General features: G+C 39.9%; 1 protein-coding gene across 1 annotated transcript; it reads right to left on the minus strand.

Annotated features, from left to right (window-relative positions):
- Window positions 1–1,228: 1,228 nt before the first annotated feature.
- LOC126161533 (N6-adenosine-methyltransferase non-catalytic subunit) lies at window positions 1,229–58,644 on the minus strand. The gene is made up of 7 exons (XM_049917453.1): window positions 58,488–58,644; window positions 57,903–58,079; window positions 44,776–44,919; window positions 35,112–35,285; window positions 14,301–14,510; window positions 8,127–8,299; window positions 1,229–2,031 (listed from the first exon to the last, which is right to left on the minus strand). Exons 1-7 carry the CDS (start codon window positions 58,551–58,553, stop codon window positions 1,773–1,775), a joined length of 1,203 nt encoding a protein of 400 aa, XP_049773410.1. The 5' UTR covers window positions 58,554–58,644; the 3' UTR covers window positions 1,229–1,772.
- Window positions 58,645–72,089: the final 13,445 nt, after the last annotated feature.

Raw genomic sequence — 72,089 nt, forward strand, 5'->3', positions numbered from 1 at the left:
CGAACTTGACTACCGCCTGAACATGCGTCATGTGACCAGAAGGGCAATTGCAGAACATTTTTAGAGTGCAAAATGTGGCCCCATGGAGAAGAAAAGTTAACGCAGTTTTTTCATCATCTTAACTCCATCCATGAGAATATTCGATTTACTACGGAACTAGAGAAAGATGGCTGCCTTCCATTCCTGGATGTTTTGGTTAAACAGAAGAGTGATAGCTCAGTGGGACATTCTGTCTATTGTAAGCCCACTCACACTGATTTGTACCAGCATTCTTCAAGTTGCCATCACCCATCCCAGACCATGAGTGTACTTAAAACCCTTGTGCACTGGGCACATCCGGTGTCGAATGCTGAGAATTTGCCTAAGGAACTTGCACATTTGAGGACGGTGTTCAGAGAAAATGTATACTCGACCTGGCAAATTAACTAGGCCTTCTCAACAAGAGTCAGGAACTGGGAAGTGGATAAAGAGGAGAACGCACCAGCCAAGTCCCTAGCTTTTCTTCCCTCATTGGAAATATCTCCTTCAAGATAGTGAGAATTCTTAAGAATTTTCATGTGAAAATGGTTTTTCGTCTGCCTTCTAAGATTTTGAATTTACTGGGATTGGTGAAGGATGATTTGTTACTGCGGAAGGCAGGAATTTACAAAATACCATGTCAATGTGGTATGGCCTTTACAGGGCAGACAATACGTACAGTGGAGGAGCGTTGTACAGAACATCAAAGTTGCAATCGCCTACTGCAGTCCAGTAAGTCTGCAGTTGCGGAACATTGTATTTCTAATAGACATTCAATGGAGTATGACCAACTATCGATTTTGGCCACAGCAACAACTTTTGGGGACTCCATTATCAAAGAATACATTGAAATATACATTGTGGGAAATCTAATGAACCGTGACAGTGGTTACCAATTGAATAATGCATGCAATCCCGTCATCTCCGAAATTTGCTCGAGACGAAGATGCCAGAAGACTTCGATAGCTGTGGCCAGTGAGTTCTCAAAATGTTATTCAGTATCACTACAAATTTACAGAACTCAACCATTTACCACCCTGTAAACCATTATTCTCCATTACTCTTCAACATCTCACAGACACACAAAACACCGATGATAAAATTACCATCATAGTCTTAATACCAAACAAGAAGTTTAATTAAATTAATTGAAGAGCCACAATCGCTTCAATCGTTTATTAGATGACCGGTTTCAGCACTCTGAAGGTCCATCATCAGATCTGAAATGTGGATTAACATTAATAAAACCATATGGTATTTAAAAACAGAGTGATCACACCACGACACACCATGTGTTCACTGCAAGAAGTTTAATTACTTATCCTGTCTCTCATGTCGATTTCAATGCTAGTTATATTTCAGACAAGAGGTTATACACCAGTTTTATAACACATCATCTTTCATAGAAAGTTAATCATAAAATAATTTACAATAAGTCTTTAGGAAGATCATTATAAAATTATGTACTAAAGCAGAAATTCACAAAATTATTAAATTTGTCAAATATCTGCAACACATGAAATCCATGTTAAAATCTCACTTGTATTTACTACAAGTCATGTGGGCAGTTAAATCTTGGTTTAGGATATATGCACATTAATAAAGTATTATACATTGCAAATTAATAATTAAAACTTAACATCACACATTCATCTAGTTCACAGTTTTCAATATTTCCTGGTATGTTTCATTTCTGATCTCTGTGTGGCACACACATTGTTATTATATGAGAAATGGTATAAACACAAATATTATTATCTACCCCTGCCCCGACCCCGTGAGAAACCACCCCTAGATGGCCCTCCTCTGCCTCGTCCACCAGACGATCCTTTGCCTTTTGGTGGAGGGGATTTTGGTCTCAGTGCTTCTATTCTTTCTGTACAGCCTGTTGTTGTCTGTCCATTGGCAAAATAACTAGCATATAACTCAGCATTAAAATTACTGTTAGTCAATTCAGGCCCTATTGTAAGCCAACCTGGTCTGATTGTACTGTCTCGTCCAAAGACATGCAACCTGAAACACAAACACATAAAAAGAAGTATATCAATGAACCATTAATTTAAGGGAAAACAAAACAATTAAAATACTGTAATTTACCATAAATATAATAAAATGTGTATTGCTTTATGATATTTTTACATATGGTTGCTCAGGAGTTCAAAGCTTTGTCACAAGATACCACTTATATCACAATCATCAAAGCTTACTTGGGTCATAAGACCTTATCTTCACTTACTAGTCCGCATTTTTATTCTTTCTTTCTTTGTTCATGTACTTAAGTAGTATATTTAAACCTGATACCTAACTTGGTGGTTTTTGCAACTTATTCTTCCAAAATCTCTTGATGAATTTACTATGTTCTTTCTTACCATTTCTTGCTAGCCTTCTTTTTAAGTTACTTCATAGCCTTTGCTTCATTACTAGTGTTGCAGAGGCTAGATCATTTATTATAATTTCCTCTGTGATGTCCATATCTTATAAATCTTCCATAGTGTGGTCTAATCAGCTGATTTTGACTTCTTTTGAATCAAAAATACTGAGTTGTATTTTAATGAAGCTACTGTTGACCATAATACAAAAACAGTCATATACACTGAAGTGAAAAAAGTCATACAATAGTGATATGCACGTATACAGATGGAGTAGTATCGTGTACACAAGGTATAACAGGGCAGTGCATTCGCAAAGTTGCCATTTGTAATCAGGCCATTCACGTGAAAAGCTGTCTGACATGATTATGGCCCGTGACGGGCATAAAAGACTTTGAATGCGGCATGGTAGTTGGTGCTAGATGCATGGAACATTCAGTTTCAGAAATCATTAGGGAATTCAGTATTCCGAGGTCCACAGTGTCAAAAGTGTGCCAAGAATACCAAATTTTGCACATTACCTCTCACCATAGACAACACAGCAGCCAACAGCCTTCACTTAAGGAATGAGAGCAGCAGCATTTGGGTAGAGTTGTCAGTGCTAACAGACAATCAATGCTCTGTGAAGTAGGGAAATAATTGCACAAATCAATGTGGGTCGTACGACGACTGTATCTGTTAGGACAATGTGGCAAACTTTGGTGTTAATGGGTTACAGTGGCAGATGACCAATACAAGTGTCTTTGCTAACAGTATGATATTACCTGGGCTTGCGACCATATTGGTTGGACCCTATACTACTGGGAAACTCTGGCCTGGTCAGGTGGGTGCCATTTCAGTTGATAATGGCCCAGGTTAGGGTCTGAGTGTGGCACAGATCCTATGAAGCTATGGACCCACATTGTCAAGGCACTAAGCACGCTGGAGCATGATGGTGTGGGCTGTGTTTACAGGGAATGGACTGAGTGCTCTATTCCAACTGAACCCATCATTTATTGTAAATGGAAATGTTCAGCTGCTTGGAAACCATTTGCAGCCATTCATGGATTTCACGTACCCAAACAATGATGGAATTTTTATGAACAATGAGCCATGTTACTAGACTACAACTGTTTGTGACTGGTTTGAAAGCCACCCTTACTGCCAAATGTGAATCCCATCAAACATTTATGGGACATAATTCAGAGGTCACTCATGCACAAAATCCTGTGTGGCATAGAATGACCTTCAACAATGCTCTCTGATGCACAAAGTGCTTGTGATAAAAGAACTTTCTTTTTATGAAGTAATTCGACATTGCAAGATAATACTTTTTTGTTTGGTTCCATATGATACTAAATGCCTTCTAATGTTTGATGGCTCCTTCTGAGTTTGCATTACTGTCCAACTACAAAGGCATTTGGATTTCTCCAAAGTGTTTGCAGGAAGATAGCTGTAAGATCATCCAATATTTCATGTTTAATGGCACTGCCTTGCTGTTTTCATGAATATTTTCTATGTAATGGGTTTTCTTGTAAGATATCTGGAAGACTGCCTTTGTCGCAATCAAGTGTAGTTTGTCCATGGCATATTTAGTTTCTAGCCCTGTGGTTTCAGTCAGAACAAAAACCACCAAGGAAGTGAACGCTGACCATGAAATCCTGTGTTCTGTGATATGTAGTTTCTTCTTTGGTCTTAGTGATAACTGCTAAACCCTCATCAAAACCTAACCACTTAACATTCATTTTGCATCCTGAATTTCTGATGTTTATACCTATGATATATTTTTCCCAACATCTTGCAATTTTATCTAGAACCAAAGTAAAGAGCAGGTGGGAGACACTGTCTCCCTTTTGAATGCTTCTATATATGTAAAAAGGTTCAGAGATTTCACCAAACACATAGATCTATAACACTGCATTTGTAAGACTGGAGTAAATTAGTTTTCTGGTCTTCCTATCCACTCTAAGTCTTTCTGGAATGTGAAGAACAGTCTCTCAGTCGATAGAATGTAGGACATTTGGAAGAGGACATACAAAAACATCACTTTCTTTAAGCATAAATTTAAATTTAACAACACTGTTAGTCCTGAGTTTAAAAGAAAAAGTTGGCATACACTGCTTAAAGACCCATGACATTCATAGCTTTCATTAATGGCTATTATATAATTGAGGGGCCTAGTGCCAGAAAGAGCAATGGCATGCATGGCTATATTTGAGAAAACATGGATTTACTAGACATTAAGTTTTACTAGAAATTGATTAACCACAAAAATTTTATTCCCACTCAATTTTTTGATGTTAATGTGTCTGCCACATAAGCTAACTAGCCACAAAATACAAAAAACTGAAAAACAGTTCTTCACTAATTACATCATCTACCACACATTGTTTTGGATGATTACATTCTTTCACATTTGTCCAGCTAGACATGGTACTTTTGTAGAATGATACTAGGCGTTCTTACCGATATGGTTCTTTGCATTTCTGTCTCTTCTCTTTGTCAGACTGAATGACAGCACACACAATCTGCACAATCATCTGGCACAATATAACTATGTGAAACAGCTGATCTGGTATCTATGCGCATTGTTTCAACAAAAGGTTTTATGAATAGCAGCAGCATCTGTCAAATGTCAACCATGAGAAATGCACATATGTTTTGGAACTCTAAGGTCCAAGGATATCACTGAAATCCATTTCTTCATGGTCATAGTACGGGTGATTTTTTATCTTCACTGTTATGACAACAGCTTCACATTCTGCCCCTAAGCAGCATATACAGCTCTGTATACTCAAAATGATACATGCCTCCACAAACAGGAATGCTTTCCACCTCCTTATCAGTCCCTTTCACTGTTAGAGGCACATTGTAATATGCCCTAGTTCTCTCAGATAGCACCAAGAAATGCTATACAGAGTAAAATCTGTGATATAGGATAAAGGACATATGTAACTGTGGTGTCACCGCCAGACACCACACTTGCTAGGTGGTAGCCTTTAAATTGGCCGCAGTCCGTTAGTATACGTCGGACCCGTGTGTCGCCACTATCAGTGATTGCAGACCGAGCACCGCCACACGGCAGGTCTAGTCTAGAGACACTCCCTAGCACTTGCCCCAGTTGTACAGGCGACTTTGGTAGCGATGGTTCACTGTCTACAGACGCTCTCAATTGCAGAGACGACAGTTTAGCATAGCCTTCAGCTACGTCATTTGCTACGATCTAGCAAGGCGCCATATTCAGTTACTATATGTATTCTGAACAGATAATATTGTGAATCATGTACCGTCAAGAGCGACGTTCATCATTAATGGAGTAAAGTTAAGTATCAAACTAGCTACATCCGCTTTCTGAATTCTAATTCCTTGTCATGTTCCAGACCTCGCGTCAGTATAGTTCTTCCCTCCTCACGCCAGCCTGCATGAGCTAAAACGCGTGCATTTCGGCCTCCTCTCGTATTCCCATATTCAGTTACTATATGTATTCTGAACAGATAATATTGTGAATCATGTACCGTCAAGAGCGACGTTCATCATTAATGGAGTAAAGTTAAGTATCAAACTAGCTACATCCGCTTTCTGAATTCTAATTCCTTGTCATGTTCCAGACCTCGCGTCAGTATAGTTCTTCCCTCCTCACGCCAGCCTGCATGAGCTAAAACGCGTGCATTTCGGCCTCCTCTCGTATTCCCATATTCAGTTACTATATGTATTCTGAACAGATAATATTGTGAATCATGTACCGTCAAGAGCGACGTTCATCATTAATGGAGTAAAGTTAAGTATCAAACTAGCTACATCCGCTTTCTGAATTCTAATTCCTTGTCATGTTCCAGACCTCGCGTCAGTATAGTTCTTCCCTCCTCACGCCAGCCTGCATGAGCTAAAACGCGTGCATTTCGGCCTCCTCTCGTATTCCCATATTCAGTTACTATATGTATTCTGAACAGATAATATTGTGAATCATGTACCGTCAAGAGCGACGTTCATCATTAATGGAGTAAAGTTAAGTATCAAACTAGCTACATCCGCTTTCTGAATTCTAATTCCTTGTCATGTTCCAGACCTCGTGTCAGTATAGTTCTTCCCTCCTCACGCCAGCCTGCATGAGCTAAAACGCGTGCATTTCGGCCTCCTCTCGTAACACAGTGTTGGCTCTTCTGCCAACACAACAGTAACAATGAGCTTCTATTGGACTGAGTAGGCATCTGCAAATAACAGACAAGTCAGTCAAGTTAGACACAAAAACAGATTTTTCCCCTTTTTTGTAAAGCAGTTACACAAAAGTTTGAAGCGTAATGGCTGATGATAAGCCTTACATACTTCACTTTTCTATAGCTCTGTGAGCCATTCTGCATAAACTGGAACTTCTCCCAAAGCCAGACTGACTTTTATGATGACCACTAGGACACACTGTAGCTGGTGGCTGGTCTTGCCCCCCTTTCAGGCTTTCACTTGCATTTCATTTCATTGAAATTCAATGGACAAAAGCTAATTGCTGGTTTCCCTCACAAATGTGCAACACACATATTCTATAATAAATGCCCAGTAGCTATGAGCAGAATGGCTACAGTGCTTTGTATCGAAACATGCACTGAGGTACAGCTCTGTTACATGTGGTACACCACAATCATCCACTACTGACAAATCATTAATCATTTTACTTTCAGAACTACATTACTTTCCTCTTTTCATTGCTATACAATGCTCTTTTTCTTTCATTATTTACGGTACAAGATATGAACTGTAAATGAAGCAACAATGAATTTTTATTTTTCCACCTCTCCTGCCTATGTATAGCACATAAATGCATGCACGAATCACTTGGTGCCTGTCTCCCTACTCCCCCACCCCCACCCAACCTCCCCCACCCCCTCGCTCGCTCGCTCGCTCTCTCTATCTATCTATCTATCCATCTATCCATCCATCTATTTATCTATCTATCTAATAATCATGTGCCTGTTCAGCAGTTCACTTTACCTCACTGTAAATGAAGGAAAAAAGATGTTGGTACTGGACACAATAAGGACTCAGCTGAAGCCTTTAAATGGAATCTTGCACGGATCTGACATAACTGATTTAGGCAGAGCACAAAAAATCTAAATGTGAAAAACCAGATAGTGATATGGGCCCACTCCAACCAAATTTATAAAGCAACAAAAACTTAGAAATGGACTGAGTTTGTTATAATTTGTTGACAACATTGATTATTTTAGTAATAACCAATTATCCTAGGTACTGGAGACACAACATGTTTTTAAAGCAGCATGCTGCACACATGTTCTGCTTTCTAGTAGCCATTTATGAAATTACAGAATGAATCAACTCATCAGATGAAGCTAAAGGCTGCCACATATTTCACTACCTGTTGAATACGTATAATCAAGTGTAACAGATGAATAGATGTATGTCATGTCCTCAAATAACATCTCTTAAAAAGAAATGTAATAAAACAAAATAACAAGCTATTATTAAAATGACTATTTCCAATAGATCATTTATGAAAGAGAGAGAGAAAGAGAGAGAGAGAGAGAGGCTGCAAAAGTCTTTGATGGACTCTTTCTTACGAAAGGAATTTTAAAATCTGTCATTGGAGGAAGGTTAATTAAATGGCATATATTATAGTGAAGCCAGTAACAATCACTGTCGACATACCTATCTATAATACCACTAAGAAATAAAATTATGCACGAGCTAGTCTTAACTTCAACTAAATTTAATTTCTCCAAATAAGTGGGACATAAAACAGAAATCACATACCTTCTACTTCCCAAACAGAAGTGTTCAATAATATGGAATATTTCAACAGGTTTTTCCAAGGACCCATATTCTGGCTCCTCAGAGATGATTAGATCAATATCCACATTTGCATGAATAAAATCTCCATCGGTGGATCGCCGAACAGTTCCTTTGATTCCCATCAGACAGTGCTCCTGTTAATGGAATTTACTGAAATGAATAATTTACAAAGAGAGAAAAATGTGTTGTGTCACTGTTTCATTGCAATTTGATATCCTCTCCACAGAATGTTATCTCAGAGGGAGAAAGCCATCAGTTGTGAGTCAAGTCTTTTGATCAAAATTTCCACCACCAATAACTTGGCACTCCACAGTTTTTGCTCTAGTCCCATGTGTCACCCAATCGGTCCACTACTGTGGCCCCCTAGTCACTGCCCTGAGGTTGACCCCTCACTCACGATCGAGTGCAAGGTCATTCCAAGGTGTAGCAGGCAGGAGAAGACTTTCCAAGAGTCCAATGGCCGGGTCTCCCTGGTTTGTCTGATATACAGATTTCAGGCGCTATCAGTGGCTGGCAAAGATCCCGAGCCTGATGCAGTCACTTGCCCTATCCCAGAGGAAGCTTCTTGGCCCACAAGGTCTCGGCATTCACAGAAAGTTGGATCATTGGTAGTTGGGAGCTCCAAAGTTAGATGCATAATTGAGCCCCTTAGATATATATATAGCTGCCAGGGAGGGGAAGAAACACAGTGTGCACTCTGTGTGCATACCAGGAGGAGTCATTCCAGATGTGAAATGGGTTCTACCAGTTGATATGAAAAGCACATTGTGCAGCCCACAGCAGGTGGGGACCCTGCTGGTACCAATGATGTATGTCACTTTGGATCAGAAGAGATTCTCTCTGGTTTCGAGAAGCTAGCTGAAGTGGAAGACTGCCAATCTTGCTTGCAAGATGAAGGTGAAGCTCACTATCTGTAGTGCCATTGATGGATCCGATTCTGGTCCTTTGGTACAGTGCTGAGTGGAGGGCCTGAATCAGATGCTAAGACGACTCGACAAGCACATATGCTGCCGATTCCTTGGCTTGCACCATAGGGTGGTGAGTTTCCAGGTTTCACTTAATACGTCAAGGGGATCCACTACACACAGAAATTGGCTACACAGGTAGCTGAGGCTGTGTGGAGGGGGACTGAGGAGCTTTTAGATTAGAGGTTTTCAGGAAACTACAGAATGGGCATCTGTCTAAAAGGGCACAGGGCAAACATGGCATAGGTAGATCTAGGTATCATAGTCATAAACTGTCATATCTGTGCTGGGAATGAACCAGAGCTTCATGTGTTAATACAAAGCACCAAAGCTCAAATCATTATATGTACCATAAGCTGGCAAAAGCCAGTGGTAAGTCCAGCTGAAATTTTTACAGAGGAGCTAATGGCGTTCAGAAAAGATAGATTAAATACAGTTGGTGGTATGTGTTTCTTGCTGTTTGAAGTAGTTTATCCTGTAGTGAAACTGAAGTAGATAGTTCCTGTGAATTAGTAAGGGTAGAGGTTATACTTGACAACAACTGCAATAAAGTAATAACTGGTTCAATTTACTGCTTCCTCCCCCCTCCCCCTTGACTTAGATGATACGGTTGCTGAACACTTCCAAGTAAACTTGAGTCTCACTTCAAAGAGGTAACACACATAGTCGACTATAGTTGGTGGTGACTTCAATCTACCCTCAATACGTTGGCGAAAATACAGTTTTAAAGTCAATTTGTTAAAAATCACACAGAACGCTTTTCCTGAAAATTATTTTGAACAATTAATCCAGGAGCCCATTCAAAGTGTAAATGACTGCAAAAAAATACTTGACTTCTCAGCAGCAAAAAATCCTGAGAAAATAGGGAGAATCATGACAGATACAGGGATTAATGACCACATGGTTGTTTTAAGGAGACTGAATACCATAACATCTAAACCCACTAAAAATAAGTGCAAAATATGTCTATTTAAAAAATCAGATAAAAATTCACTTGACACCTTCCTAAGAGACACTCTCCAATTCTTTCAACATGGCTATGTACGTGTAGACCAGATGTGGTTTGAATTCAAAGAAACAGTATCAACAGCAACTGAGAAATATATAACACACAATTTAATGTGACATGGTAATGATCCCCCATGGTACGCAAAACAAAACACTGTTGCAGAAGCAATGAAAGAAACATGCCAAATTTTAATGAGCAGAGAATCCCTAAGATTGCTGAAGTTTTACAGAAGCTCAAAATTTAATGCAGACTTCACTGTAAGATACTCGAATAGTTCCCACAGTGAAGCTCTGTGTCAAAATCTGGCTGAAAACCCAGAGAGATTCTGGCCTTTTGTAAAGTACACCAGCAGCAAGACACAACAAAAACCTTCACTGTGCAATAACAATGATATTACTGATGACAGTGCCACCAAAATACGGTTTTTCAAAATCCTTCCCCAAAGAAGATGAAGTAAATATTCCAGAATTCGAATCAAGAACAACTGCCAAGTTAAGTAACTTAGAAGTAGATATCCTTCGTGTAGTGAAGCAGCTTAAATCACTTAATAAAGGCAAGGCCCCTCCAGTCCAGACTGAACACCAGACAGGTTCCTTTTAGAGTATGTTGATACAACAGCTCCATTCATGCAACCGTATACAACTGCTCGCTCGTCAAAAGATCTATACCTAAAGACTGAGATGAGGCACAAGTCACACTAATATCCAAGAAAGGAAATACGAGTAATCCACTGAATTACAGGTCCATATCACAAACATCGATTTGCAGTAGGATTTTGGTACATATACTGTTTTCAAACATTATGAACTGCCTGAAAGAAAATGATTTATTGACAAATAGCCAACGTGGATTCAGAAAATATCATTCTCGTGAAACACAACTACTTCTTTATTCTCATGAACTAATGGTTGTTGTCAACAGGAGATGTCAAACTGATATATTTTTAGATTTCCAGAAGGCTTTTAAAACCATTCCTCGCAAGCAAGTTCTAATCAAATTGCATGCCTCTAGAGTATCGCCTCAATTGTGTGACTGGATTCATGATTTCCTTTCAGAAAGGTCATAGTTCATAATAACTGACGAAAGTCATTAAGTAAAACAGAAGTAGCGTTTGTCATTCCCCAAGGAACTGTTATAGGCCCACTGGTGTTCCTGATCTACATAAATGATTTAGGAGACAATCTGAGCAGCCTTCTTAGATTGTTTGGAAATGATGCCATCATTTACCATCCAGTAAAGTCACTAGACAATCAAACCCAATTACAAAATGATTTAGACAAGATATCTATATGGCGGGAAAAATGGCAATTGACTTAAATAATGAAAAGTGTGAAGCTATCTAGAGTTCAAAAGGAATCCACTAAATTTTGGTTTCACGATAAATCGCACAAATCTGAAGGCCATAAATTTCATTAAGTACTTAGGGATTACAATTACAAATAACTTAAATTGGAATGATCACACAGATAATATTGTTGGGAAAGGAAACGAAAGACTGTAGTTTATTGACAGAACTCTTAGACAACGCAACAGATCTACTATAGAGAATGCTTACATTACACTTGACCATCCTCTTCTGCAGTACTACTGTGCAGTGTGGGATCTGCATTAGAGTGAATTAACGGACATCAAAGAAAGTTTAAAGAAGGGAAGCTTGTTTTGTATTGTCGCAAAATAGGGGGGAGAGTGCCATGAATACGATATGCAAATTGGGGTGGCAATTGTTAAATCAGAGGTGTTTTTCATCACAAATTTTTCCTCATTATGTGGAAATATTTTGTTGGCACCCATCTATATAGGAAGATATATCTCCATCAGCCTGTTTGAAGTTGATACAGCACTAGGTTTTCTTCAGAGACATAAGACACTTTGGGAAACTGACTTGGACTTAATTCTATTTCCAGACAGCTGGCAATTGATGGTATATCATCTGCAAAACAATGCCACATTTTCGTATAACATTAACCTAATTTCAGCTTACATGTTCTATGTTTTGCAAGTATTTGAGCAGAAGTTGTCGTGAAAACCTCAGAATCAAAAGGTTTTGTTGTACCAAGTGCAGCAAATAAATCTTTGACCCACATTGAGACTTGTTCTGCTGTTCTGTGCAAGACAACAGACCTAGACTGATGTTACTGAAAATCAGAACTTTGATTATCAACTTTGTTGCAAACCAAGCATTTAACATCATATTGTTAAATATTGATAAAGACAATCAATTATGAACGGGTTCTAATTGAATTTGGATACCATGCAGTTCTTTCAGTAATTTTGGATTTAATGTGATAGTAAATTCTGATGATGAAATGATTTTTATTTAATGATTAAAAAACATCACATAGCAGACAAAGAGGTGTATAACTTCTATGGTGCAAGGTGGTTGAGTATGTTCATGAATAAAAGTTGATTCACGCAATGTCCTACCCATCTGGTCACTCCGTGAATCCGCTGTCAGTAGAACATTAGTTTCCTGGGCATAAGTCTTCAGAATACAGTTCAAATATGTCTGGTACACTTCAGAAATAAACTTTATAGATTTTGAGATAACTTAGATGGCCAAGTCTGCAGCTCGTGGTCTCGCAGTAGTGTTCTCGCTTCCTGAGCACAGGGTCCCGGGTTCGATTCCCGGCGGAGTCAAGGATTTTCACCTGCCTCGAGATGACTGGGTGTTGTGTCGTCGTCATCATCATCATTCATCCCCATTATGGTTGGAGGAAGGCAATGGCAAACCACATCCATTAGGACCTTGCCTAGTACCCTCTGTCAAGAAGCATGGGACCTCATTTCCACTCCACTCCACTCCACTCCACTCCACTCCACTCCCCCCCCCCCCCCCCCCCCCAGATAGCCAACTTGGTCCAATCCAGTAGTACTGGGGTGTCATTTATTGCACAAACTATGATGGAGGCGCATTGGAAGATTGGAGGGAAATTTAAACTCAGCTACAGATGATTATGTGATTCATCCTTCAGTTATTCACAGAGTGTGGTTACAATTGCTAACACATGCCATATTCGTTGTTATGCATGTAAAGACATGACAACTAGATTTCTCCTTGTTGCAACAAGCTGAGGGATCGTACCATTGAATTCCCGGTGGAGTCAAGGATTTTCACCTGCCTCGAGATGACTGGGTGTTGTTGTGTCGTCTTCATCATCATCATTCATCCCCATTATGGTCGGAGGAAGGCAATGGCAAACCACATCCATTAGGACCTTGCCTAGTACCCTCTGTCAAGAAGCATGGGACTTCATTTCCACTCCCCACAAAAGAATAAGATGAAGTAATTGTTAGATCATACTGAAGAAACAGGCATAAATTTGATGCTTCTGTGGCAGGCTGCATAGTCATATTAAACTATTAACCATGGTGTTTTCCTACAATTTTTCAGAATCAACCAAAACATCAAGACAGAATAAATAATGCAACGAAAAATAATCAATCCTGGCCCTTTTAGAATCTACAGTATGCTATTCTATCTGCTTCGTAAATATTTCCTGTACAATGAATTCATCAAACAGCATTCTACATTGCAGATTCAAAAATATTTGGAAATGGGGAACCAGTTTCATTTCAAAGGAATACAGTGTTGTTCCATAATACGCTTCCCAAAAGTTACAAAAATGAGAATTGTTGACAAGAAATCCATTGTAACTCTTCCCAAATAAGTTATTTCATCAAAGTATGATCTTACACAATTCTGATCATTACAACATTTAATAACTACTGCTACCGCCAGCATTTTTACTGTTGAAGCTTTAAATACAAAAATAATAATATTGACATTACTTAGCTCCACAGATATCAGAGAAGCTTCTCATCACTTTGGAGAAATAAAACAAGAAAGTCATATACAGTGTATTATTGGCAGTAGAGATCTGGTGGAAACTTATATGATAGTGTCATATTTGCATTATTTTGAAGTCATGCAACAAAAACCTTAAATTTTTAATCCGTGTAGCTGAAGAAGGTGAAGAAACTAATCAGAAAAATCTTCTTTTGTGTGAAGTACACTCCAACAAAAGGAAAAATAATGACCAAACACTCAAAATGGTAAGATATGTCTCTCTATAAGACCATATAGTGTTGTTGGACAGTAGAAATATTTATGGTGTTTTCCATTAAAAAATAACATTACACATTAAAAGCTACAACACTTACCTTTGTTCTCTGGAAAACAGCCTTTGGTTCTAAATTTTTTGAGTGTGATGGATTATTAATATTTGTACGGATCCAACAAATGTCCTCACACCGACGAAATCCCCACTTTCGTAGGCAAACTCTGCCCATGTCCAAACCTTCAGAAGATCCACACCAAAGAAAAACAAAACTGCGTGCAGCTGCTACTTCTCCAACATCAAGCTGCATTATCTTGCAAAAACAAAGAAATGAGAATGTTCAAAGAGCAACACTTCATAATTTAGGAAGTACTACATATACACTTCACAAAAATCTGTAATAGAAAACAAGCATAGCAATAACAGAAATTTCTAAATGGAACAATATGTAAAATACGGAAAAGATAATTCACCTATGGCAGATTGATATGTGATGCATAGATATATGTAACAGACAACAGTGTTCACTAGCTTCTGAGCTCTGGTTCTTTTTCGACTGGTAAGTACACACATTCACACACAACCACACAGACACCCAGACACACATGACCATGGCTGCACTAGCATGCATTTGGGTATTGTGTTGGTTTGGTTGTTGATGTGAATGTATGTACTTTCTCCTTGAAAAAGAGCCAGGGCTCAGGAACTAGCAAAGATTGTTTTCTGTTAGGTGTGTACATGAACCACACATCAGTCTGCTGTAAGCGAATGGTTGCATTTTCCATATGTCATGTAACAGGAAATGAGTAAAAGTATATCCTTTAGAAACAATTAGAAATTTATGCACATTAAAGCACCTTATGTATATTTTTAATTCAATTTTTTAACTAACGGAGAAGAGACAGGAAAGCAGAAATTATTTTTCAGTCAATAAGAAATTACAACACCAATACAATCAAAGATTTATTTTCAATAGATATGCCTCTATTTAAAATGAAGCATATCAGAAATTGAGAAAGCTGTAACAACTATGGTGTCAAATAATGCTGAGGAAATCCTCTGTATTCATTGTTAAAATGAATTATTACAATTTCTGTTAAGAATCGAACAAAATTTCGATGGACAGTTAACAAGTATTCCAATTGGGTTGAGCAACTTGTACTCAAGACAAGAGGCCCATGGCTTCATTTGTCACATCTGTGTTCTTCAAGAATTTGTGCTTACAATAGTGTCAGATTAATGTACAGAAAAGCTTTCTTTAATTTAACATTACAGTTACCAGAAGAAAGATTACATTCAGCGTTGACAAGAGAAACATTAGTTGGTGAGTTTTTCTTAATGTTTGTGAAAGCAGACAGGAAGTCAACTTGTGGCATTACCTCCAAAGTCTGCTGTATCACAAAGAATAGGAGAACACTTGCTAAAACATAAAGTAAAAATCACTTAGTTTAATTGTGACAGTCTAATTGGTGGCTGGACTGAGGATTTTTTGGTTGGGATGGTGCAAGAATTTATCTTGGACACAGTCATCAACAGATGCAAAAGTAGCTTTAGGCATGCTTCAATGAAGCATTTTGGGATCCTTGCTGTTCATGTTGTATATTAATTATCTGACAGACAGTTTTAACAGTATCCTCAGATTTTTTTTTGCATCTATCTATAATGAAGTATTGCCCAAAAAAGAAGCATAAATATCTCTCAGATCTTGATAAGGTAGCAAGACACAAGAGTGGTGCATGGATTGGCAACTTGCTTCAAATGCTCAGAAATGTAAAACTGTGCACTTCACAAAATGCAGAAAGATAGTGCCCTATGACTACAATATCAACAAAAAATTATACTTGAAATCAGTCAACTCACATGACTTTTGACTGGGTGGAACAATTCGTGGGCACATGAAGTGAAATGATCACATAGGATAGTCATATGTAAATCAGGCACAGACTTTGGTTCACTGGTAGGATCTTAGGAAAATGCAATCAGTCTTTAAAGGTGATTAGTTATAAGACTCTTGTGTGAACTACCCTAGAATATTGCTAAGTGTCTGAGATCTGTTGCACAGCAGAACAGTATTAGGGTGAAGAATAAAATTTTTGTGCTGCCTGGAGAGACATCTAGGCATAGCATGTCTGCCCAGTATGCAATGGTTGCATAATGAGTGTAAAATTCAGCATGGCAAAGAAAGAGGAACAATATTTTGTAAGGTGGTAGCATGGAGTAACTACATCTAAAGATTATGCAAGAATGTCTTTAAGGCAGAAAAACTTGCATAAAAGAAGGCTCTGAAGCTCTGAAACTAAATGTTTGTCCAGTAGAGAATGCTTAAAGGCTAAAAAAAAAAAAAAAAAAAACTGGAGCACATTTGGTCACTCACTTGGGGGAATCATGTCATCAATCACTGTATAATTCTCCCCTTCCTTCGACTCAGTACTCAAGAGTCTAGTTTTTCCATTCGCCTCACTGATACTGATGGGAAGCCAGTTCTGTTAGTTGCCAGATGACCTGTTGACATACAACAAAGTGTTGCCAGACTGCTGCCAGTTTTGGACTCTACTTCTATGAGTCTGCAGCTCTCTGGCTGTGGTGGGAGAACTTCAGTTCTGTAGGTTGCTATCCCTGCCAGTCACAACGGTGACTGACTGAAAATGAGGGTTGGGCAGATTTTATGTGGATGAAGAACTGATCTGTCTGAATGCAAACTATGTAACTGGAAGCAGGGTGCCTGGTGCCACCACTCTGTATGCTGGGATCACCTCTCGAGCTATCTCCGTATCGCTGTTGAGACTTCTGCCTTCTTACTAGCACAGCAACCACCAACACGGATATGCAGATTACTGGTTGCAAGCCTAAGCACGACTACAGTCAGTGAGAGCTTCAGTGGACATCCTCAGTCACATTAGGTTGTGGGGACACACTGACTGCTGCTCCACTCTCCACAAGGCTCCGAAAACTGCCCATGGGCAACTCAAGGGGTTATGACAGCAGATTCAATGAAGGGCACTGACGCACCACTCAGCATGTTCTACTGACTGTTGTGGACTGGCAAGACAGCCAATCCACTAGGAGGAAGCCGAAAGGCAGGCGTTAAGCTCACGCAGGCTGGCGTGAGGTCTAGAACAGGATGAGACTAGCAAAAAAGGTCACAGCTGTTGGAATACTTAACTTTAATCCATAATTGGTGAACATCGCTCTTGACGGTACATGTTTTACAGCATCAATAGTAACTGGTAATGGCGCCTTGCTAGGTCGTAGCAAATGACGTAGCTGAAGGCTATGCTAACTATCGTCTCGGCAAATGAGAGCGTAATTTGTCAGTGTAGCTTCGCTAGCAAAGTCGGCTGTACAACTGGGGCGAGTGCTAGAACGTCTCTCTAGACCTGCTGTGTGGCGGCGCTCAGTCTGCAATCACTGATAGTGGCGACACGCGGGTCCGACGTATACTAACGGACCGCGGCCGATTTAAAGGCTACCACCTAGCAAGTGTGGTGTCTGGCGGTGACACCACACTGACGTAGAAGCAGCATGACTACTACCAGCCGAGAAGAAGACTGACGGTAAAACTCTCAGAAATAAATGGATGTTAATTTAATGCTGTTCACTGACACCCTGGGCATGACACAGGTCTTCACCACCACCTCTCAGCTCAACCATCCTGAAACCTTGTAGGGGGACGCATCCTGTGAACCCCTTTAATTTGGAGTCAGAAGTTTTTATGTTGGCTGCCACTGTCATAGAGGAACCAAACCTGCACATCAGCAGCCGTCATCAATGTCTGTCATTACACGATGCAGTGAGTGGCCAGTTATTATTGGCCTGTTTTCTTTTTCCTTTTGTTTTGGAGCCATGTTGAGTCGACATGATATTCACATGAACTTAACAGTGACATTGTTTAGACCACATGAACATGCAAATTTGCTGCAGTTCTGTGGTAACTGCATGAGGAATATTTATGGCTGACAGTATGCAAGTATTGTAATTTTTCGGGGCATGAATCACCTTGTACTAGGGCAGTGCCGGTAACTTGTGATATTTGTAGGATGTCTGGCCACGAAGCACAGCAGTGTAGTGAGCCCTGCTGGAGCATGATATGTAGGAAGGATTAACATCATAGTTCTGATTACTGATGTAGTGTCAGTGTGCTGGGTTCACATTTGTTCTACAGCATAATGGAGAATACAGGTAACACAATGACCAGGAACGCATGCACCATCTTCAATAAGTGAAGCTATTGAAGTTCTTAAGAGTCATGTAGCCATGTTACTCCATGGTGAAATAGAACAAATCTGGGTTAATGAGGAGTCAGAGAAGGAACTAGAAGTGTTACAAATCATGAGTGGGCAGACACAATCCCATAGAGAGGACACCAAGACCTTAGTAAACATACTTGTTCCGTCCATTGGTCCTACAGCAGCCAGTCTCATTACGCCTTCTCCTGGGAAGACATCTGACGATGTGTCGGACTTTGTTGGTTATGTGAGAGCAGCAGCTACGTTAGGGATTTGGTCTGTGAAACCATTTCTGTATATGGCTAAGTTATTATTATTGGGTGACATAAAAATATATGTAATGTACCATGAAACCTTTAGTAAGGCACAGACATTTGACCAGATGGCTGAAGGGGTTGTTCGGTGAATCATAACCAGAACAGTGCCAGATTTTTCAATAAAAAACTCACTGGATTTACTCAGAAGCACAGTGAATTGGGAGAGGCATTCTCTGACAAATTCATAAAGTGAACTCACATACTTATGAACTGATCCTTGTCCTCTTGTGGGAGGCAGAGTACAGGGCCTTGGAAATATCAGTAAGAGATATATTATCAGAGAAGTTCATGAAACTGTTAAACAAGGTTTGGCAGAAGGTCAAATGGGTGAATTTGAAGGCACTTAAATGTGAGGGACAGATTGGGCAATGTACTGCCACTGTATCAAGTGGGCCAGTGGGTTTTAATGATAAACCCTTGTACACAGAAGGGAACAACAAAGACATTTTCAACTAAGTGTCAGGGTGTACGCCAAGTGATAGAGATAATATCATCATTAAATGTGAGGGTACAGTTTCCAATGTCAAAGTTTATTATTCAAGTAAGCCAAATTAAACCATTCAATGGAACAGTAGATGCTTTGTCTCAGGTTCCGTCACTACAGGTGGTACAGAATAAAGTTGATATGACGGCAAAGCAGCAGGTAGTTAAGAATGATCAGGATACACGCAGTATGCACGAAGACTATGTAATAGTTGAACAGTGTCTAGTTTCTTTTGTCATGATATGTAATTTTGTCTTGTTTCTGAACCAGTGGTGTTTGTACTATTGTGTTTAGGGAGTTCATTTCTCGTTTCCTACTGGGCAGATTAGGAGTTAATGCTTTTACATTGTCTGGTAGTGTTTTTCTCATCTACTTGGGTTTTTTTAGTGGGGAACTGACGAGAAATTGCTTTCTCTCAGGTTACACATCAGCACAGGCAGTTAGGATGAATTTGGTAATTTTGCTGATCCTACACTTCATTCAGAGGGAAGTAGTGGGTGGATTGCAGAACCAGCCTCTTGAATCCGGAGTGGTGTTCTCAAGACAATCAAATGTCTTGTTAACAAATCATCGATGGGCAGCTGAACTGACTTTCAATGTGTGGAAAATGAGAAATGAGGTGTGCTGATTGAGAGACAAGTTTATGGAACTGCAAGGTGAAGCACAGAAAAGGTGAATTCTGGAGGAAGTTCAGGAAGAATGCTACGGACTACAGCTCTCTTACAGATAAACTGAACTGTGGGGGCAGTTGAAGGAAGTGACTGACCTGGTATCGACGACACTAGTTGAAAAATAAAGGATGTGTAAATGCAGCAGAAAACTATTGAAAACAGTGTCCAATGAGGATATTCAAAATCTGAACAACAGAGTGGGGCAGGTGCAAGAAGTATCAGGCACTACCAGGGCCAAGATAGAGTAGCATACCATCCAATTGGTAAACATGGAGCAGGCTGTACTGAATTATACAGAGCAGTACGGGAGTTACCAAGAGTTGATGTAACATGCACAAAGCACCAAGTAGAGCATGAAAGTGATCTTCAGAGGGTACAGAACCAACTGAATACACTGGATGGGCAAATAGCTGTAGCCAAACTGTTCAGGTTTTGATGGGCTGTATAAATGATGCAAGGTTAAAGGCAACTCTATTGTAGTTCACTGTTTACCATGCCATACACAGGCAACTGAGTTCCACAGTACTGCTGCCACAGTAGTTCCTAGCTAGACTGCAGAGAGCACAAAACGACTTTATTGCAGAGTTACAGCACATAATGTAGACAACTAAAGGTAATTTGGTGTTGTTTTATCATATGTCAGTAGTCAAAGCCAACATAGGTGGTGCAAGGTTGCAAGTGTTGGTACATTCTCCAGTGGTAAGCTTGAATGCTAATATCAGTGTTTTATTGTACACCCTTACCTTATAAAATGGGGTGAAGTAGGAAAGTGGACAGGGGTACAAACCAGTAAAGAAGTCTAATAATAGTTTTGGAAAATAGCAAAATTTATGCTCTAATGTCCTTGGTAGATCTACAGGGTTGCCAGGTAGACAGTATCACGGTCTGTCCAACCAGGGTGGTTCAGACTTACACACAGTTGTGCAGTTCTTCCTGGGGAAATCTGAAGCAACGGGGTGTCGGAGGGAAATGCTAACCCCTATCTGAATTTTCATAGAATGGGCGCGCAATGGATTTATTCAGTATTCATTCCAGAGGTTACAATTCCAAAGTGTTACAAGAAGAGGAAGCTGCAGGGTATAACAAAGATCGTACTAGGGGACAGTGGCATCCTAATAAATGGCACAGTTTGCGACGTAGCAAGAACAGTCTTTTGACTTCCAGCCATGATTACAGGTATGACAATGATCGAACTCACACACCCTTGGCTGTTTTAGCCAGAGAATTAATCGGAGATATTGTCAGTTCAAAACATGAACTTTTTGAAAGAAACATTAAACCCAGTTATCCTTCACTTGTTAGATAATTTTATAGCATCACAGAAAGGGTGGATTTCCACAACAGATATTGCAACATATCCAGCAGTACCAGGAGAAACAGCATAACTATGTTATAAATATAAGTATTTCAGCTACTAGTATTGTAGAGATTCTGGTCCCCATTTGTATGATTTGTGCTTTTTGCAACCTAAATAACGAACAACATACGAACTAGCTGTGCACCTGTTGTCTGGGTTAGAAATGTGACCAGAAGTAATATGGAATAGTTAAGTTGAATCATAGATATATGTATTACGAAGTAAAGGGTACGCAGTCAACTGGGGATAAGAATAATGGATTAAGGAATTACATGTAAGGGATTATGCTTTCTGGAGTTAGCTTCAATTAGAGCAAAAAGGGATCAAACAATGGGCGAATTAATTATGAAGATGTGAATATGTATATTAATTAGTAACAGGGATGATCTAAGTGCAAAAATTCGAGATGAATTTTATAAAGGATAGCAGAATGTTCCACAGCAAAATAGCATCAAATAAAGAATAAAATTTCTGTGCCTTCTGGAACAATGTCAAGGCATAGTGCACCTGACCAGTATGCAATGATTGCTTAATGAATATGAACACTTGTGGATGCCAAAACACAAACAAACAAGGAGCACATTGCCACAGACTGTTCGAGCGATAGTGTCAGGTAAACCTCACTCAGAATCATGAAATCATTGCAAAGGAGTCATAACAATACTCTGTTATTGAGGTAGCATGGGGTAACTACGCCTAAAGAATGCAAGAACACCTTTCAGGCTGTAAATCTTGCATAAAAGAATGCTCTGAAACTAAACATCAGTCCAGCAGAGAATGCTTGCAGGCCTGAAAATATGGAGCACATCTGGTAACCCTCATGGAGGAATCATGTCATCATCCACTATATAACCTTCCACTTACTGCCATTTACTGCTCAGAATCTGGTAATTCCATCCGCATCACTGATTCTGACAGAAGGACAGCTCCATTAGCTGCAGGATGACCTGCTGACATATGATGAAGAACTGCCAGCCACTGCCCATTTGGGGTCTACTTCTATGAGTCCGCAAGGCATCTGGTTGTGCAAGGGGTGGGGGGTGGGGGTTCCACACTTCAACTCTGTGAGTTGCCAAGCTGCCATTCTTAGCAGTTACAATGGTGACTGACTGAAGATGAGGTCCGAGCAGATCTTCCGTTGATGAACTAATCTGTCTGTCTGCAAGATGTTCAACTTGGGAGCAGGGCACCCAGTGTCACCACTAATTGGCATTGCAGTGTACTGGCTTACCGGCTGTACCTTGAGAGGCCCCTCGAGCTCTCATCCACATTGCTGTCAGAACTTCTGCCTTTTCACTATCGAGACAACCATCAACAGGGCATGCAGATTTCTGGGGGAAGCCAACATGCAACTACACTCAACAAGAGCACTGTGGCTCCAGTGGACACCCACAGTCACATTAGGCTGCGTGGACATGCTGACCACCACTCTTCTCTCTGCAAGAGCACAAAAGTGGCCACAGGCAACACCAGGGGCTATGACCACAAATTCCATGATAGGCACTGACAACACCACTCAGCGTGTTTCTGTGAGGCAGGTGCAGCATAGCTGCTACCAGGCTGCACCAAAGAGCAGACTGAATTACTGTAAAACTCTCAGCAATAAATGAATGTTAATTTAAAGCTGTCTCATTGGCACCTTGGGCATGACTCAGGTCCTCACCACCACCTCGCAGTTTGACCATCCTGTCCTCATAGTGAGTTACATCCAGTGAAACCCTCCAGATCCATACCAATGAGAACTAATAGAGAATATTTAAGGATAGTCTCAATGGTCACTCGTTTGTTTTACTCATAGAAGAGAATCACAGAAATGCTGAAAAATCTGCACTGGTAGAGACTTAAAGAGAGAGGATAAAAAATCATGCAAAAACTTATTTACAAAGTTCAGAGGACCAAAATTAAGTGATAAATTTAGCAATATGTTACAAACCCCTATATATTGTTCCTGAACAGGGGCAGGAGCATTTTCAGTAGTTTTAGGAGCAACAGTCTGGGTGATTGATTGATCTGGTCCTGCAACATAAGCCAAAAAGGCCTTGCAATGGTGATAGCATTAACGGTGGAAAGCAAGGAGAAACAACAGCTGTTATTTCTTCCAATGACATGCAATTCTACAGTATGAAGACATCCACTTGGTCAAAATATTCCAAACGTTAAACAGTTCCCCATTTGAATCTCTGGGTGGGGATAACTAGGGAGGATGTTGTCATCAGGAAAAACAAAATTAGCATTTTACAAGTTGGAGCGTGGGATGTAATAACCCTTAATTGGATAGATAGGCTAGAGAATTTAAAAAGGGAAACAGATATTGAAGTCAGTTGTAGTGGGAATTAATGAAGTGTGGGGGCAGGAAGAACAGGATTTCTGGTCAGGTGAGTACAAAACCAAATAGGGGTAGGTCTAATAATGAATGTGGGCTAGCTTTTTTAAGAACACAACAGTGAATGCATCATTGCAACTAGGACAGACACAAAGCCAATACCCTCCACAGCAGTAGAAGTCTACACTCCTGGAAATTGAAATAAGAACACCGTGAATTCATTGTCCCAGGAAGGGGAAACTTTATTGACACATTCCTGGGGTCAGATACATCACATGATCACACTGACAGAACCACAGGCACATAGACACAGGCAACAGAGCATGCACAATGTCGGCACTAGTACAGTGTATATCCACCTTTTGCAGCAATGCAGGCTGCTATTCTCCCATGGAGACGATCGTAGAGATGCTGGATGTAGTCCTGTGGAACGGCTTGCCATGCCATTTCCACCTGGCGCCTCAGTTGGACCAGCGTTCGTGCTGGACGTGCAGACCGCGTGAGACGACGCTTCATCCAGTCCCAAACATGCTCAATGGGGGACAGATCCGGAGATCTTGCTGGCCAGGGTAGTTGACTTACACCTTATAGAGCACGTTGGGTGGCACGGGATACATGCGGACGTGCATTGTCCTGTTGGAACAGCAAGTTCCCTTGCCGGTCTAGGAATGGTAGAACGATGGGTTCGATGACGGTTTGCATGTACCGTGCACTATTCAGTGTCCCCTCGACGATCACCAGTGGTGTACGGCCAGTGTAGGAGATCGCTCCCCACACCATGATGCCGGGTTTTGGCCCTGTGTGCCTCGGTCGTATGCAGTCCTGATTGTGGCGCTCACCTGCACGGCGCCAAAGACGCATACGACCATCATTGGCACCAAGGCAGAAGCGACTCTCATCTCTGAAGACGACACGTCTCCATTCGTCCCTCCATTCACGCCTGTCGCGACACCACTGGAGGCGGGCTGCCCGATGTTGGGGCGTGAGCGGAAGACGGCCTAACGGTGTGCGGGACCGTAGCCCAGCTTCATGGAGACGGTTGCGAATGGTCCTCGCCGATACCCCAGGAGCAACAGTGTCCCTAATTTGCTGGGAAGTGGCGGTGCGGTCCCCTACGGCACTGCGTAGGATCCTACGGTCTTGGCGTGCATCCGTGCGTCGCTGCGGTCCGGTCCCAGGTCGACGGACACGTGCACCTTCCACCGACCACTGGCGACAACATCGATGTACTGTGGAGACCTCACGCCCCACGTGTTGAGCAATTCGGCGGTACGTCCACCCGGCCTCCCGCATGCCCACTATACGCCCTCGCTCAAAGTCCGTCAACTGCACATACGGTTCACGTCCACGCTGTCGCGGCATGCTACCAGTGTTAAAGACTGCGATGGAGCTCCGTATGCCACGGCAAACTGGCTGACACTGACGGCGGCGGTGCACAAATGCTGCGCAGCTAGCGCCATTCGACGGCCAACACCGCGGTTCCTGGTGTGTCCGCTGTGCCGTGCGTGTGATCATTGCTTGTACAGCCCTCTCGCAGTGTCCGGAGCAAGTATGGTGGGTCTGACACACCGGTGTCAATGTGTTCTTTTTTCCATTTCCAGGAGTGTATATGCCATCTAGCTCTGCAGATGATGAAACGATTGAAAGAATGAATGATTAGATAAAAGAAATTATTCTGATAGATAATGAAAAAAATCAGTTGTGGTGGAATTCAATATTAGGAAAAGGCTGAGAAGGAAAAATAGTAGGTGAACATGGACTGGGAGAAAGGAATGATACAGGAAGCCACCTGGTAGAGTTTTGCTCAGAGGATAATTTAATCTTCACTAATTCTTGGTTTAAAAATCATGAAAGAAAATTTGCATGCATGGAAGGTACCTGGAGACACAGGAAGATTTGATACAAATTACATAAGGCTACAACAGTGATTTCACAACCAGATTCAAAACTGCAAAACATTTCCAGTGTCAGAGGGGGACTCTGGCCATAATTTATTAGAGAGGGAGGGGGGTGGGGTGGAGAGGAGGAAAGGAGAGGAAGTTGGAGGTAAGGAGGGAGAAAAGAGAAAAAGGGAGATGGGTGGAAAAAGGTTGAGTGTGGGAAAGAGAGAGTGAGGAAGGAAGGAAGGAAGGAAGGAAGGAAGGAAGGAAGGAAGAAAGAAAGAGACAGAAACTCAGTACTTTACAAAGGCCTCTCCTTTAGCCCTAAATCCAAAGTTCAATCATTCTGGACTTGTAAAGGACTTTCTTTCCTCTACTTGTTCTCTATGGTGGAAGCATTTATTTGCCACACAGCATACTGACAACAGCCAACCAAAATCCACATAGAACCTTATTTATAACAGTTCCACCCTCCATCCAACTGTGCTCCTCCTCCCCTTCCTCTGATAACTATTCAGGAATTCCTTACTTCTAACCTGGCCTTCGCCTTCCTTTCCTCAACCCTTCTCCAGCATGTCCAAGATCATTCCTATAGAACACACAGCAAACAGTTATCTGTAACCTGAAAACCAATCCAGATCTTATCATCATTTCTGCAGACAAAGACTCCACCATAGTGGTCATGAATCACAGTGCCTATGCAGGTGAGGGTCTCTGCCAACTTTCCAACATCTTGGCATACAAACATTACAACCATATCTCATCCCAGAAGTTCGACAGAACCTTCTGAAGCTCCCCAAGGCCTTAGGTCCACCTCAAAACCTGACACCTGAATCCATTTCCCTCCAAACACCAGCAACTACCCCACCCCACCCAAACCCACCTTTCAGCTACTACTGAAACTCCATAAATCTAATCCATAGGTCTCCCTACTGGTCACCCCGTTGTGGCTGGATGCAATGTTCCCACTTAACAAACCTCTGCCTTTGTTGACTAACTCCTCCAAACTCCAAAATTTGTAACCCTCCAGCCTACATTCAAGATACTGCTCACTATTTCCACTGATTTTCCACAGTTCCTGTCCCATTAACACAGCACTCCTTGGGGGTCACTGTAGACGTAACATTCTTATACAACAACATCCCCCATGCCCATGGCCTTGCGGTTGTGGACACCACCTTTCCCAACGTCATCCCAACACCAAACTAACCACCACTTTCCTAATCCTCCTAGCCAACCACATTCTGGCTCACAATTATTTCACTTTAAATGGCCAAATCTATAAACAAATACATTATAATGCCATGGCATCATCCTATGCCAACTTATTTGTGTGTGATATGGAGGATTCGAACACCTAAAACACTTTGTATAATTCATATTTATGATGACATTTTCATGATCTGGACTCATGGCAGGAACAATCTTTGCTCTTTCCTCCATAGCCTCAACAACTACTCCCAAACCCACTTCACCTGGTCCTCCTTCAACTCAATGAGCTGCCTTCCTAGATGTTGACCTCTACTTCTCAGTGACTCCATAAATACATCTGTTCATATCAAGCATACAAACTACCAACAGTACCTCCACTTTGACAGCTGTTAGCCCTTCTACATCAGCCTCTTCCCTACAGCCTCACCACCTGAGGCTATATCTGCAGTAGAAAGCAGGAACTGTCAAAATATACCAATAATCCTACCAGAGCCTTTATTTACAGCCACTATCCCATCCAGCTCATCCTTAAACAGATCCCTCATGCCATTTCCTCCTCTGACACCAGAAAACCTGTTTATGAGCCACTGACAAGCACTCCTGTGATCATCCAGTGTCACCCTGGCCTTGGAAAGCTCAACCACATCCTTGACTAGGGTTTCAACTACCTCTTGTCATGCCCTGGGATGAGGGATATCCTATTCCCATCACCCAAAGTTGTGTTGTCACCTACTCATCTTACAGAATGTCCTTGCCCATCCCAATTCCAATTGTGCTCCCAACCCTGCAGCCCATGAGTCATTCCCTCCAGGTCAACTCTTCAACAAGACCTGTCCTGGAATGAGATTTTCACTCTGCAGTGGAGTGTGCGCTGATATGAAACTTCCTGGCAGATTAAAACTGTGTGCCGGACCGAGACTCGAACTCGGGACCTTTGCCTTTCGCGGGCAAGTGCTCTACCAGCTGAGCTACCCAAGCACAACTCACGCCCCGTCCTCACAGCTTTACTTCTGCCAGTAACTTGTCTCCTACCTTCCAAACTTTACAGAAGCTCTCCTGTGAAGTTTCATATCAGCGCACACTCCGCTGCAGAGTGAAAATCTCATTCTGGAAACATCCCCCAGGCTGTGGCTAAGCCATGTCTCCGCAATATCCTTTCTTTCAGGAGTGCTAGTTCTGCAAGGTTCGCAGGAGAGCTTCTGTAAAGTTTGGAAGGTAGGAGACGAGATACTGGCAGAAGTAAAGCTGTGAGGACGGGGCGTGAGTCGTGCTTGGATAGCTCAGATGGTAGAGCACTTGCCCGCGAAAGGCAAAGGTCCCGAGTTCGAGTCTCAGTCTGGCACACAGTTTAATCTGCCAGGAAGTTTCAAGACCTGTCCTGTACACATAGCCACCACCTCCTCCCGCAATCCAGTCACAGGCATTTCCTACAGTATAAAAGGCAAGGCCAAATATCAAAGCAGTCATGTTATGTATCTGCTGTTCAGCAATTAAACTGTACAGCATTCTATGTGGACATGACAAGCAGCCAACTGTCTACTCACATGAGTGGCCACTGACAAAGTGGCAATCCACAAACTTGGCCATCCAGTTGCTGAACATGTTGCAGATGACTACAACCACTGCTGCACTACCCACGTCATTTGGGCACTCTCATCCCGCACTGGTTTCTCTGAACTATGCAGGTTGGAATTGTGTCTCCAGTATACCCTGCACTCTTCCAATTACTATGTCATAAACCTCCACTAAACTACTTCCCTCAGTCTCGGTTCACCTTTTCCCTTCTCTCTCGTCAATATCACTTCCTCCAGATCATGTACTGCCTCCTCCAACCACTCTTCCCCTCTCCCCCTCCCATGTGGGCATATTTTCTCTCTCTTCCCCCCTTCCTCTACCCCCATCCTTCCCCTTCCCCTTCCCCTCTCTCCTCTCTCTTCCATCCTAGTCCCTTTCTCTCTTCTCTCTCTTCTTCCCTCCTCATCTCCACCTCCCTCTCCTCATCTCCCCTCCTTTCCCTCCTCTCCCTTCCCTATCTCTTAAACGCTCAACCCTCTGAACTCCTTTTTCGTAGTGCTTTTATGAAAAGAGCTGTCTCACATCATCCCACTACTTCTTTCTCACCTTGTGCAACCTTACCTTTCCCCTCCCCAACTCCATTTGCCCTGTCAGCTACTATCGATAATCAGCAGTCACTCTCACTGTGGCCACAGACGTGTACGTTCAGGTTTCTGTGTGGTTATATGCATGAATGTGTGTGTGTGTACTTCAACTAAAGAAAGAGCAAGAACTTGGAAGCTAGTATTAAACACTGTTTTCTGGTGTGTGTTTCTATAGTCCACACATCAGTCAGCCATTGGTGAACAGTTTCCTTTATTTTATTTATTGGAATATTCGTAATTCCGTGCCCATGGGGTGTTGGAGAAAAATGAGGGTGGCATCCCTACACACGCCTGTATGTAATGTGTAACTGCCAGAAGTTTCATTGTTGTATGTCTGTTATTGTTCAGTGCTGTATTGAGTAGAACAGTGTGTCACACAGTTTTCGAATTTCAAGATGGCAGAGTTAGAACAGTAATGCCTCTGGATTAAATTTTGCATGAAACTCAAGAAAAACTTCACAGAGACACACCAAATGATGGCGGATCCTACAGTGGTGAGTTCTTAAGCTGTACTCAGTTTACAAATGGTTTACACGGTTTAAAAATGGTCCAATGGAAGGTAATGATGACTCTCATTCGGGATGTCCTTCGAGTCTACTGAAGACACTCAGAAATGTCAATGACTAACTCTCCAAGAGATGGCAGAAGAATGTAATACTTCTGGTGGATCATGTCATGAAGTCCTCACACAGCATCTTGGAATGCACTGTGTTGTTGCCAAGTTCATCCTATGGCTCAGGAGTCATGACCAGAAAGACCTTCGCCTCACAATCTGTGAAGAGTTTTTGGATCATGCAAATGAGAATAAGATGTTCCTTAAGAGAATCATAACGTGTTGATGAAACATTAGACTACATTATGATGTTGAGACCGAGGTTCAATCTTCACAGTGGGTCAGGAAAGGTTCTCCAAGACAAAGATTGCACAGATGGATGTAGCTGTAGATGAAAATGAGTAAAGAAGACTGTCAATAATGAAAAAAAAAGGAGCAGAACTGCATAGCTTCTCAGCTTTTGGGTTATTTCTTTCATTTCTTTAACCGGGCTATATGTATTACCTTTGCAGCTATAGAATAACAGCTGTATTATAAAATATGTTATTGTGACAGCTATCTGAAACTGATACGTAGATGAAAAAACGAAAAGTCCAGATTGGAATATCAATAATTATGAAAAGGATTTATTGCTGTATACTGTAAAGATGGCATGCTGAGTTGCAAGCAGACACAATAAACACTGAGGTTTTGGCCAAAGCCTTCTTCAGGAAATAAAGGGGAAAACAAGACGTATTCACACAAACAGGCAAATCTCTCTCTCTCTCTTGTGCACACGCACACGCGCATGCACGTGCATGCACACACGCACACACACACACACACATACACACACACACACACATACATACGCACACATGCACACGCTCAATGGCTATCTCCAGCCATTCTGGCCAGACTGCACTGTTGTGCTGAACAAACGCGATGACTACAATGACTACCTGGTCTCTGCCAATTGTATGACGACTCCACCTATGAACTCTGAAAGAGTGATCCCACCCCAGAAGTCCAACATAACTTCCAAACCCTGTTTAAAATCTTAGGCCCTTCCCAGAAACTCTCCCCTGAATCCATTTCCCTCCCCACCCTCTTTGACACCCTAACACCCACCTTCTACATGCTCCCCAAAATGTACAAACTCAACAATCCTGGATGCCCCATTGTAGCAGATTATTGTGAGCCCAATGAAAGAATTTCAGCCCTCAGTGACATGCTTCATGCACATGGTCTTGTAACTACTGAACACTTCCCATTATCAACATCCCTCAGACTCCAATCCCGCAAACCCATTCCTCATACCCCTTAGCAACTTTATTCTAACACACTACTACTTCTCCTATGAAGGGAACATACAGAAACAAATCTGCAGCAGAGCCCTGAGCACTACTGTGGTACCCCCCTATGCCATTTTGTTTATGGGCCATCTAGAGGAATCCTTCCTACCCTCCCAAACCCCTGGTCTGGTTCAGGTTCACTGGTGATGTTTTTATGGTCTGGATTCATGGCCATGACACCCTATCCTCATTGCTTCAAACCACAACAACTTCTCTCCCATCCACTTCACCTGGTCCTCCTCAACCTAGTGTGCTACCTACCTGGATTTGACCTCCTCCTCTCTGATGGTTCCATCCACATCTCTGAACACATTAAACCCCCAAAACACCAGCAGTACCTGCATTTTAACAGCTTCCATCCCTTCCAGACCAAAAAGTCCCTCCCATACAACCCTGCCACCTGGGGACCGTGTATTTGTCGTGACAAGAACTCCCTTGCCCAGTATGCTGAAGGTCTTATGAAGGTCTTCACAGATGGGCACTATCCCCCAGACCTAGTCCACCAACAGATTTCCTGTGCCGTATCCCCACACACTCCCAATCCTCCCACCAACTAGCTACAAAGAAGTACCCCCTTAGTCACCCGACACCACCCCAGACTGGAACAACTGAACCACATCCTTTGTCAGGATTTTGATTATTTATCATCATCCCTGTAATGAGAAACATCTAAACTACAATCCTTCCCACCCAACCAACCTCTAAAATGTCCTGGCCCTTCCCTATGCCATGTCTAGTTCTGTCTCCTAGCCCAGGGATCATATCCCTGAGGAAGCCACAGGTGCAAAATGAAAACTCCTACTTTTTGTTACTAAGAAGAGCGCTGATGAATTTTACAAACAGCTTCTTTAATGTTCCATTAAGTTTCGGGTGTGCAGCCGCAAGAAGCTTCTTTATTAGCTTGCCAAAAAACTGGTGGTTACCATAAGGTACGAAGAAATTAACTCTGCCTCTTCAGAAGGTTCAACTGAAGTACAGGCTCCAAATAACTCCTGGGAGCCAGAACTACAATTGGAAAAACTAGCACTCGAAGAACTGTTGCCTCCTATAAAGCCTAGCTTCTCAGCATGATGCTGTCTTCTCCAATGGCACATCAATGAGGGCTTAGGTGATGAACTGCAGGCAGTCAATGATGGACTGCAAGCAGTCAGCACGACTCAGCCAGCTCTCACCAACTGGAACTGCCCACAGCGGTCCCTGGGTTGACTTAAAAAGTAACTCTTCAAGAAGAGAAGTGCTTCCCACTAGTCACTGGTGACCAGGAGAGATGTGGTTTTGTGGTGCGGGTAGTGATCTCCAAAACCTCGTACTTAGTGGTCCATAGTTCTCGGTGCATCTCCTGGCAGTCTCTATTTATACAAGGTGCAGTCAATAAGTAATGCAACCATTTTTGTCCCAAAAGGCATTAGTTTTATTCAGGATTCCAATACACTATATTACTCTCCACTTTTTTGGCTACAAAACTCTGTCTTTTCAACATAATCTCCCTTCCATGCAATGGCCTTATGCCACCTTATTAGGAGGGCCTGTATGCCTGCACAGTACCACTCTACTGGTCAACGTCAGTGCCAATATCTTGCTGCATCAATAACCTTCCCACCATAAATGTACTGCTTCCTACAGAGTGCATCCTTCATTGGACCAAACAGATGGAAGTCAGAAGGTGTGAGACCAGGGCTGTAGGGTGCATTACAAAGAACAGCCCAATGAAGTTTTGTGAGCTTCTCTCAGGAGCACAGATTTGTGTGAGTCCTTGCACTGTCATAGAAAAGGAGATGCTCCTTTGCATTTTTGTGGCAATAAACACCCTGAAATAATTTCTTCAATTCCCTGAGGATAGCACAATACACTTTTAGAGTTGATTGTTGTGCTGTGAGGGAGGACACAAACAGAACAACCCTCCAGAGTTCCATAAGACCATTGCCATGACTTTATCATGCTTCACCGCCTGTGAAGATGTTTCACAAAAAATTGTCACGATCAGCCTAATAACATGCAAACAATTCTGCACAGATGGTCCTTTGTTGCTCTTTATGGTCTTCTGTGAGGCTGTGACAGACCCAGCAGGCACACATCTTTGATTGTACCCCAAATGTGGAGAGAGAGAGAGAGAGAGAGAGAGAGAGAGGGAGGGAGGGAGAGGGGGGGGGGAGCTGAACGGTTTGAAATTTAACTCTCTTCATATTTTCTAGTAATCTCTCCCACACAAAAATTGTCTGCCACTGACTGCTACTTGGATATAATTTTTGCACGAGTTTGCCATGACCAACATAGTGATGCAGCTCCAAGTTCATGGAACAATATAAGAAATGGGCATATTTAAATAAGAAAAAAACCTAAGCAAACATCAAACAATGGAAAATCCAGGCTGGAATGTAGCAATATTGTGGAAAGGAAAGTTGCTACTCACTATAAAGTGGAGATGTTGAATCGAAGGCCTTAGTGGCTGAAAACTATATTTGTGACAGTCTTTTTGTGGCACCTATCTGTGACTCAGCATCTCCGCTATATGGTGAGTATCAACTTTCCTTTTCACAATACAGGGTGTCCCACTCAAACCTCCCTGATTTCAAGGACCCAGAAGAGAAAAACCACAGTAGATACAACAATGAAAAATTCACCACACTGTAGAGAATCTCAAAGAATTTATATTCTCATGTCAGAGGTGCCAAATATTGTCGCCAAAGTGCAGCATGGTCTCATGAAGTGAAACTGGCGACTCCACAGCAGCAGTGTGGTTTTCAGAAACAAAATCGCCAATTACTGTGCAAAGAAATTATTGTTATATGTATTAATGTGATCCACCTGATGTGAAAACAATTAAGAAATGGTAAAGGAAGTTTCTGGCAACAGGAAGTGTTCTGAAACATTCTGGTGGTGCACACTACTGAGTTTCAGAAGAGACAGTGGAGAACATCAGACAAACATTTCTCAGAAGCCCATGTAAGTCTAGGCAACTTGATGTACCTCAATCAACATTGCATCATGTAGTTCACCACTGTCTTCGTATGTGTGCTTACAAAGTGCAATTCATGCAAAATCTGACACCGAATGAGAAACCACACCAACAACAATTTGCTGCGGATATGCTGCAGTGTATTGATATGGATGCCAGCTTCCTGGAAAGATGTTTATTCTCAGATAAGGCAAGCTTTCATCTATCAGGAAGGGTTAATAGATGGATTTGGGGTTCACAAAATCCGCACGTTGTCATTGAACATGTTTGTGATAGCCCTAAACTAAATGTCTCGTGCGGGCTAATGGATTGTTGGACTGTTCTTTTTTGTGGAACAAACAGTGAATGGGTCAGTGTATCTGGACATGTTGGTGCAGTATGTGAACCTTCAGGTACAAGACTTGCAACCCAACATCATTTTTCAACAAGATGGAGCTCCACTGCATTGGTCAATGGCTTTTCGCGAGTTCCTGGATAGGAAATTTCCCAATCGTTGGATCTGACACGGAGGACCCATTGCCTGCCCACCATGTTCACCCGATGTTACGCCACTTGATTCCTTCATGTGGGGATTCGTGAAGGATCATGTGTATGCAACCAAAGCAGACAATATTCCATGTTGCGACATCATATCACTAATGCGATTGCAACAATAACAGAGGAAATGTTACAAAGAACTTGGCAAGAAATTGAATATAAACCCAATATTCTCCATGCTACAAATGGTTCACAAATAGAGACGTACTTATGATAAATAAATAAATTCTTTAAGAAGTTCTACAATGTGGTGCATTTTTCATTGTCGTACCTACTGTGGTTTTTTTTCTTTTCTTTTTTTCTTCCCCTGGGGCTTTGAAATCAGGGAGGTTTGAGCAGGACACCCTGTATTGTTACATACCTAAGCAAACAATTTATTCAGATCCTACAAGCCATCTCATCTATAAATTTTAACAATCGAACCTACAAGGAGTACAACATTGCAACAATATCTTACAGCTGAGCAAGATACCAACTACAACTGAATCAACTGTTTGTACCATCTGACAAAGACAACTACATTAGTCATCAGGCTATTATGATGGAATTTAACTGCCAACCAGTGAAAATTCAAAAATCCAAAAATGTATATTATAAGCACTTTCTTTCAGAAATATTGAGGAGGAACAGTCAAGTATTGCAAGTAGATCATGAATTAGCCATAAGTAATCCATAGCTTTACATGAAGAGCATGCATAACACTTAAATACTTTCACAAAAGAACATGTTCAAGCTAAACATTTTAAGGGTCGTTTTCTGCAGCATGCTGCGTTCTTTACCAGCCATAGTTCACCACTACTTTTTTTTGTTCCATTATCATTCACTCACTCACTCACACACACACACACACACACACACACACACACACACACACACACACACATCATACTATAAATAGATTTTACCTGATCCCATCCCCAGAACTGCATATTGGTAACACCCATGGTCCTCTGATATTCTTCCAGTGGTGGCTCTACAAGAATCACATCAAATTTGCTGTTCAGTTCCTTCATATCAAATGTCTGGAGATCTGTTTTCAGATACATTGGCGGAGATGCTGTCTTTGCTATCAAATCGTCCTGTAGATCAAATAAATTTTAATCAGATTTTAGATAATCATAATGGTAAAACATACACCCTCAACTACCTTGAGAGAGAGGTCAGAAATATAAATAAAAAATTGTACATTTCTAAGAAGCATGATTTTATAGTACAAGGTGATTCAAAATGAATGGGACAAAAAGGAAGTATTCCTGTGGCTACAGTAATAACTTTATTTCAGACATACACATATAGACTAACAGATTAACTCCTGCGGTATAGGATGGCAACAATGAAACAAACAGACAGCCGTAACTGTTGTGCAATGCTGGTGCTAGGATTCAAAATGGTCGCATCAATGACTGAAAAGGTGTGTTGTGTTGCAGAACACGCAATAATATGTGATCTTGAGGCTTTCCCAACATTAGGGTTGCCAACTTTCTATGGAGGAAATAAGGATCGAGGAGAAAGCCTACAAGATAAACAATTCCAATAGTGTTTTTTACAAAGAAATATATTTAATTATGTGCATACATGTTTTATTTTACATTATTGCTTGTATTTATTTACAGACATCACTTCTTTTTGCAAAGATTCATTCGATTTTACATATGCAAAGATTTCTCAGCAGTTAAAATTCACTGCTACTTGCACTTCTGCTTTTACAAGCTCGGTGGTACATTTGTGGCACACCTCTGTCCATTTATGGTTCATTAGGGAAAAAATTCTTTCTGCCTCAGCATTTGAAATAGGAAAGCTTAATACAAACCCACCTAGTTTCAGAAAATTGGGAACCTGAACATTTTTCGCTCTCAAGGTACAGAAAACGTTGACCCACCTGTTTACAGTGCCTTCCATAGATATGCTTTGCTCCAAATACTCTTTACATCACAAAATTTCTTATACAAACAATCTTCATCTACATCATCTATCTTCAAAGACTCCATTATTCCTCCAAGATGCTTAAATTTTAGCTCATAACTTAGACAAAGAGGTGTACAAGACTCATTTGACATTGGCAGTTGACATTCAAAGTTGAAATTCTTGACCACATATGTTTTCAATGACACATAAAATTCCATAAGATTATATGCAATGCATTTTCTGGTTATGGAACAAGTTAACTTCTGTCACTCAGTCTTTGCTCAGTTTTACTGATAAAGTCTTGACTGCCTCAAAAGTTTCCATTATAATAACATCAAAGCATCCTGAAATCTTAGAACAATCTAAAAAAAAACTGCACCAACATGGGGGACAATCACCAGTACTTTTCATATAACTTTTTATGGGTTCCCAATTTCTAATGATTCTGTCAACTGCTTGTGTTAAAGAAAGCCATCTAGTACATACATGTCACAGAATTTCACTACATTCTACATCTACAAATTCAAAAAAGGAGTTTCACACTTCCCTTCACTTGGCAGAAATGGAGAAGTGACCATATAATTTCAGCACCAAATTTTCAAGATCAACATCTAGAATATCACAGGCACGTTTCATTGCATTGTGCAAAATATGATTCGAACAGTTTGCCTTGAACATTTGTTTGTTATCATCATTTAACAGTTCAAATACTGAATTATGCTTTTCAAAATTAATGTTGGCATTATAAGCACAAAATGCACTACAGTTGTTTATATCACATTTGTGGAATTCCAATGAATGTTTTAACAAATTGTGAATAGACATTGCTGTTACACTGCTCTCTTCTGTAAAATCCAGAAGTTTATTTTGAATTCCAGTTTCGGGATCAAAATATTTCAAAACAATCGGAAACATCTTCCTATTTTTAATTTTTTTGAAGCATCAGTTGCTATAGAGAAAAATTCACTCAACTTATTGGGATCATTTAAAACTGTAACCAAACCTGAAACACTTTTTGGAGCCAAAACTTCTTTCACTATTGGTTCAAGTTTTGGTGTATCCACAATACATTTTCTGTAACAGTAGGATCACTGAATGCATCCTTCATGATTTGCAATCCAAGCTATTATAACAGATTATGTTTCACTGTGTGATACACACGTCAGTTCTGCTGCAACAGTTTTGTGTAATCCACTTGTGGTTGAGATGCCCCCAGCAGGAAAGAAGCTGGAAATCTTGGAAGACTCCTTTATGTCTTTCTCCTTGTTTGTATAGCCTAAAGATATTTATTACTACATTAAATTCATATTTACATAATTTTAAATTGCACCAAACAAAGTAACACAAAACTGACTAATAGTTTACCTGTAGTTTTTGCATGCTGAGGACAGTCGGTATTGCCTCCATGTGCCACACTAAATTCCTGTTTGCAGATACAACAGAAGGCTTTGAAACAAACAGCTTTCACAGGATGAATGTAGGAGTATGTTTCTTCCCAACATAAATGGTAAACACACGTTTTTAGTTCTCTTCCTTGTGGGTGATTTCACGCTATCTTCTTAACTACTCATCTTAAATCAAGAAATCACAAACTCCGAATCTGACCACAACAATATCACATCCTCTACTAATGTGTTTTGAGCTTACACAAAACCAGCTATGTGCCAATTGAAGTGACCAGTTAAATACTTGGTGCCTTGGTGGCATTGGAATTGATATCCCTATTAGCACTTACGAGTTAAATAGCTTTCAAAAAGTATGTATGGGTTATCAAAATAAATGCGATATTAGAAGCAGATAAAACTGGCAAAGTTGATGACAACGCTGACGACAATGCAGACAACACCAGCTAATAGTGTGCTGCACAGTTGGTAATGAACATCTGTAAATTGCTATGACATGAAATCCCCCAACAGCTACGGAGAGCCACCAATCAGAAACTAAGGAGTCCACGTGCCAAGTTACAGTTCCTCATAAGTGTACGGCCAGTCGAGCGTTTATTTTATGCGTGGCACCGCCAGTGCTGGTCACGGGCAGGTGCCTCTCTCATGCAGGGTGAATCCCCTCGGCTGTGGCCACATGATTGTTTCTTTCACACAAATTTGTACAGAAAGTAAAAAAAAAATATAAATAAATAATAAATAAAAATAAATAGATCATTATTTGTTTTAGTACTGCTTCGGTGCATGCTGCAGCAACTTTTACTGCACAAAGTTAGTATTAACTGTGAGTGTGTCAGGCGAAATACATTTTTGAACTACTATTACAAAAGACAGAAAAATATGGAATAAATTCGAAATAATATGGGACATGGGATCTGACAAAAAATGTAGGCAAAATATGGGACTTCCCGGGAAACACGGGATAGTTGGCAACCCTGCCCAGCGTGTATGCTGTTTGAAGAGTTCTTGGGTGTCCATTCAGATACAATTGTCAGCTGCACACAATATTTCGGCAAATAACCGGTCCGCCATCATCAGGCGGTGCTGATACAATGCAATGCATCAGCACCACCTGATGATTGCGGCACAGCTATTCACCAAAATATCATGGCATTCGATGATTGTGTCCAGCTCGACACCTGAGAACCCTTCAAACATCATCAATAATTATTGTTCACACATTTTCAGACCAAATTTGGTAAAGTGACACCACACCGTCACCCAATTCCACAGGACTTACAGAAGCTACGGCACCAAATAGTCACTGTGATCAATTTCATTCAATGGACTGCAGTGGAACAGCTGTGGCAGAAAATGCAGAAGCAGAAAGATGCCTGTCATGTCACACAGGGAGTCCACATCGGATTTCCATAGCAATAGCAGAAGTTAACCTTTCTGTCTATATGTGTATTTCTGAAATTAAGTCATTACTGTATATAAAGGACTAGTTTCTTTTTGTCTCATTCATGTTGAATCACCCTGTACACAGAGCAACATAGTTTCCACACTCAATGATTTCACTCGACAGACAACTCCCCCTTGTACAAAATATATGTTAATTGAGTTGTCAATAAATGTACTTCACTGATATCCTAAGAAAAATATAGCAGAATTTACCATTAGAACCATTTAATTATGGTTTATGTTATATAGTAGGAATGTGCTGCAGTAATCATTTTGATAGGCGTATGTACAGTAACAATATTGTAAACATGCCAAAGTGAGCCTAGTGCATCAAAAACTCAATGAAGACTGGGCTGTAGAGTGAGAGATAACATTAACACAAAGTAACAGATCATTACATAACTTCAGTAAAAAAAGAATCAATGTAACATGAGAGAGAGGGCAGAAATGAAGTGGGACAATCTACAAACTGGTTTATCTACGAGATGATAAGTCTGCCTATAATTTACATGCACACGTGGAAATAATTAGACACAGCTCCTTATTTGAAATCTTTGAATATAACTGAAAATAGAAACCAGTCCATGATATACTCATTTAAAATTGATGTAGTCTCACTTATTTCAAATTTCTTTCACATGGACAGCAACAACAAGTAAAATATGGCACTCCTGAAACCTGTAGTTCATTGTTCTGTAATATGAGAAGATGCAAAGGAAAGAAAATATGGCTGGCAATTGAAAGAAACCATGAATTATTTGCATCTCTGATTTAAAGTTCTGAAAATTAATAATGTGCTAAAAAAAGAGAGAGAAAAGAGTTAACTAACTAATCATAGAGCAGATTCACAAAGGAGGTGTGTGACTCCAGCAAAAGCAATATAAGAGCAGTGGGAAAATGAAGTGACATTACAACTCTATAAGAAAGTTAAAATTCTAATGGAATAAGACAAAAACATATAGCAACAGCAGTTATACAGAGATGTCCTCATATTTAGAATTTTCTTTCTTCTCATACACCATTTCATTGTTAGATAACTTTGGTGAATTATTCTTTTTCTCTGACCTATTATATCTCAAAATAAAAGTTTTTTAAAGAATATTCGTTACACACTTTTGACCATATGGATCAAGTGAGATTGGAGTCTGCGCCAACATAAGAACTGACTCATTCTTTTTTTGCAAGTGTTATCATCCTCTGTTCATACTCTACCAGTCCATATCTTTATAGTGAGTCCATCAGGTGGCACTATCTCAACATAATTACTCAATCTGGCACATCTGGGTAAGCAACATGACACATCTAATAGCAGAGCACTTTGTGTGGCCCAGTATAAACAAAGATTGTAAAATATGGGCATGGACACGGGAATGTTTGGCCTGCCAAAGGAATAAAGTGGGACACCACATCCATCCCTCTGTGAAGACACTTCCAGGCAGTTGTGGAAGATTTGCTTACAGTATGTACATATTGATTTGGTGGGGCTGCTACCACCATCAGAAAGAGTCTGCTACTTGTTTACAATTGTTGATCAATTTATGCATTGGGCAGAGACAATGGCAAAGACCTTTTTGGGCAACCAGGTAGCATGTTTTGATTGCCCAATACATTAAGCAAATGATAGAGAGGTAAACAATTTGAGTCAATTCTATTCCAACAGTTACTGAAGCGGTATGGGATGAAGTACCATAAAATGACCAGCTACCACCCACAAAACATGGAATGGTGGAAAAATGTCAAAGGACTTCAATGCCTCAGTTATAATGTGACATGAGGACAAATGGACACACACCCTACTATTGGTTTCACTGGACATACACACTGCTTACAGGTCTGATGGTGGCATGTCTACTGTGGAAAGGGTATACAGCAAGAATATTTGCATCCAGCCAATTTCATTGAACGTGTGATGTCTACCACAACAGGGACTGACACAATGGCAATGTTCATTGCTCAGTTACAACAGGTGTCTCAACTGGGTGCATTTCCTGAAACCAGACATGGAACCCGACCAACTTTTGTGCACATGGATTTAGAACATGTACCCTTAATCAGCCATGCTGCCTCTATAGCCATTCATAATTGTAAAAGTGTTGCCAGTGCAAGATTTTTTGCACAAACTGACCTCTCAGTTATGTCCCACAAATGTTTGATGGGATTCACATCATTCCTCGAACTGTCCAGGATGTTCTCCAAACCAGTCATGAACAACCAGGGCCTGGTGACAGCACGCATAGGCATCCATAAAAATTCAATCATCTTTTGGGAACATGAAGTCCATGAATGGCTGCAAATGGCCTCCCAGTAGCCAAACATAATCATTTCCAATCAATGATTGGTTCAGTTGGACCAGAGGATCCAGTTCATTCCATGCAAAAACAGCCCACACCATTAAGGAGCCATCAACAGTTCACACAGTACCTTGTTGACAACTTGGGTCCATGGCTTTGTGGGGTCTGCGCCAAATTTAAACCTTAGCATCAGCTCTTACCAACTGAAATCAGGACTCATCTGACCAGGCTATGGTCTTCCAATCATCCAAGGTCCAACCGACATGGTCACGAGCCCAGGAGAGGCGCCACAAGCAGTGTCGTGCTGTTAGCAAAGGCACTCACTTCAGTAGTCTGCTGCCATAGACCATTAATGCCAAAAGTCACCACACTGTTGTAACAGATAAGTTTGTCATACATGCCACATTGATTTCTGCAGTTATTTCACACAGTGTCGCTTGTCTTTTAGCACTAACAACTCTATGCAAATGCCCTCAGTCATTGAGTGAATGCCACTGGCCACTGCATTGTCTATGGTGAGAGGTAATGGCTGAAATTTGATTCTCTCAACACATTCTCAACACTGTGGATTTCCAAATATTGAATTTTCTTACAATTTCCAAAATGGAATGCCACATGCATCTAGCTCCAACTATCATTCCACATTCAAAGTCTGTTAATTCATGTTGTGCAGCCAAAGTCATGCAGGAAACATTTTCGTGTGAATAATTTGAGTACAAACGACTGCTCTGCCCTTTTGTACCTTGTGTATGCAAAACTACCACCATTTGTATATATGCATGCTATCCCATGACTTTTGTTAACTCATTGTATGCTATTATGGAAAACCCATACGAGAGTGAAGTTAACATACATGCTGTCTGATGATATTCAAGCCCCCCAAGCGATAACACAAGCACCAATTACTCCAGAAGAACTAACGCCAAGCCTACTTCCACTGAGCCTCAACAAACAACTATACAAGAGTAAACACTAGAAAGGGAACTTGAGCAGGACACCAAGTGAGCTTTAAGTATCCATATCATCCCTGGCACTCCATACTTAGGTAGTGAGACTGTGTGGTGGATACAGTCAATTGATGTGGCAGCACTGAAAGTAGAGAGGTGCCAATGCAGCGAAGTGCATTTATGTTTCTGACAACACTGATTGTTTACTCTTAGTTTTCATTTTTTCTGAATATAAATTCTTTCATTTGCATTCTTGTTTTCTCATTATAGTGATGAACACTAATAATTAATAAAGTAATTTAGCATACTGCAAGGATTTTTTTGATGTGCATTGACTGCAGCATTTAAATAGTAGCTTTGCTTCAAAGTTATTAAAAATATTTCATTTCTATCAGTGGATTAGTTCAAACATTTTACATTTTCCTAAAGCAGGAGTGGTAAATTACATCAAGCAGGCTTTTGGACTATTGTCAAATTGTGGAATGTACATGTTTCTACAATTTCATAATTTAATCTAGATTAGAAGTCTCACTAGCAGTCATCAACGGTATCAAGGTTGTTCTAATGCACTTCCCTAAATGCTTTTATTTAAATGAACAATTCTTTTTTTTACAATTTTTTGCTATCACTGCACAACATTCTAATGAAGATAAACTAAATAAGAAATCAAAAATGTGACTAATGCTTTGATGTAGTGGAAACTGTCTTCAAAGTCTGTCAATGTTTCAACAGTTTTTTCTTCAGCTTCTGCTTGTGTGGAAGTTGGCAGTTTCTTGGAATGAACTGTTCTTACTGGGTTGACAATCACACACACAAAATTCTGTATACTGCAGTGAACTTTCTGAATGTGCAAAAATGCAAAATGAGTGCAAATGATAGTCCAGCTGAGAAAAGCAACCAAATATTTTTTCAAAACTGAACAAAAATGACCAGACAATGACAAAAGATAGCTTTAATAAAGCATAAAGCAATAGAAAAGAGAACAGATTATTTGTAGACTGTGAATTTATCAAGAAATGTATCTCTGATACAAATTTTTTCCACACTGGAAAGCATTTTTCTGGAAATTGTCGGACAACTTATAATTCCCAATAGTTGTTTGTCATTCCAGGTTTACCAGAGGAACAGTATTCTTAAGCTTTAGTCATCTGTTAATTATTAGTTTGCAACAACACATTTTATCAATCTGATCAGGTATGCCTGCTATGAAACAAAATAGAATAATGGCCAAGACGAATTCTTATCCCATACCAGTTCTGTCTGAATAAAATAGTAATTACAGCAAAGTGCCTGAATGCATTAATTTTTTGTCTGGCATGCCTGATGCAAGGAAACTGTTTGTTTTTGAATATGACAAATGTACACACCAAATGTTCTGTGGTTAAGCTCAGGAGGAGTTGCTAGGTAACTGTGGGAAGATACAGTTCTGTTTTTGTGAAAAAAACAAACTTTCTCCAATTTTTCTAATCTCCTCCCGTGTTTGGATCTTGCCTTTCTTGTTCACATCACGGACCATTTAAATAAGCTAGATTAGACTCTGCAAGGTAGAAACATTCTTATCCTTGAATTATGTTACACTGTAGAAGCACTTATAAGAAAATCTGATCTCTTTTCAAAACAAATCAAGGAAAGAAAATCTCAGCTTCCTATTCCCAAAATCAATAACATTTGCTGCCTATGAAGTAGCTAAGTGCACAAAATGTTGACTAATCTACAAACTGATTTTTTATAAAAATTTCAGAGAATTTGAAAGTGAGTTCAAAGTGTTATGTCCATTTGCCACAAACACAGGATGAGTGCCAGACACTCTGCAACTTGACTTAATCAATTTACAGTGCAATACTGTCTTGAAGGACTCTTTTAATTAAAAAAAGCACTATTTGCTTCTCTAAATTGCTGCATATGGACACAGTTTCAAACAATGAATTTTGCTACAAAATGGTGGTGATGCTGCACCTACGTATATGTGTAAACAGATTTTCTTGATTATAGAACAGAGGAAGTATGACCTGTGTATGACTTGCAAGCACATAGCTGCAAGTGGAACCAGATTTTTACAAGCTAGTGAGCAAACTCCGAACTCCACCATACATTCTACATCCAGTAGGTGAACATCATTATTTATAATATCATCTGCTTTCAGCTTTGTTTATTCGGCTTTCACTTGATGTGGCATTTTGATACAGTACTAACATGTGCGTATGAAGTGAGATGTGGTGGGAGGGGTGGGGAGAGGGGTGGCGAGGGGGAGGAGGAGAGAAGAGTAAGCTACCAGCCCCTTTTCCACATAATCAGCTACCCTTCCACAGAAATTGAACTGTTGATCTTTTCCGAGCATATTTAATAACAAACATGTTGTCAACCTCAGCTGCTTTCTGTTTCCCAACCCCCATGGTTCCCCTAGATCCAGCTGCTAGTATGGAAGCCATCTGGCATCTGCTGCCCCTTTGTAGCACAGGTCCTGGGTATGGCTTGGCTACAAATCCACCTCAAAGCTATGAATTCTGAAACGGTCCCATAAAAAGAAAAGTTTGCCAACCCTTGCCCAAAAAGTATCAGATGGTCAAGAATTACACTTACTTTCAATTTGATGAGCTCTCTCAGCTTGGGATATTCCTCAAACCTATCAGCCAGTCCTACATCTCTGATGAAGTTCTGTGGTCTCTGACCTGTGTCCACAAAATGCTGGCAGTAATCATTATGTGGATTAGATGACTGAGTACCCTGAAATCAAATGTTTGTGTGATACATTAAAGACATCAGAGGTTACATTTAATAATGAAGAAGCAATACAATAAACCAAGAATCATGCTGGTCATAGAGGTATTTCTATAACTCTATAACCTAAAAATATTCTATGCTCTTCTTGTTTCAGTGTCATACAAAAGAGAAAATAATATCAGCAATGTTTGAGGCTTGGCGGACACAGTTGCAGGTCAATAAATTAATTCAACACAGTAATTATAACTAAAGTTCCAGTTTCAGTATACTGTAAAAACGAACCACTGGTCAGAATGACATCACATTTGAACATAACGTTATTAAAGAAAGGGGAAAAGTTATGGAAAGAAAAAAATTAACGAAACTTTTATAACTAGATGGTGCTGTAACCGCCAGAATATGTAAAAGGAAAGATGTGGGGTACATGGCCATTTCTCATTGTAAGAGGACTACCTGTAACACTGATTTCAAGTTCTGCAGCATGCTATATCTGATTATGTCGCTGGCAGTGGAAGTAATCATCACAAAATCATCTGCCGTTGTCTAGCCAATGTCTCCAGACTTTGTTTGGAGAAACCCCTGCTTCAGCACTGCTGCTATAGATAACTGACTCCATTTACCAGACATCCTCCTGAGGGCTTCATATACTTTCATAGAACAAGCAGAGTGGTTTAGAGAGCCTGGGAACACTTGCCATGACATTGTCTTGCTCACCTTGATTATTTGCCAATCCTTCACTCGCTTTGTTTGAAAGGCTGCAAGGTTGGCCACCATTGGGGGCCACTTACACCACTGCAGAGCAACACTCATCAGTCCACGAAAAGGTACAGGTTGCCTCCGAAGGTAACCTGAGGACTTTGGGATGAATAAATCAGCAACATGACGGATCATTTATGTGATATGTTCCACCCATTCCTGAACACTGCCTCAGAGTTTAAACACAGCCAGCTGCCCGAACAGTGCCCATTTGCTCTGCTGACCATCCATTTTGATGTCTTCCTTTCAGAGAGTGCTGCATCCAGTAGGTGAATCCTGAGAGGAAAATGGTCACTGGAATGAAGGTCTTCAGTAACTTCCCACTAACCCAAATCTACATCTACACGAATACTCTGCAAATCACACTTAAGTGCCTGGCAAAGGGTTCATCGAACCACCTGTGATGGCTGGGAAGCAGAACGAGTGGTTGATGGCTGAGGACAACGCACAAGCAGTGTAGAAATGAGTAGGATTGCCTGTGTTTAGGATGCACAGCTTATGCGAAATCATGAGGCTCTCTAAAACTCAACCCCTAGGGCAAGTAATGTGGGAGTCACATAATACATTATGGGCACTGAAGTCTACCAGTAGGAGAAATGAACGGGGGTGTTGTTCTACTAGACCCTTGACAGCCTTACAATTTATTGCTGCCTGCAGTGGTAAACACAGAGGGCAGATAGTAATCCAGAGACCCAATGAACTTTTAACAGTAATAACCTGCAGGTCAGAAATCAGGGATAAAGCAGGGGAGTGGCAAGTGTTATTGATAATGACAGCAACCTTTCCTTGGCTCTTTCCCCCACTAGGTCATCCTTGCGACAGAGTGTATAGCACCATAGCACAGGGGCATCAGCAATTTAAACGTGTTTCTTGCAAACACAAGCACAGGGAAGCAGAACGAGTGGTTGATGGCTGAGGACAACGCACAAGCAGTGTAGAAATGAGTAGGATTGCCTGTGTTTAGGATGCACAGCTTATGCGAAATCATGAGGCTCTCTAAAACTCAACCCCTAGGGCAAGTAATGTGGGAGTCACATAATACATTATGGGCACTGAAGTCTACCAGTAGGAGAAATGAACGGGGGTGTTGTTCTACTAGACCCTTGACAGCCTTACAATTTATTGCTGCCTGCAGTGGTAAACACAGAGGGCAGATAGTAATCCAGAGACCCAATGAACTTTTAACAGTAATAACCTGCAGGTCAGAAATCAGGGATAAAGCAGGGGAGTGGCAAGTGTTATTGATAATGACAGCAACCTTTCCTTGGCTCTTTCCCCCACTAGGTCATCCTTGCGACAGAGTGTATAGCACCATAGCACAGGGGCATCAGCAATTTAAACGTGTTTCTTGCAAACACAAGCACAGGGGGCATTCAGTTCCTCCACATGTGCATCCTGCACCCACTAATGTGCCACTGTAGTATGGGAGTCATTTATCACAAGGGTTGGGCTTTCACCCTCTCTCTTCACAAGGATGGGAAATCTGCAATGGATGGAGACACAGTCTTAGAGTAAGAGGTTGCTGCAGGTAGACTTCAGATTCTGTAGGCTCTGCAAACAAATCTTGAGAAGTGCCAGACAGAATGATGTTGACATGGTCTGATGCTTTACTAACTTTTTTGCCTGTGGTTGGAGCCTCCCATTTACTTTTTTAGGCAGGGGAGGCTTTATAGCAATGACCACTGCAGTGGTAGTTGCAGTGCCACACTGTTTACCAGAGTCTCACTTTGGTGGTGCCAGGTGCTGTGCAATGTTGTCAACTGTGACTTTCTCGGAGGAGGGGGTGGGGGGCTGGGGGCAAGAGTGCCTACATTAGCAATCTCCATTGTGTAGCAACATCAAATTTTGGAATAGGATTTTTGAGAGCTGCAGTGACAAGAAGTTGTGAATATGGGAGGCTTCATGACTATTGATTCTTCTTACCTCACCGTATGGGATATGCTTCATTGTTTTCAGCTCCTATACCTTCCTTTCCTCAAGATAGATGCTGCAGTCCTTACTCCAGACAGTGCGAGCCCCAATGCAATTAACACCCTTTGGAGGAGATGGAGAGACAACCGACTCCTTCGTAGGTGGTCCTACCATATTTGCCCCACGGTGGCTTCTCACACCTGGGAGTAATGTGCCCACAGTGCTGGAATTTAAAACAGCATACTGTGTTGGGGACATAACACTGCACATTTAAGTGAAAGAAACCTGCTGTGACATATTCCGGAAGCTTCATGCTACTGAAAGCAAGGGCAAATGACAGTGAGCTGACTAGATTGCTATCCACCCTTTGCATTATGTAGCATGTCCACAATGCCTCACTCAGATTTCAGTTTCTCTTTGCAAATATCTAAAAGATACCTGAATGACAAAACACTTTTGCTATAGTTCATGGTGTTGTGTAGTTCTGTTTCAATGGCATATTCCCCACGGCATCTAGTTTCTTGGAGATTCATTGCTTGTTGCGAACTAGAAGTTTCGACCACTGGTGTACCATTGCGCAATGGCTTTGCAGATTTTAAATTGCTAACAATACTCTCTAAGCCCTTTTGGATGTAGAAAGGTGAAACTTTCTCAAAGCTACCCTCTTTACTTTTGACTGTTAAAAACACTTTCTGCCAGCAGCATGCATTATGTTACTAAAAATGAAAGCACTAAGAATAATTCCAGAATCAGGAGAACTGGCCACATGAGCTTGCTTGTTAGGGAGGTGTTGATACTCACCAGTAGAACCACCCATTCCACTGGGTGGTGTTATGTTTAAGTTTGAGGGTCCCATCTAGGTCCCACAAGCAGCTACAGACCTAAGAGTGCACACAGGCAGAGCCCCACTTGCCTGAGTAAACCTTATACAGCTGAGGTGTGGCAGTTTCCACAGGGGCTGCCCACTAACGACTGCTCCACCTCAAAAGCCATGCATCCTGTCAGCACTTTGTTTTTATACAGACTTTGAGCATTCTCATTAACTTGGTGGCTAAGCCAAGATTACCAGTCTCTAACAAACATAATATTTCACCTCTAGGCCGTACAGTGGTACTGAAGTACACCCAGAGTTTCGATTACAGAGATTTGGCACTGGTTATCAATCCCTGGCTCAGGAAACCCATGTTCACCAAGCCCATACCCAGCAAACGAATGCTGTGCTCCCTGAGGTACTCGTCATTTAGCTTGACCCAGGGGGGCATGTGACTTATCGAATGCTACAGACATGGCAAGTGCTACTGCTTGCTACAGGACGGTACTGAGTAAACATATACTTCAGACAAAATAAGAGAGATTTTTAAGTGCAATGAGATAGAACTAAACTTTTAGCTTAAGTTATTCACACGCTGAATGGAAAAACTGGTAGAAGCCAACGCTCCGAAAGACCAGTCTGGGTTCTGGAGAAATGTAGGAATATGCAAAGCAATACTGGCCCTACGACTTATCTTAAAAGTCATCATCATCATCATCATCATCATCATCATCATTTAAGACTGATTATGCCTTTCAGCGTTCAGTCTGGAGCATAGCCCCCCTTATACAGTTCCTCCATGATCCCCTATTCAGTGCTAACATTGGTGCCTCTTCTGATGTTAAACCTATTACTTCAAAATCATTCTTAACCGAATCCAGGTACCTTCTCCTCGGTCTGCCCCGACTCCTCCTACCCTCTACTGCTGAATCCATGAGTCTCTTGGGTAACCTTGCTTCTCCCATGCGTGTAACATGACCCCACCATCTAAGCCTGTTCGCCCTGACTGCTACATCTATAGAGTTCATTCCCAGTTTTTCTTTGATTTCTTCATTGTGGACACCCTCCTGCCATTGTTCCCATCTACTAGTACCTGCAATCATCCTAGCTACTTTCATATCCATAACCTCAACCTTGTTGATAAGGTAACCTGAATCCACCCAGCTTTCGCTCCCATACAACAAAGTTGCTCGAAAGATCGAACGGTGCACAGCTAACTTAGTCTTGGTACTGACTTCCTTCTTGCAGAAGAGAGTAGATCGTAGCCGAGCACTCACTGCATTAGCTTTGCTACACCTCGCTTCCAGTTCTTTCACTATGTTGCCATCCTGTGAGAATATGCATCCTAAGTACTTGAAACCGTCCACCTGTTCTAACTTTGTTCCTCCTATTTGGCACTCAATCCGTTTATATTTCTTTCCCACTGACATTACTTTCGTTTTGGAGATGCTAATCTTCATATCATAGTCCTTACATTTCTGATCTAGCTCTGAAATATTACTTTGCAAACTTTCAATCAAATCTGCCATCACAACTAAGTCATCTGCATATGCAAGACTGCTTATTTTGTGTTCACATATCTTAATCTCACCCAGCCAGTCTATTGTTTTCAACATATGATCCATAAATAATATGAACAACAGTGGAGACAGGTTGCAGCCTTGTCTTACCCCTGAAACTACTCTGAACCATGAACTCAATTTACCGTCAACTCTAACTGCTGCCTGACTATCCATGTAAAGACCTTTAATTGCTTGCAAAAGTTTGCCTCCTATTCCATAATCTTGTAGAACAGACAATAACTTCCACCTAGGAACCCGGTCATATGCCTTTTCTAGATCTATAAAACATAGATACAATTCCCTGTTCCACTCATAACACTTCTCCATTATTTGCCGTAAGCTAAAGATCTGGTCCTGACAACCTCTAAGAGGCCTAAACCCACACTGATTTTCATCCAATTGGTCCTCAACTAATACTCGCACTTTCCTTTCAACAATACCTGAGAAGATTTTACACACAACGCTGATTGAAGAGATACCTCTGTAGTTGTTACAATCTTTTCTGTTTCCATGTTTAAAGATTGGTGTGATTACTGCTTTTGTCCAGTCTGATGGAACCTGTCCCGACTCCCAGGCCATTTCAATTATCCTGTGTAGCCATTTAAGACCTGACATTCCACTGTATTTGATGAGTTCCGACTTAATTTCATCCACCCCAGCCGCTTTATTGCACTGCAATCTATTGACCATTTTTTCCACTTCCTCAAATGTGATCCTATTTCCATCATCATTCCTATCCCATTCTACCTCGAAATCTGAAACATTACTGATCGTATTTTCACCTACATTGAGCAACTCTTCAAAATATTCCCTCCATCTGCCCAAGGCATCCACCGGATTCACCAGCAGTTTTCCTGACCCGTCCAAAATGCTTGTCATTTCCTTCTTACCTCCCTTTTAAAGACTGCTAATTACACTCCAGAATGGTTTTCCTGCAGCTTGACCCATAGTCTCCAACCTGTTTCCAAAGTCTTCCCACGATTTCTTCTTGGATGCTGCAATTATCTGTTTGGCTTTGTTTCTTTCTTCAACATAACTTTCTCTGTCTACCTGGGTTCTGGTATGTAGCCATTTTTGATACGCCTTCTTTTTCCTTTTACAGGCTGCCTTGACTGTATCATTCCACCAAGCTGTTTGCTTCATCCTACTTTTACACACTACTGTTCCAAGACATTCTTTAGCCACTTCTAGTACTGTGTCCCTGTACCTTGTCCATTCCTTTTCCAATGACTGTAATTGACTACATTCAACTAACTGGTACCTTTCTGAGATCGCTGTTATGTACTTGTGCCTGATTTCCTTATCCTGAAGTTTCTCCACTCTTATCCTCCTACATATGGACCTGACCTCCTGCACTTTCGGCCTCACAATCCCAATTTCACTGCAGATTAAATAATGATCAGTGTCATCAAAGAATCCCCTGAATACACGTGTGTCCCTCACAGCCTTCCTGAATTCCTGATCTGTTATTATATAGTCAATGACAGATCTGGTTCCCCTGCCTTCCCAAGTATACCGGTGAATGTTCTTATGTTTAAAAAAGGAGTTTGTGATTACTAAGCCCATACTGGCACAGAAATCCAAGAGTTGTTTCCCGTTCCTGTTGGCCTCCATATCCTCTCCAAATTTACCCATAACCTTTTCATACCCTTCTGTTCGATTTCCAATCCTGGCGTTAAAATCACCCATGAGCAGAACACTGTCCTTGTCCTTTACTCTAACAACTACATCACTGAGTGCGTCATAAAAACTATCCATCTTATCTTGATCTGTCCCTTCACAATGCGAATATACTGACACAATCCTAATTTTCTTGCTAGACACTGTCAAATCTATCCACATCAGTCGTTCGTTTACATACCTTATTGCAACTATGCTGGGTTCCATTTCTTTCCTGATGTAAAGCCCTACACCCCATTGTGCTATTCCTGCTTTGACTCCTGACATGTAGACCTCGTATTCTCCCACTTCCTCTTCTTTCTCACCCCTTACCCGAATGTCACTAACAGCTAAAACGTACAGCCCCATCTTACTTGCAGCCTCTGCCAGTTCTACCTTCTTCCCAGAGTAGCCCCCATTGATATTAATAGCTCCCCATCTCATTACCATTTGTTTGCCAAGTCGTATCTTAAGAGTCCCTGGTTTGTCAGTTAGAGGTGGGACTCCGTCACCTCCAAAGGTCCGAGGCATTTTGCTCTGATTGTTGCCAGCATCATATTTAAAGTACCAGGGAAGCAGGTTGCTAGCCTTACTTGCCCTGAGTCCCAGTGGGTTTTACCCCTAACGGCTGAGGGACAAAAGTCAGGTTAACAAAAAGCAAACCTAAATCTATAGCATTTTTAGATTTAGAGAAAACTTGACAATGTTGACTGGAATATATGATATGAAATTCTGAAGGTAGCAGGAGTAATATACAGGGAGCAAAGGTTATTTACAACTTGTGCAGAAAATAGACTGCAGTTATAGAATCAAGGACATGAAAGGGAAGCAGTGATTGAGAAGGGAGTGAGACAAGGCTATAGCTTATCCTCAATGTTATTAAGTCTGTACATTAAGTAACCATTATGGGAAACCAAAGAAAAATTTGGAGTTCAGAGAGAAGAAAGAAAAGCCTTGGGTTTGCTAATGAAATTACAATTCTATTAGTGTCAGCAAAAGACATGGAAGAGCAGTTAAAGTACCTTGAAGTTATAAGAAGAGCATCAACAATAGTAAAATGATGGTAATGGAATGTAGCTGCATTAAATCAGGCAATAATGAAGTAATTAGATTAGGAAATGACACATTAAAAGTAGTAGATGAGTTTTGCTACTTCGGCAGCAAAATACCGGATGACGGCTGAGGTAAAGAGTACTTAAAACGCCAACTAGTTTAGCAAGGAAAGCACTTCTGAGAAAGCACAATTTCTTAAACTCAAATATAAATTAATATACATTTAAGTTTTTGGAAGCCTTTTCTAGAGGTATTTGTCTGGAGTGTAGCTTTTTACAGAAATTATACATGGATGATAAGCACTTCAGACAAGAAGAGAATAGAAACTTATGATGTGGTGCTATAAAAGAATGCTGAAGATTAGATGGGTAGATCTCATAACTAATGTGGAGTTACTGAATCTAAGTGTGGAGGGAGAAAACAAATTTGCGGCACAACTAGACTAAAAGAAGGGATCATTTGTTAGGACACATTCTAAGAAATGAAGGAATCGTCAATATGGTATCAGTGAGTGTGCGCATTTGAAGGAGGGTGAAGGGGAAATTGTAGGAGGAGATCAACGGATGAATACAGTAATCAGGGTCACATGAATGTAAGTTGCAGTAGTTATTTGGAGACAAAGAGGCTTGCACTGGATGGACTACTGTGCAGAGCCGCATCAAACCACTCTTCAGCCTGAAGACCACAATAACAACTTCCACATGTTAGAAACACTCAGTTTATTATCAATCTCGATACCTAGAACTTCACATGAGAATCCTCCTCCATTGTAGATCTACTGATCCCTGATTCTGGTACCTCTAAGTCACGACTGTTTGACTTCTGATCCACTATAGAATCAGATTCTTACTAGCTAAATACTAAGTGAGCTGTTAGTCTTCTTATGCCCTGTATTACCAAGACTACTTCTGAACTTGTTGCACTGACTGCACAATTCTGTACACAGTCTAAGTATTGGAGATTATTACACTGAAGCAGACATGTAGTATTCTCTACACGTCTTGGAATGCTCATTTTTGACATTTACAAAATCTCATTAATAATTTCCATAGTTTTGCATACTTTAAAATTACAGCCTGATAATGAGCCAAAAATTAAATGTTCATAGGAGCTACAGCTATACCTAAAATTGAATTTTGTCTGCGGTGTTAGATAAAAATGCTGTCGATCATGTGCCCAGAGAATGTTGGAAATATGAGAAAGAATAGTTGAGAGTAACTCATGCTAAAACAAGAAATGTATTTGCAGCTGCGAATAAGGACAACCATCAGCTGCATAATGGATTGACAACTCTAAAAATTTGTGCCGGACAAGGATTTCCTATTTACTGTGAGGCTTACCATAAGGCTATCTGAGCACAACTCACAGCCAGACCCAAACTTCCAAATGTCATCAACAGCATGCTTATTCCTTTGGACATGCACACATCCTAGCCATGCCTAGCCAAACATAGGTGACTGCTCACAATAAGTGGGAAATCCAGGTTAGGGTCCCGGTCCAGAACAAATTTTCATTTTCGTCAATCCATTATACAGCTGATGGTTGCCCATATTTGCAACTGTAAATACATTTCTTGTATTTCATAACAGCTGCAGTGCCTTTTTCTTCAGGTATGCATGCATGCAGGCCCGAAGGAACACTGCATCATAATTTGGAATAACATAGGCACTGCAACACTGTATCATGTCAAAACATTTCTAAAATAACAAACAAGCTGGAGAAATATGCAGAAAATCCAGCTGCAGTTAATTTGACACTAAAGGTAAAAAATTATATACATACAAAATGCAGAATGTGTGAATTATAAAATTGTGAAACAGAAATGCAGGCCAGTACAGGGCAGGCTTGAGACCATTTTTAAAAACAAGTGACTTAACATTTGCTGCTGCCCCCCCCCCCCCTCCCTTTTCCCTCGTACACATTCCCCCATGTCAGTTTTCACTTGTAATTATGATGTGAACTGTATACAAATCTTGTACTTTGGTGCCACTCTAAGCTCGGCATCCCAAGCAGCCACTGCTAATTGTGATACATCCTGTAAAGAAAGCTTACAAGTAAGCCTGCCACTGCAAGCTGTGGCTTGCTTCTCTTGGGCTTTAAATCATTCCCGGGCCAGTACTTACCTTGAGAAATGTTAATACTATTGATTAACACACATAAAAGTACATACACAATCCTACCTTTTGAAACTAGTAGTTCCTTCCGTGGGGAGGATAGAGAGAGATGAAAGAGAGAGAGATTGGAGAAGGTTAAAACAGGATGTTGGGCTACTCTGATGTGAGGATGAGAGGAATCTACTGGTAGTATAGCTGAGCAACCACACAAACATAACTGATGGATATTTAATTTTCTTTCAAAATATCTTATAAATTATCATCTAACTATATACACACCATAAGAATGGGTATGACCAAGTGAAACAAGAAGCACATGATTAAATGAACATAACAGATGCCAGATGCGGAGGTGCTGTGTAACCAACTGTGTGTGAAGAATGAGAAAGGCTGCTGAGTAAAGTGAATCTGACAAGTTCAGACTATTTTGGGCTGATAACTATAAAAGACAACACCTAGTTTTATTGTATACTTAGAACTCGTTGACTGCATCTCAGTTGGCTTCCAAAAAGGATTTACATCATAGAAAGCAATAAAAGAGCTCATAAATGAAGTTCTGGCAGAACTAAATGAGAAACACTGTCCTATTGGTACATTTTGTGACTTCGCTAAACCATCTGATTGTGTGTACCACTTCACAACTAAAGTGTTTTGGCATTAAGAGCATTCCTGGTGAATGGATGAAGCCTTACCTTGATAACAGAAAGCAGAGGATCACTTTGACACACTGGGTCACAGGCATGAAACTAACTTCAGATTGATGGAACACACTGTGTGATTCTACAAGGATTGACAAAGATCTTATGAAAGGCTGGACTTTGTATTTTTCCTCTTGACTGAGAAAAGTATTGAACTTGAAATGCAAGTAGGTATATGAAGATGAAAGCAGACTGACATGTTCATACCTTATGATACGAGATCATTGTCAAAAATTGGCATAATTTTAACAGGAGTACATTATATCTTCCAGGCAAGGTTATAGCTATAAATAAATCTGGGCCTATGGAAGCCCAATGTATACTAAAGTGAGTTTCGCTATGGAAAAAGTTACACCAACCAAACTATTTACTTCTTCAATGACAGGCGAGAGAAACACTGTCATCATGATCAAGAAATCTAAAGGGCACATCACCGCCCAACCAACAGATACAGTATAAACTAGGCTGAGGCTCAAGAGAGCTGCTGCTGTTGTTGGTATTGTACCCTCACAGGATCAATTGAAATTACTTTGGTGGATAATATTATTAACAAAGACAAGGGTTTCGCTTTAAGCAGAGCAAGGAACCCCATTTTAACCTGCATAAACACGGTGTTGTTTATGTGTTTGACATTTTTGTTAAGTGTTATTGGTTTGTTGTTTGTAGTGTGGTAAGATGTTTAATTTGTGTGTGGGTGGGTGGGGGGGGGGGGGGAGAGTGAAGGGGGGCTGGCTGACCTAGTTTGCAGTGCCAGAATTTGTTGGCAGTAAGTAATAGGATTTTTTTTCCCACACTAGTCTTCTCAAGTTGTGATGTTTTGTGTATCTATAGTTTATTGAATGTGTTTTAATCTATGTAGGGATGTTTAATTTGTGGATTTTTGAAGCTGAGTTTTTTTTTCATAGTTGTGGGTGTTGGTTTCTTGGTATCAATAGTTGTGGTTGACCTATATAGGTCACCGGAAATGACGGATTCCCATTTTCGTAGTTGAAGGTGTTGGTATCATCATCTGTGGTACACCTATGTGTGATTCCAATTTTCATAGATTTAGTTGTAGGTATCGTTATTTTGGTATCGTCAGCTGTGGATGACCTATATAGGTCAATGGAAATGTCCGATTCCAATTTTCGTAGTTTTAGGTGTAGGTATTGTTATTTTGGTGTTGTCTCCTGTGGTTGACCTATATAGGTCAAGGGAAGTGTCCAATTCCTGCAGATTTTTGATGGTGTATCGGGATGATGTAAAAAGTTTTTTTTGTTCATCATTTTGTGTTTTGGGATCATGGTGTGTTTTTTTTTACTATTATATTTAGTTTGTCCTCACCTTAACACCCCCCCCCCCCAGTTTCAAGCGGTTGCCCCATTAGTTCAATTGTATTTTTTGAGGGAGATGTTATTGTCTTATTTACATGTATTTTCATGTTTGTTACTGCGTGGATGTAGTGACATCATAGGTGCCATATTGGAGACGTTTAGAATAGCCATTTCCGCCATATTGATGATGTCATGGGTCAAAGCAGATGGGTAGAATCGGTCACTTCTCTAATCCCTTTTTTACATGATATTACTCATTTATGTCCTCCATTAGGGGAAACAATGAGAGCTTTCACCACATGCCCCCATGTCTTTTGGCTACACTGAGACTTTGCACAAGTTTAGTGAGATTCATCATCGTTGCCTTATCTGAAGGTGGTGGCTAGATGATGTATTGGATTATTATGTAATGTTTATTTTAGGATGAGATGGGTAAATTGACAACAAGGGAACTAATCATTATGTTGGGTAGTACCATGATCTTCAAGTCAGTTATCATATCCACTAGAACTACATTGGTTTAGTATAAAACATGATCCAAACCACTGTGCTTCTCTCCTTAATGTGTCACTACCTCCACTAGATCTAAACAAGTCAACAATCAAGTGATCACCCACAAGAACTATACACTATAGTGTAAAGAAAATACACTAACAAAATCTACAACTGGAACATAGAAACATAAACATCCCAAACACCACCTACATATAAAATCATTCTTCAAAGAATTATCAATGGCTCCCCTTGTTCACTAGTCCGATAGAAATGTTATCAAGTTGGGCACTGGCATACGGTATGTATCATCTTAAGTCTGATAAACTGCTTATGACTGAACCTGCCTCCAGCCCATCACTGTATCTTATACTAGATCATATGCAAGCCACAACAGTGTCTACTAATGTGTATGAAGAAAACTGATGTTCCAGTGTTCCTGCGGGTGAATGCTTGTCACTCTACAAAAATATAAGAAGTTGTGGTATACAACAAGCTCACTCAAAACAATAAAGTACAGTATGACAACCACAAAATGCGTGTTGTGTAACAAACTTGTGATCAGTATGAAATTGAAATCACATACTTGAATCCATTTTCTAGTTGGTTTTACCTACCTTCAGGAATGTTGAAGAATCGGTGTATACCAGTTCATCTGTTGTTGAGTCTTCTGTAACTACTTTTTCCTGAACGTTTTCCTCTACTTGCTTTTCCTCCTTAGGAACTTTCTTTGGTTTAGGTTCAATTGAAGTACCAAGGGCTTGTCGGAGTTCGTCTACATTCGAGACACCAAACTAAGGAGACAATGAAAACACTTTTCAAAAATGATTAGCTTCAATTTCTCAGTTACAAACTAGAAACTATTAGCGTTCTTGATTGATGCAAATATATTTCCCACCAGCAAGCCATGTTAAGTAACTAATTACAAGGGAAAATACAGCAGTATTCTATACATATTGAACTAAGCAAATGGCACCACACAGTCACACAAACCTACTTTTACAGAAAGAACACAATTGATATTTTTCTTCTTGTTACTTATCACGTATACTTCAAAGAATTAAAGGCAATATCGTAAATACAGTAATTTCTCGATGTTCTGCTAGTACTATACTCGCTAGCCAAGAGATTTTGGTTCCGCTTATAATAAAATATTCTGTTCTGTATAGCACACAATAACGTAAAATTCTCATATTACATACTGTCTGCGCCAGCAACTGTTTCCGTTTTTGGGACCGTTCTCTCCTTTCTCTCAACACATCAGTCATTTTTCTGCTTGTTGTTACTGATGGCTCTCAAATGTAAACAAAACATAGTCTACGATAATACTGTATCTAGCGTCATTGCAAAGTGTATGCAATTCGACATTTAAGGATCGACTCTGGTACGACATGTATACAAAGATAACTTCCCGCGTTTCGTCACTCTTGATAGTCTCTCGCGACAGTAAAACGTCTGGCTGCGTTGACGTTTGGGAATCGAGCGTCATGTGACTAGCTCCTGCACATGTTTGGCTGCAACGACCGATAAACGGCTAACTCAGAACTCTAAATTCGAGTGCAATAGGATTACATATTCGTGCACTTTCACTCATTATGATCCCACAGTTATCTATATGGACTAAACAAATCAGGGAGTATACTAAAATGACTCACTGCTACTGAGGGGAAAAGTATGGTGCGAATTTCATTTCAGTTGTGCTTAAGAACTTTCATCGGACACAAAGTAACCGTGTGATAGGCACTTATGTAACACTTGTGTCTGACCTCGTTGTAGAAGTAGTCAACTTCTGTCGTAACGTACGTGGCAAAGTTAATTATCGTTGTACATTAAATATTATGAAACATAGCATGGTATTGAAGCTTTTGTCACCAAATTAATGCAAGACCATACCATGCGCTATTGGCACATTGGGATTTATAAAGATATTTTAAATTCAGTTATTACTCTATATCCAGAAATTACTTTACTTCTGTATAATTGTTTGTCCAAACCAAGAAAAAACCTTATCATAAATCCTCTGTCAGTGCTTGGTGTATGAAACAAAACTCTCGTAGTTTTCTAGGCGTCTATATCACTAGTAAAGGTTCATTGACATCTTCATCCCAGTCTAAAAGCGAAATATACATTACTGCTCTATGTAGAGACATATCTGTACACATCACATCTTTGTGATAATTGTTTGCTTTTGGAATAAGTTAATTTGAGCGTACAGTGGTAATGTATTTAATATTATAAATCACTGATGAGGATGGCCTGTATGATTCAGTTCAATATTTAATATTCCTTTGATAGTTCTGCTTGTTTTCTTTTGCCACTGGAATACCATTAGTCTACAGTGTAGTTTCCACAGAGATAATTACAAAGAAGAAAATTTCATTATTTTCATCATAGCAGCAACACCAGCAACCATTATGAAATTGTTTCGAATGAAAAAGAGCCCACAGTTGTGCTGATTATGTTTCTACTAAATCTTGACCATGGTTTCAACTATAATAATGTATCCTTCTTCAGAAGTCCTAAGAAGTGATCAAAATAACATTTAGACCAGTAATACAATCTATACATGAACTTCTAAAATTACGTATGTGATAACACATTACTTACATAAGCTTTTAAAAATGAAAAATGTCTTAGCCCAGCGGCTGCGTCACGATCAATAAAATAAAATAACTTCAACAGACGTAATCCTGTTTCGATCACAATGTTTCGATCACAAGTAAAACTACATATGGCACAGTATGTCCTCCGCCACTACATCTGTTATACTAGGCGCACGGTCGTCAAATGTGCTACATCCCGCGAGCCATAGGTGGCGCTCCACACATTGAGCTACAACGCACCATTTATCAGGAACCTAGTCGATATCTACGGTAAAATATTAATCACAAGCCTACAAGTGCTACTGAAGGACCATATACTTATTAATACAACTGTCCAACAGTTAAATAGCTGTTGCATACGATCATTGAGGTAGTCAAACATTAACAAATTCATATAACAAAGTCTGAATCACTATTTGAAGCATCATTCAAAAACGGGGCTATTATATACAAATAAAACTCAGCTTACATCATATGCTCTAATAGCTTATAGGGCTAATTCTACCAGCTGACCTTAATCGTTGTACATAGACACACTACTAATGAATGATGATAGTTCAACGAATAGCAGTCTAGTGCATAAGTGCGGTAACATGGCCCAAGACAATGATAGGCATATTAACATAACTGTCTCAACAAAAACTACTACTGTTAACATAATAACAGCTCATGCCTCTTTACGACAATTTCCTACTGGAGCATTGTCCTAAAACAGTAGTTTATCTCAAATAATCATGCAACACTATGGCACAATCGTGTCGTCACTAGCTCCTATCTGCTATGCCCAATATGGGCTGAAAACCTTGAAGGAAGCTGGAACTTTTCAAATAACACTGATCATTCAGTCAATTCCTCTTGTCACACATTTTGTGCTTATATATCTGCACCTCATCCAGTAAATCTAATTTCATACCCTTGGTTTCTTTACACAACAGCTCAGTGTCATTAACAGGTTGGGGTGTATGTCCTTCTTCAATTATGTGTTTGGCAAATGTTGAGCCATTATTATTCGTACCCATCCTCGACAGCATATGTTCTTTATATCTTATGGCTATAGATCTACCCATCTGCCTTATGTAATATGCCAGGAAATTATTACATTTCAATTTATAAATTCCCAATTGCAATAGCTTATTATAATTGTTGTTGTCAAAATATACAAAATTTCGTTTTAAGCTATTGTTGGTGGAAAATGCTACTCTACAGTCGTGTTTTTTGGAGCACGATACGTTACCTAGAAATGGAATAGCTATAAATCTCTTATGTTCATCCCTGTTGCTCACGGACCGCCCATCAATGTGGAAACTGTCTTTCTCGTCTTGCGTTTAATTACATCATCTATTATGTTGGGGCTATAACCATTATTAGCAGCAATCTCTTTTAGGGTACACACTTCTTTTTGAAAGTCAGCCTGAGTAAGAGGTAAATTTACTGCCCTGTGTACACTCAAATTGAAAAAAGCCATTTTCTGTGTCCACAGATGCGACGACCCGTTGGGAATGACACAATCCGTAAACATAGGCTTTCGATAAATATCAAACTCTATCCCATCACTGACAACCGATAAAGTCAAATCCAAGTAATTAATCTCTCTATTATTATTCTCTAGTTCCATTGTGAATTTCATTCTTTCATGCGTCGAATTAAAATGAGTATGTAACGGCTCCAACTCCTTATGGGACCCATCTACCACAAACAACAAATCGTCAACATATCATGCATAGAAACTAATGTTATAGCGAGCAGCTCATGGTCAGGCCATACAGTTGTTCATAGATCTTCCCATTAAATTCAAAATAATTGTACTTGAGCATTATACATAGAATCATCGTCATCTCTGTGGTTTTCTGAGCTGTTATTTTTTTTATGATACTGTAGGCTTCGTTCTATGATATCAAGTGTGATTTCAACTGGGACATTGGAATATAAATTAACTATGTCGAACGACACTAACTTAGTCATAGAACAGCATGAGATAGTTTTAAGCCTCTCTACTAACTCCCAGGAATTTTTTATCGAGTAAACATGTTCGAACACATACATTTCCTTTAACTCAGTTTGCAGAAAACCAGCTAATTTATGATGAGCACTATGGTAATGGTCGACAATCAGACGAATTGGATGGTCCTTTTTATGAACCTTAAATTGGCTATGTAACTTAGGTGGCTTCAGATTCATGTTAATTAATGTCTTCTTTTTGTATTCGCCTATAAGGCATTTTGTGTTACTAAGAGCATCCCTGATGCCTTTTTGCAAGCTATTTGTGGGGTCTACCTCGAGTTGTACAATGTTATTCGCATTGAAAAATTACATGGTCTTATCAAAATACTCGCTAACATACACTACAATAACTAAGTTTCCCTTGTTAGCTTTGGTGATAATAGCCTCATGTCACTTCAACTACATATTAATATCCCTTATAATCCTATATTCTTCATTATTTCTGCTTACCTTCTTATATTCTTTTCCTATTAATTTTGAACATTCATGTGCAATATGCACCTGCTTACTTTTCTCAACTTTCTCACAATATAGTCCGACCTTCGAATCGACCACTAAATTTTCTATCGTCCGATGGTCATCAAGCTTAGGTATAACATTATATTTAAGCCCATTGTTTAGCAAGTTATTTTCTGTGGAAGAAAATGTGATTTCTGTTTTATTAACAACCCTTTCGTAGAAGGTTATCTCACTCCTCTGTACATTACATAGCATCCTAGGTTCCTTTCTACTAACCAACTGAGCCAGTTTTTTTCTAATGCCTAATCAAGATTTTCTCCTTACAATTCCACAGCCATTCATTAACAAAAAGCCAGAAAATATCAATTTGAAAATTATACACTGCCTTGAAAGCTTTTGTTAGTGACAAATACTAACTGTATGAAACTTCATTGAAACGATACTTAACGATGCATAACTCAGCTATTCTACACTCTAGAACCTAATTTTCCATTTTAGTTCGTATGTTAGACCGTTTGTAGTAGAAGAAAATGTGAACAGAAGAAAGTGTAGCATGTAAGCAACTGTTTTTCGCTTAAAATGGCTCCGAATTGTGAAGGATGAAACTACTTTTAATAGCTTGCTTTATACCAGTTGAATGTGTGACTACCACGTCCATTTGAGACTTAGGTCTACCTCAGCTGCCCACAGGTGTTGTTGATATATCTCGATGTGGTAATTTAAAATGTTTCCTCCTAGTCCATGTTTGCAGTCTATAGACTTATTAACTACTTTTCTTAGATGCTTAAAACTTTATCCACACATTTATGGCATTGTTATCTAAAATGTAGACCACAATCAAATGATTTCAATCAATAGTTTTATACTATAAATACTTAAATTACACAATCAAAATTAAGGTATTTTTTTATAATTAATAAGGGTATATTTTTCCTCTTGGTGATAGTAAGTTGGTGTCTGTAGTATACTTTTCTCCAAATGGTAGCCTGAAACATCACAAAAAATTTCAGACCTCTAGCTAAAATAGTTTTTTAATAAAATAAATATGTCAGAAAATTTGGTTCTTGGGAAATTCAGTTTAAAGGTACGTATCATCGGTTACTCACCTCTGTTCTTCTTAAAACCCTTCAGTTTCATAATATTCTTGGTTTGTGTGTTTCTCATCTCTCTTCCTTTTCTTGCTCCCCTTTGCTATTCTGGCCTCTTTACTTGCCTCAAGAATCCATTTTTCACCTTAGACCACTCTCAAGGAATCAATTGCCATCAGTGGAACAGTTTTGTAAGCATCAATGTCAATATCTATGTGGTTGAAACCAGGAGTTAGTCCCAACAACTTTAAAACATCAGATATGCTAACTGCCCCATAAATAAAGCAAATAACTGCGTCTAATACTTCTAATCTCATGGTATTGAAACCAACAAACACAGTTTTAGGCAGGCGTTCCCATATCACATGGTTGAAACATTCATTAACATATTGTGTCTTTCCATATAAGGACTGTGACAATAGTTTAGTGGCAGTTAGGTCCCTGTATATGGGCTTAATTGCCTCCAGTACCTCAAATGGCAGAGAGTAATGATGTGCATAAGTCTCAGCATTTTCAATAGCTTTTTTGTATCGACACCATGTGTCTATACCAATGTCGCATACTGTGGATGGTCGTCCGTAGAAGCTTTATGGAAAAAGGTAGCCCATACTGCTTTCTTCATGACCTCTGTTGAAACTTCCCCTTAGAAAAATTATACAAGACTGTGCTTAACCTGACACACAATATTTTTAGCGCAACGCAATCTGACTTTCAGAAATCCCTACAAAAGAATGGCCCTGACTAACATTAACCTATGCGTTTCACAAATCGCTTACCTCACAAAAATCTTGGTTACTCGAACTACTGCAATACAGCGAGCGCCACTACTGCCAGCTAAATAAAAGATTCAAACTACGGAAGGCACTAACTACTGATAGGCATAGTTAGCAAATGAAAGATGTTAATAGAGAACAAACAATGTATTTACCTTAATAGTCATAATATATGTAATTTCAAAACTCCGCCATTTCCTTCCACACATCCACCACTGCTGGCGGCTCACCTCTAACTGCGCAACGCTACGCGCTGTTCACATCCAGCTGCCGCTGCCCAACACTACAATGGCAGACGACAATGCTAACCAGCCACTGACTGCACACAGCACAGCCAGTGATTTTCATCAGAGCGCTACGTAACGTTGCCGATAAGAAAACATAAACAGCCTACTTACATAGCCCCCATGCTCCCCACAAAAAATTTTACAAATTGTTTTGGGCAGTGGCCAATAATGATTTGATAAAATTTTTCATAATTACAATAACAAAGATATCAAATGCACACACTTATTTATACAATGTTGGTCAAAAGCTAAAATTTTCTCACAGTCCATGAAGACAGTCCTGATCATTTATCACAGTAAAATTACAGTGTTTGTTTTTTTCTCAAAGTCTGAGTAGTAAAAGAAAATGCACACGGAAATAGTGGATTTAAATGCAGTCTTGAACAAGTAGTGTTGTCCTTCCAATGGAAAGACAGTGCTGACTCTTGACATGCAGACAGGTAATGGGCCACAACAGAGCAAACCCACAGCAGAGTCATTCGACGTTTTGAAGAAGATTGGTAGGTAGGTCATCACAGAGCAGACCCACTGTAGTCCTGGTAGAGAGTATGGTATTGCTGGGTCATCAGAGATGCAGACCCACTGTAGTCCTTGTAGAAATAATGGTATTGGTGAGTCAGCAAAGGTGTAGACCCACTGTAGTCCTTGTAGAAATAATGGTATTGTTGGGTCATCAAAGATGCAGACCCACTGTAGTCCTTGTAGAGATTGTGGTATTGGTGGGCCACCAGAGGCGCAGACCCACTGCAGTCCTTGTAGAAATAGCCAGCAGCCATCTGCTGCGAATGTGCAGGTGCACAATCACCATCGAAGAGTCTTCCAGAGAAGATAGCAAGTCCATAAACCACCGCTTGTGCACGCACAAAGTTTTTGGAATTGTCCTTAGAAGTCTTGCAGACAATATAGCAAGTCCATAAACCACCACTTGTACACTCACGAAGTTTTTGGAATTGTCCTTAGAACCAGCAATGCTGTTATCCAGTCCCTTGCAGAATTAGTAACACACGTGCAAACACTAACAGTCCCAACTTCTCACATATTGTGCATTACTATGACCAACAGGAATGTGTGCAGTGAAATGAATGCTTACAAGTTATGTAATTTGATGAACTGGTGTCAATCACAATATTATAACATGAGAATACAATTACAAAGGTACAAAATACATCATTAAAAACATAACAATACAGATAACATTTGTAGTACAGGCTTTACAAAAGAATCTAAATAACATATACATCAGTGTTACAGGAATTATGACATAAGTACATACATAAAAGATCAGAATAACTTTCGAAACATCAACTTCACACATGAGCATTAAAACAAAACAGAATAAATAATGTCTAAACATCTTTACAAAGTAAATAACATATTATTAATGCAGATTATATTTGAGGCTAACAGTATTCCTCATCATAGTGAATGTAGCTGAGTATTAGAAAAACTCTACAACATAAATCGTATCAGATAAACACATAAAGACAGGAAGAACACAAATACACAAGGGTACACAAACATATAGCGGAATAATACAAAAGGAAAGGACAGGGTTTGTTTTAGTGCAGTATTTTGCAAACAAAACTTTCTTTACTTCTTGGAGATCTCCCTTCATTCATCATTATACCCAAAAAGTCCTATCTATACCTCCTTTCTGTATTCTATTCATATTTCTTTCAAAATAATTATTTCTGATTGTACAATACTCATTTTGGCCCAAATCTTTTTCATATAACTTCGCAATGCATTCTTTACCTATTCTCCATAGTCAGTTTCTTATATAGTCTACCCCTATTAAGCTAACTTAAATCTACTGAGCTCATATATATACCAAGGGACGAGGCAATGCAGCAGCACATAACAAATTAACACAAACCACAAGGACAAAAAATTCAAATTGGCAAAGCAATTGCAATATTACAAATAAGATAAGGCACTGTGCAGCAAACAAGAAAAATAAATCAGTAGTAAAACTAGCTTAGAAGAGTAACACAAATTAAAATTCAGTAGCACTATGCCTGGCAAACAGCAGCAGCAAATATAAAAAATATAAAACTTATATCTACACATGACAAAGCTCAAGCAGAAAAAATATTACAGTAAAAATGGCCATGTTTAATACCTATGTCACATCTTAACACTAGGGTGATGCATCACAATTTATTCTACAAAAGAAATTATCAAGTACTTAGAAAAGAAAATTCTGTACGCAATTCCTGTGAAGGGAAATGTGTTTTTTGTGCTCCTTCGTTTTTTTGAAGTATATCAAAGTTATTCTTTACTGGGTCTTAATAGTCATAATATATATAGCAGTTCATGACATCCAGTCTAACAAATTTCAAAACTCCGCCATTTCTCTCCCCACATCCACCACTGCTGGCGGCTCACCTCTAACTGCGCAATGCTAAGCGCTGTTCACATCCAGCTGCCGCTGCCCAACACTACAATGGCAGACGACAATGCTAACCAGCCACTGACTGCACACAGCACAGCCAGTGATTTTCATCAGAGCGCTACGTAACGTTGCCGATAAGAAAACATAAACAGCCTACTTACATAGCCCCCATGCTCCCCACAAAAAATTTTACAAATTGTTTTGAACAGGGGCCAATAATGATTTGATAAAATTTTTCATAATTACAATAACAAAGATATCAAATGCACACACTTATTTATACAATGTTGGTCAAAAGCTAAAATTTTCTCACAGTCCATGAAGACAGTCCTGATCATTTATCACAGTAAAATTACAGTGTTTGTTTTTTTCTCAAAGTCTGAGTAGTAAAAGAAAATGCACACGGAAATAGTGGATTTACATGCAGTCTTGAACAAGTAGTGTTGTCCTTCCAATGGATAGACAGTGCTGACTCTTGACATGCAGACAGGTAATGGGCCACAACAGAGCAAACCCACAGCAGAGTCATTCGACGTTTTGAAGAAGATTGGTAGGTAGGTCATCACAGAGCAGACCCACTGTAGTCCTGGTAGAGAGTATGGTATTGCTGGGTCATCAGAGATGCAGACCCACTGTAGTCCTTGTAGAAATAATGGTATTGGTGAGTCAGCAAAGGTGTAGACCCACTGTAGTCCTTGTAGAAATAATGGTATTGTTGGGTCATCAAAGATGCAGACCCACTGTAGTCCTTGTAGAGATTGTGGTATTGGTGGGCCACCAGAGGCGCAGACCCACTGCAGTCCTTGTAGAAATAGCCAGCAGCCATCTGCTGCGAATGTGCAGGTGCACAATTACCATCGAAGAGTCTTCCAGAGAAGATAGCAAGTCCATAAACCACCGCTTGTGCACGCACAAAGTTTTTGGAATTGTCCTTAGAAGTCTTGCAGACAATATAGCAAGTCCATAAACCACCACTTGTACACTCACGAAGTTTTTGGAATTGTCCTTAGAACCAGCAATGCTGTTATCCAGTCCCTTGCAGAATTAGTAACACACGTGCAAACACTAACAGTCCCAACTTCTCACATATTGTGCATTACTATGACCAACAGGAATGTGTGCAGTGAAATGAATGCTTACAAGTTATGTAATTTGATGAACTGGTGTCAATCACAATATTATAACATGAGAATACAATTACAAAGGTACAAAATACATCATTAAAAACATAACAATACAGATAACATTTGTAGTACAGGCTTTACAAAAGAATCTAAATAACATATACATCAGTGTTACAGGAATTATGACATAAGTACATACATAAAAGATCAGAATAACTTTCGAAACATCAACTTCACACATGAGCATTAAAACAAAACAGAATAAATAATGTCTAAACATCTTTACAAAGTAAATAACATATTATTAATGCAGATTATATTTGAGGCTAACAGTATTCCTCATCATAGTGAATGTAGCTGAGTATTAGAAAAACTCTACAACATAAATCGTATCAGATAAACACATAAAGACAGGAAGAACACAAATACACAAGGGTACACAAACATATAGCGGAATAATACAAAAGGAAAGGACAGGGTTTGTTTTAGTGCAGTATTTTGCAAACAAAACTTTCTTTACTTCTTGGAGATCTCCCTTCATTCATCATTATACCCAAAAAGTCCTATCTATACCTCCTTTCTGTATTCTATTCATATTTCTTTCAAAATAATTATTTCTGATTGTACAATACTCATTTTGGCCCAAATCTTTTTCATATAACTTCGCAATGCATTCTTTACCTATTCTCCATAGTCAGTTTCTTATATAGTCTACCCCTATTAAGCTAACTTAAATCTACTGAGCTCATATATATACCAAGGGACGAGGCAATGCAGCAGCACATAACAAATTAACACAAACCACAAGGACAAAAAATTCAAATTGGCAAAGCAATTGCAATATTACAAATAAGATAAGGCACTGTGCAGCAAACAAGAAAAATAAATCAGTAGTAAAACTAGCTTAGAAGAGTAACACAAATTAAAATTCAGTAGCACTATGCCTGGCAAACAGCAGCAGCAAATATAAAAAATATAAAACTTATATCTACACATGACAAAGCTCAAGCAGAAAAAATATTACAGTAAAAATGGCCATGTTTAATACCTATGTCACATCTTAACACTAGGGTGATGCATCACAATTTATTCTACAAAAGAAATTATCAAGTACTTAGAAAAGAAAATTCTGTACGCAATTCCTGTGAAGGGAAATGTGTTTTTTGTGCTCCTTCGTTTTTTTGAAGTATATCAAAGTTATTCTTTACTGGGTCTTAATAGTCATAATATATATAGCAGTTCATGACATCCAGTCTAACAAATTTCAAAACTCCGCCATTTCTCTCCCCACATCCACCACTGCTGGCGGCTCACCTCTAACTGCGCAATGCTAAGCGCTGTTCACATCCAGCTGCCGCTGCCCAACACTACAATGGCAGACGACAATGCTAACCAGCCACTGACTGCACACAGCACAGCCAGTGATTTTCATCAAAGCGCTACGTAACGTTGCCGATAAGAAAACATAAACAGCCTACTTACATAGCCCCCATGCTCCCCACAAAAAATTTTACAAATTGTTTTGAACAGGGGCCAATAATGATTTGATAAAATTTTTCATAATTACAATAACAAAGATATCAAATGCACACACTTATTTATACAATGTTGGTCAAAAGCTAAAATTTTCTCACAGTCCATGAAGACAGTCCTGATCATTTATCACAGTAAAATTACAGTGTTTGTTTTTTTCTCAAAGTCTGAGTAGTAAAAGAAAATGCACACGGAAATAGTGGATTTACATGCAGTCTTGAACAAGTAGTGTTGTCCTTCCAATGGAAAGACAGTGCTGACTCTTGACATGCAGACAGGTAATGGGCCACAACAGAGCAAACCCACAGCAGAGTCATTCGACGTTTTGAAGAAGATTGGTAGGTAGGTCATCACAGAGCAGACCCACTGTAGTCCTGGTAGAGAGTATGGTATTGCTGGGTCATCAGAGATGCAGACCCACTGTAGTCCTTGTAGAAATAATGGTATTGGTGAGTCAGCAAAGGTGTAGACCCACTGTAGTCCTTGTAGAAATAATGGTATTGTTGGGTCATCAAAGATGCAGACCCACTGTAGTCCTTGTAGAGATTGTGGTATTGGTGGGCCACCAGAGGCGCAGACCCACTGCAGTCCTTGTAGAAATAGCCAGCAGCCATCTGCTGCGAATGTGCAGGTGCACAATTACCATCGAAGAGTCTTCCAGAGAAGATAGCAAGTCCATAAACCACCGCTTGTGCACGCACAAAGTTTTTGGAATTGTCCTTAGAAGTCTTGCAGACAATATAGCAAGTCCATAAACCACCACTTGTACACTCACGAAGTTTTTGGAATTGTCCTTAGAACCAGCAATGCTGTTATCCAGTCCCTTGCAGAATTAGTAACACACGTGCAAACACTAACAGTCCCAACTTCTCACATATTGTGCATTACTATGACCAACAGGAATGTGTGCAGTGAAATGAATGCTTACAAGTTATGTAATTTGATGAACTGGTGTCAATCACAATATTATAACATGAGAATACAATTACAAAGGTACAAAATACATCATTAAAAACATAACAATACAGATAACATTTGTAGTACAGGCTTTACAAAAGAATCTAAATAACATATACATCAGTGTTACAGGAATTATGACATAAGTACATACATAAAAGATCAGAATAACTTTCGAAACATCAACTTCACACATGAGCATTAAAACAAAACAGAATAAATAATGTCTAAACATCTTTACAAAGTAAATAACATATTATTAATGCAGATTATATTTGAGGCTAACAGTATTCCTCATCATAGTGAATGTAGCTGAGTATTAGAAAAACTCTACAACATAAATCGTATCAGATAAACACATAAAGACAGGAAGAACACAAATACACAAGGGTACACAAACATATAGCGGAATAATACAAAAGGAAAGGACAGGGTTTGTTTTAGTGCAGTATTTTGCAAACAAAACTTTCTTTACTTCTTGGAGATCTCCCTTCATTCATCATTATACCCAAAAAGTCCTATCTATACCTCCTTTCTGTATTCTATTCATATTTCTTTCAAAATAATTATTTCTGATTGTACAATACTCATTTTGGCCCAAATCTTTTTCATATAACTTCGCAATGCATTCTTTACCTATTCTCCATAGTCAGTTTCTTATATAGTCTACCCCTATTAAGCTAACTTAAATCTACTGAGCTCATATATATACCAAGGGACGAGGCAATGCAGCAGCACATAACAAATTAACACAAACCACAAGGACAAAAAATTCAAATTGGCAAAGCAATTGCAATATTACAAATAAGATAAGGCACTGTGCAGCAAACAAGAAAAATAAATCAGTAGTAAAACTAGCTTAGAAGAGTAACACAAATTAAAATTCAGTAGCACTATGCCTGGCAAACAGCAGCAGCAAATATAAAAAATATAAAACTTATATCTACACATGACAAAGCTCAAGCAGAAAAAATATTACAGTAAAAATGGCCATGTTTAATACCTATGTCACATCTTAACACTAGGGTGATGCATCACAATTTATTCTACAAAAGAAATTATCAAGTACTTAGAAAAGAAAATTCTGTACGCAATTCCTGTGAAGGGAAATGTGTTTTTTGTGCTCCTTCGTTTTTTTGAAGTATATCAAAGTTATTCTTTACTGGGTCTTAATAGTCATAATATATATAGCAGTTCATGACATCCAGTCTAACAAATTTCAAAACTCCGCCATTTCTCTCCCCACATCCACCACTGCTGGCGGCTCACCTCTAACTGCGCAATGCTAAGCGCTGTTCACATCCAGCTGCCGCTGCCCAACACTACAATGGCAGACGACAATGCTAACCAGCCACTGACTGCACACAGCACAGCCAGTGATTTTCATCAGAGCGCTACGTAACGTTGCCGATAAGAAAACATAAACAGCCTACTTACACTGTCTCCAAGGCACTTCACATACCGACATATATTTTAATTTGTTTTTAAAGATGTTCCCCATGTCCGAATCGATTCATTTAACCACCATTTTGTTCACAAAACTAAATATTGATTTTAGATGAAAATTCGAGTTTTTGAAGTAGA

Source organism: Schistocerca cancellata, chromosome 2 (genome assembly GCF_023864275.1).
Source record: "Schistocerca cancellata isolate TAMUIC-IGC-003103 chromosome 2, iqSchCanc2.1, whole genome shotgun sequence".
Classification (NCBI taxonomy): domain Eukaryota; kingdom Metazoa; phylum Arthropoda; class Insecta; order Orthoptera; family Acrididae; genus Schistocerca; species Schistocerca cancellata.

Excerpts from the sequence above, each read along its gene's own strand:
- LOC126161533 (XM_049917453.1), bottom strand. The coding sequence starts at position 58,553 with ATGACTGATGTGTTGAGAGAAAGGAGAGAACGGTCCCAAAAACGGAAA. Across the intron at positions 44,920-57,902 it reads ATTCTTCAACATTCCTGAAG|GGTACTCAGTCATCTAATCC; the intron begins GTAGGTAAAACC and ends ATTTGATTTCAG. Across the intron at positions 14,511-35,111 it reads AGTTCTGGGGATGGGATCAG|ATAATGCAGCTTGATGTTGG; the intron begins GTAAAATCTATT and ends TGTTTTTGCAAG.